This window comes from Rana temporaria, chromosome 13 (assembly GCF_905171775.1).
Source record: "Rana temporaria chromosome 13, aRanTem1.1, whole genome shotgun sequence".
Classification (NCBI taxonomy): Eukaryota; Metazoa; Chordata; class Amphibia; order Anura; family Ranidae; genus Rana; species Rana temporaria.
Genome location: NC_053501.1, coordinates 13,525,728 through 13,597,816, shown reverse-complemented (window position 1 = coordinate 13,597,816; position 72,089 = coordinate 13,525,728). Strand labels below are relative to the sequence as shown.

The 72,089-nt window shown below is 48.2% G+C and overlaps 2 protein-coding genes and 1 non-coding gene across 4 annotated transcripts in view; 1 reads left to right on the top strand and 2 right to left on the bottom strand.

The window, feature by feature from the left end:
• Positions 1 to 9,123, bottom strand: part of SYNE3 (spectrin repeat containing nuclear envelope family member 3) — a 118,621-nt gene extending 109,498 nt beyond the window's left edge. For both annotated transcript variants that reach the window (XM_040333230.1, XM_040333231.1), the window contains exon 1: positions 9,028 to 9,123. The gene's annotated coding sequence lies outside the window, so the exon portion shown is untranslated. The remainder of the gene's footprint in view (positions 1 to 9,027) is intronic.
• A 25,539-nt stretch (positions 9,124 to 34,662) lies between these two features.
• LOC120921468 lies at positions 34,663 to 34,930 on the bottom strand. Its single transcript, XR_005744887.1, has one exon.
• Positions 34,931 to 35,568: 638 nt separating this feature from the next.
• Positions 35,569 to 47,677, top strand: GLRX5 (glutaredoxin 5). Its single transcript, XM_040332333.1, has 2 exons — positions 35,569 to 35,902; positions 47,212 to 47,677. The coding sequence occupies exons 1-2, from the start codon at positions 35,656 to 35,658 to the stop codon at positions 47,388 to 47,390; spliced, it is 426 nt and encodes a 141-aa protein (XP_040188267.1). The 5' UTR covers positions 35,569 to 35,655; the 3' UTR covers positions 47,391 to 47,677.
• The last annotated feature ends 24,412 nt before the right edge of the window (positions 47,678 to 72,089 follow it).

Here is a 72,089-nt window from a genome sequence, read left to right as displayed (position 1 = left end):
GAAGGCCCCCAATGTGATGGTGTGTGTGTGGGGGGGGCGGCATTGAAATACCCGGCCTTGGGGCGGCAAAGGGAGTAAATCTGGGCCTACTGGGCCCCTCCTACAGCTCTGCTCTCTCTCTCTCTACATTCATTGTAGCTATATTGAGATGAGGAATATGCTTTTTCTTTGAGAAAGATCTGCCTTAAGAGGTTCTGTAGCAGCTTCAGACATATCCGAGATTCTGAATGAATTTTACTTTAAAAAAAATAATATGGCAAAACAGAAAGTGAAAGCGCCTGTGCAGTGAGTGGCAAAGTGCGACATTGTGGCGCTCACCGTCATTGCTGGATCACAATGTGGAGGTGACACGGCACTCCCAAGTCTCAGAGTGCCAACCCCACTGCAGAAAATGTCAAGTCTGCCACTACGAGGAGTCACAGGCTGTGCTGTACAAACCCCCCTCTCTGTTCAGACCCCTTCCACCCCCTCACTCCTCTGTACAGACCCCCCTCTCTCTGCACAGACCCCTTCCACCCCCTCACTCCTCTGTACAGACCCCCCTCTCTCTGCACAGACCCCTTCCACCCCCTCACTCCTCTGTACAGACCCCCCCTCTCTGTACAGACCCCTTCCACCCTCCTCACTCCTCTGTACAGACCCTCCTCTCTGTACAGACCCCTTTCACCCCCCTCACTCCTCTGTACAGACCCCCCTCTCTGTACAGACCCCTTCCACCCCCCTCACTCCTCTGTACAGACCCCCCTCTCTGTACAGACCCCTTCCACCCTCCTCACTCCTCTGTACAGACCCTCCTCTCTGTACAGACCCCTTTCACCCCCTCACACCTCTGTACAGACCCCCCTCTCTGTACAGACCCCTTCCACCCCCTCACTCCTCTGTACAGACCCCCCCTCTCTGTACAGACGCCTTCCACCCCCCTCACTCCTCTGTACAGACCCCCCTCTCTGTACAGACCCCTTTCACCCCCCTCACACCTCTGTACAGACCCCCCCCTCTCTGTACAGACCCCTTCCACCCCCTCACTCCTCTGTACAGACCCCCCCTCTCTGTACAGACGCCTTCCACCCTCCTCACTCCTCTGTACAGACCCCCCTCTCTGTACAGACCCCTTCCACCCCCTCACTCCTCTGTACAGACCCCCCCTCTCTGTACAGACCCCTTCCACCCCCTCACTCCTCTGTACAGAACCCCCTCTCTGTACAGACCCCTTCCATCCCCCTCACTCCTCTGTACAGACCCCCCCTCTCTGTACAGACCCCTTCCACCCCCTCACTCCTCTGTACAGACCCCCCCCCCCTCTCTGTACAGACCCCTTCCACCCCCTCACTCCTCTGTACAGAACCCCCTCTCTGTACAGACCCCTTCCATCCCCCTCACTCCTCTGTACAGACCCCCCCTCTCTGTACAGACCCCTTTCACCCCCCTCACTCCTCTGTACAGACCCCCCTCTCTGTACAGACCCCTTTCACCCCCCTCACACCTCTGTACAGACCCCCCTCTCTGTACAGACCCCTTCCACCCCCCTCACTCCTCTGTACAGACCCCCCCTCTCTGTACAGACCCCTTCCACCCCCTCACTCCTCTGTACAGACCCCCCTCTCTGTACAGACCCCTTTCACCCCCCTCACTCCTCTGTACAGACCCCCCTCTCTGTACAGACCCCTTCCACCCCCTCACTCCTCTGTACAGACCCCCTCTCTGTACAGACCCCTTCCACCCCCCCCCCCACTCCTCTGCACAGACCCATTCCACCCCCTCACTCCTCTATACAGACCCCCTCTCTGTACAGACCCCTTTCACCCCCCCCACTCCTCTGTACAGACCCCTTCCACCCCCTCACTCCTCTGTACAGACCCCCCCTCTGTACAGTCCCCTTCCACCCCCCTCACTCCTCTGTACAGACCCCCCCTCTCTGTACATACCCCTTTCACCCCCCACTCCTCTGTACAGACCCCTTCCACCCCCCCTCACTCCTCTGTACAGACCCCCCTCTGTACAGACCCCTTCCACCCTCTCTACAGACCTCTTCCACCACCCCCCCTCACTCCCCTGTACAGACCCCCCCTCTGTACTGGACCCCCCCCCCCGTACAGACCCCTTTTACCCTCTGTACAGACCCCCATCTGTACTGGACCCCCCCCCCCCCCTGTGCAGACCCCTTCCAACCCCCACACCCCCCCACCTCTCTGTACAGACCCCCCTCTCTGTACAGACCCCTTCCACCCCCCACATCTCTGTACAGACCCCTTCCACCCCCCCCCACCTCTCTGTATAGGCCATTCTACCCCATGCATGCGCTTGTGCTACTAATTTTTTCTGAATGTTGCAACATACAGAATGAGGAGAAGCATCCAGAATACCGATCCCCATGGGGGGTGGATGGGTTACTAACTTTATCATAAGTAGGTTTCTGTGCATTTCCTGTTCATTTCCTGAGCCGGCACATTTGCCTATTTATACAGAGACGCTACTCGCCTTTTGTTTTTAAAAAAAATGTCCCGAGCAGCTGCAGATATGGGAACCAGACACCTGTTCATGAATGGGAGCGGAGCGAGATTGAACCCAAACATGTCATATATTGTATCTTACCAATCAATAGATGTGGTGGCTGCATTTGTTTTCTTTTTTTTTAGGCTTTTTCCCCCTCTGATGATCTGGCCAGTAACACACCTCCTGTATTAGAGCACCCCCTCACTCTGGAAGAAGGAGCACAGGGGGCACAGCAGACAGCAGCATTGTCAGTCTGGGGGGGGGGGAGGGGAGATGGACTAGAAGATAAAAATACACTAATTGTATTAAACTCCACCTCACACTTTATAATCAGTTACAGCAAACAGTTTTTTTACTTTTGGGAAAAAATTTGTGTGGAAAAACGTGCGATTTTTGCATGCATTGCCTCAACGCACCTAGTGTGAGCAAGTCTTGAGGGCCCCAAAGGGGAGCATACATGTCCGGAGCCCCCATAAAAACTCTCCCACTCTTTTATAGCAAATGGAAGATGTGGCTGTGCGCGGTTCTGCATCAGAATTAAATAAAGCATGCAAGCAGTAATGCCCATCACGGCGTGTCTCCTCCCTCCTCCTACAAGCCAATTGAAACGCTTCTCCTTTTGGCCAATCAGGAAACGGGGCCTAAGACCCCTTTCACACTGGGGCGGGAGGCGCGGTGGTGGTATAGCGCCGCTAAAAATAGCGGCGCTATACCGTCGGATTTGCCGCGGGATTCGGCCGCTGGCGGTGCGGTATTAACCCCCGCTAGCGGCCGATAAAGGGTTAATACCGCCCGCAATGCTCCTCTGCAGAGGCGCATTGCGGGCGGTATTGCCGCGGTTTTCCATTGTTTTAAATGGGAAGGAGCGGTGAAGAAGCGGTATACATACGGACGGGAAGTGTGAGTGAGGAGGGCTTGCTGCCCTGAAATATTGAGCACCAGCCACCACTGAAGGGGTTTATTTACTGAAGGCAAATAGACAGCACACTCTGCAAGTCCAGTTGCTCCAGAGCTTAGTAAATGAGGGGAAGCTCTGCTGACTTCCATCATCCAATCATGTGCAAGCAATAATGCTGTTGTTTTATTTTCCTTGCATGTGATTGGATACTCTTTGCACAGTGAAGCTTCACCTCATTTACGAAGCTCTGGAGAAACTGCACTTGCAGAGTGCTCTTTGCAGAGTGTTTCCTTTCTACAGAAGCAGGACATACAACGGGCCCTATGGAGTCACATCCAATGATAGGGACCCGGTCCCACCATGACAGCAAGCTCTATTAGTCTCCTATATGACCAGTAACTGTCCCTGCTGACGCAGTGCTGTATGCCGGCTCAGTGCCCCACTATAAGAAATGACACATGGAACCTACAGAGTCACATCCAGTGATAGGGACCAGTGACCACCATGACGAGAGGTTCTAACAGTTTCCTATATGATCAAACAGTCCCTGCAGTGCTGTCTGTAGACACATTGCCCCCACCATGTAGAGATTCCAGCTTTCCCACTCTGTAGAGATAAGACTTCCACATTCCCAGGAGGTCACATTCATTGCGAATGTCCCAGCATGACCACAACCTCTAACACTCTCCTGTATAATCAATAACACTCTCTTAGTAATACATTGCTGTATACAGGTACAACAAATCCTCTCCCATACCCCCCCCCCTCCTCTGTACTGACCCCTCCTATCCCAGGGGGTGACTTTTGGAAGTCCCACCAGGACCTGATCCTCTAACTCTCTCTTGTAATACATTGCTGGGTATAGGCAGTCGCAGAGCTCTTCTGTGACATTCAGAGGTCCCTCCAGGACATGAAGTTCTAACACTCTCTAGTAATACATTGCTGTATATAGACAAGGCTCCTCTGTCCTGCCCGGTCCTATACACATCCCAGGGGGTGACATTCAGCAGTCCCACTTGGACCTGTCTTTCTAACACTCTCCTGTATAATAACACTCTCCAATATAATAAGCAACTTTCTCCTGTATAATAAATAACAATATCTGATATAATAAATAACACTCTCCTGTATAATAAATAACAATATCTGGTAATACATTGCTGTATACAGGTAGAGACCCTCTGTGACTTTCAGTACCCTCCATGACAAGACTCTCCTGTATAATAAATAACACTCTCTGGTAATACAGAGAGCACTCCTCTGTACTTAATAGCATCATGGGCCCCTGGGCAAAGTAATGCTCTGGGACCCCCTACCAGCTTACCCCAATTTACACACCAAAGTATACATAGTTAATAGAATTAAAGGAGTTGTAAAGTAAAAGAAAAATTCACCTTAATGCAAGGTGAATTATCATGGGGCCCCTGGGCAATGCCCAGGGGTGCCCATGCATTAAGATAGCCCTGCCTATACGCATCCTGGGGGGTGGGGGGGGGGTTGACATTCAACAGTCCCAGTAATACATTGCTGTATACAGGCAGGGCTCCTCTTTATTGACTGGTCTTATACATATCCTGGGGACGGGGGACATTCAACAGTCCCTCTGTGACATGAAGTTCTAACACTCTCCTGTATAATCAGTAACGCTCTCAATAATACATTGCTGTGTGCAGGCAGAGCCCTCCACAACAAATCCTCTCCCATACCCCCCCCCCCCCCCTCCTCTGCACTGACCCCTCCTATCCCAGGGAGTGACTTTTGGAAGTCCCACCAGGACCTGATCCTCTAACTATCTCTTGTAATACATTGCTGGGTATAGGCAGTCGCAGAGCTCTTCTGTGACATTCAGAGGTCCCTCCAGGACATGAAGTTCTAACACTCTCTAGTAATACATTGCTGTATATAGACAAGGCTCCTCTGTCCTGCCCAGTCCTATACACATCCCAGAGGGTGACATTCAGCAGTCCCACTTGGACCTGTCTTTCTAACACTCTCCTGTATAATAACACTCTCCAATATAATAAGCAACTTTCTCCTGTATAATAAATAACACTCTCCAATATAATAAATAACACTCTCCTGTATAATAAATAACACTGGAAACCAGATACGCTTAAATTAGGCTAAGATACGAGCGGCGTAAGTCTCCTACGCCATCGTATCTTAAGGTGCATATTTAGGCTGGCCGCTAGGTGGCATTTCCGTTGATTTCAGCGTAAAATATGCAAATGAGCTCGTTATGCCGATTCAGAAAGGTACGTGGGCACGGTGCATTTTTTTACGTCGTTTACGTAAAGCTTTTTCCGGTGTAAAGTTAGTCGAACAAAAAGCTGGCCTAGCCAATGTTAAGTATGGCCGTCGTTCCCGCGTCGAATTTTGAAATTTTTACGTCGTTTGCGTAAGTCGTCCGTGAATGGGGCTGGACGTAATTTACGTTCACGTCGAAACCAATACGTCCTTGCGGCGTACTTTGGAGCAATGCACACTGGGATATGTCCACGGACGGCGCATGCGCCGTTCGTTAAAAACGTCAATCACGTCAGGTCACGAATCATTTACATAAAAACACGCCCCCCTGTTCCTCATTTGAATTAGGCGCTCTTAGGCCGGCCCATTTACGCTACGCCGCCGTAACTTAGGAGGCAAGTGCTTTGTGAATACAGCACTTGCCTCTCTGACTTACGGCGGCGTAGCGTAAATGCGATACGCAACGCCGGGTCAAAATTAGGCCGCCCTACCTGAATTCAGCTATTGGTTTTTCCCTAGGCATTCCCCAGGTTTTGTTGTTACTTTCTGGTAATACATTGCAGGGTCCTCTGTACCCACCCCTCCTATACACATCCCAGGGGGTGACATTCAGTCCCACCTTGACCCGACCCTCTAACATTCTCTGGTATTATATTGCTGTATACAGGCAGAGCTCCTCTGTGACATTCAGTAGTCCCACCATGACCCGACCCTCTAACATTCTCTGGTATTATATTGCTGTATACAGGCAGAGCTCCTCTGTGACATTCAGTAGTCCCACCATGACCCGACCATCTTAACATTCTCTGGTATTATATTGCTGTATACAGGCAGAGCTCCTCTGTGACATTCAGTAGTCCCACCATGACCCGACCCTCTAACATTCTCTGGTATTATATTGCTGTATACAGGCAGAGCTCCTCTGTGACATTCAGCAGTCCCACCATGACCCGACCCTCTAACATTCTCTGCTATTATATTGCTGTATACAGGCAGAGCTCCTCTATGACATTCAGCAGTCCCACCATGACCCGACCCTCTAACATTCTCTGCTATTATATTGCTGTATACAGGCAGAGCTCCTCTGTGACATTCAGCAGTCCCACCATGACCCAACCCTCTAACATTCTCTGGTATTATATTGCTGTATACAGGCAGAGCTCCTCTGTGACATTCAGCAGGCCCACCATGACCCGACCCTCTAACATTCTCTGGTATTATATTGCTGTATACAGGCAGAGCTCCTCTGTGACATTCAGCAGTCCATCCATGACATGAAGTTTTAACACTCTCTAGTAATACATTGCTGTGTACAAACAGTACTCCTCTGTAGTGACCGGTCCTATACACATCCCTGGCAGTGACATTCAGCAGTCCCGCCAGGACCGTCTGTCTAACACTCTCCTGTACAATAAATAACACTCTCTGGTAATACATTGCTGTATACAGGTAGAGCTCTTATACACATCCCAGGGAGTGACATTCAGAGGTCCCTCCATTACCTGACCCTTTAACACTCTCTGGTAATACATTGCTGCATACAGCAGAGCTCCTCTGTACTGACCGGTCCTATACACATCCCGAGGGGTGACATTCAGCAGCCCCTCTGTGACATGAAGTTCTAACACTCTCTAGTAAGTAATACATTGCTGTATATAGACAAGGCTCCTCTGTCCTGCCCAGTCCTATACACATCCCAGGGGGTGACATTCACAGACCCACTTGGACCTGTCTTTCTAACACTCTCCTGTATAATAACAGTCTCCAATTTAATAAGCAACACTCTCCTGTATAATAAATAACACTCTCTGGTAATACATTGCAGGGTCCTCTGTACTCACCCCTCCTATACACATCCCAGGGGGTGACATTCAGCAGTCCCACCATGACCCGACCCTCTAACATTCTCTGGTAATACATTGCTGTATACAGGCAGAGCCCCTCTGTACTGACCGGTCCTACACATCCCAGGGGGTGACATTCAGCAGCCCCTCTGTGACATGAAGTTCTAACACTCGTCTATATAATAAATAACACTCTCTAATAACACAGTATTGCTGTATATAGACAAGGCTCCTCTGTAGTGACCGGCGGTCCTATACATATTCCTGGCAGTGACATTTAGCAGTCCCGCCAGGCAGGGCCGTCTTAATAGCACCATGGGCCCCTGGGTAATGCTCTGGGGCCCCTACAATGATGACAGTGCAGGTAAACAGACATCAAATAGGTAGGAGACAGACTGCCTCCCCTGTGTATCTTTTACTCTGGGTGCCATCATGGGGCCCCCAATTTCGGGGAACAGCATGGGCTCAAGGACCAGTAGCTTTGGGGAAAGTGCAGGGGCCCCCCAATTTCAGGGCAGCGTGGGCTCAAGGACCAGTAGCTTTGGGGAAAGTGCAGGGGCCCCCCAATTTCAGGGCAGCAAGGGCTCAAGGACCAGTAGCTTTGGGGAAAGTGCAGGGGCCCCCCATGCAGCTGGGGCCCCTGGGCAGTGCCCAGGTGTGCCCTCTCATTAAGACAGCCCTGCCGCCAGGACTGTCTCTAACACTCAGGTATAATAAAGAACATTCTCCTATATTATAAATAACACTCTCCTATATAATAAATAACACTCTCCAGTCTCCTATATAATAAATAACACTCTCCTATATAATAAATAACACTCTTCTATATAATAAGTAACACTCTCCTATATAATAAATAACACTCTCCAGTCTCCTATATAATAAATAACACTCTCCTATATAATAAATAACACTCTTCTATATAATAAGTAACACTCTCCTATATAATAAATAACACTCTCCAGTCTCCTATATAATAAATAACACTCTCCTATATAATAAATAACACTCTTCTATATAATAAGTAACACTCTCCTATATAATAAATAACACTCTCCTATATAAAAAAATAACACTCTCCAGTCTCCTATATAATAAAGAACACTCTCCTATATAATAAAGAACACTCTCCGGTAATAAATATCACTCTCCGGTAATAGATAACACTCTTCTCTCCTATAATGAACACTCTCCGGTAATAAATAACACTCTTCTCCGGTAACAGATAACACTCTCCTCTCCTATAATGAACACTCTCCGGTAATACATTGCCGTGTACAGGCAGAGCCCCCCATACACACCCCGGGGGGTGACACTCAGAGGTCCCTCAATGACATAAAGTTCTATCTCTCTTCTACAAATCATCGCCAACACAACTACTGTCCCGGATCTCCCCGGGATCGGACCTCTGACACTCTCCGGTGTGCTCAGTAATAAGTATTGTACTCCATAATAGTACAGCATGCACCCCTCCCCCTCCACAACACGAGCCCCCCCAGCCAGGACGACCGGGTCACCCCCCAGCCCCGGGCTCCGGTGACGTACCTGGTGCGGAGGGCAGCGGGCGGCCGGCGGGGTAACAGACCGGATTTGAAGCTGATCGGAGCTGCTGGCGGGGGGCGTGGCTTGAGCTATATATGGGCACAGTGCTGGATGCCATGGCACTGAGCATGTGCGGCGCGTGGGGCGCGCTCCCGAGACCTGGCAGCTGATACAATGTAACACCCCTGGACTGTCACTGATACAATTGTATTATCCTGGACTGTCACTGATACAATGTAACACCCTGGACTGTCACTGATACAATGTATTATCCTGGACTGTCACTGATACAATGTATTACCCTGGACTGTCACTGATACAATGTATTACACTGGACTGTCACTGATACAATGTATTATCCTGGACTGTCACTGATACAATGTATTACACTGGACTGTCACTGATACAATGTATTATCCTGGACTGTCACTGATACATTGTATTTCCCTGGACTGTCACTGATACAATGTATTACCCTGGACTGTCACTGATACAATGTATTTCTCCAGACTGGCATAGAGACAATGGGCCAGATTCACAAAAGGGATACGACGGCGTTTCTCCTGATACTCCGTCGTATCTCTGTTTCTATCTATGCGACTGATTCATAGAATCAGTTACGCATAGATATCCATAAGATCCGACAGGTGTAATTGTTTTACACTGTCGGATCCTAGGATGCAGTACCGCGGCCGCCGCTGGGGGGAGTTTGCGTCGTAAACCAGCGTCGGGTATGCAAATTAGGAGTTACGGCGATCCACAACGGATTTTCGCGTTCGCTATGTTGCCGCTAGTCTAGTTTCCCGTCGCAAAGTTAGTCGTCGTTTTGGGTGCCCTAACTTTAGTCAGCAATCGTATTGCTGTCTAAAGTATGGCCGTCGCTCCCGCGTCGAAATTTAAAATTTAACGTCGTTTGCGTAATACATCCGGGTATACGGAAGTACTCTACGCGCGCCGCCGTTCGAAAAAATGACGTCACGGCGCGCAAAGCACGACGGGAATTGCGAAACGGAGCATGCGCAGTAGGTCCGGCGCGGGAGCGCGCCTAATTTAAATGGCACACGCCCATTTGAATTGGCCCGCCTTGCGCCGGAGGCCGCCAGCGTAGTTTTCATCGCAAGTGCTTTGTGAATCAGGCACTTGCGATGAAAACTTGCGGCGGTGTAACGTATCTACGATACGTTAGGCCGCCGCTCTCCTACGTGAATCTGGCCCAATGTAACAAGAATTCCCCATCCCTGATCTGTATGGAGGATCCTTCCTCTCTCCTCACTGAGGGACTACAACTCCCAGCATCAGCCTCATGGAACTACAATCCCATCTTATTATTTGCATAGACTTAGTTAAAGTAATACAGGCTGATCGCTTCTTCAGGGCTGCCATGGAACTACAAGTCCCAGCATGTCCTGGTAGCCTCTGCTAAGCATCATATAGATTGTAAGCTCCTTGAGGGCAGGGACTGGTGTGAATGTACAATATAAAGCGCTGCATACATTTACACCGCTATATAAGTATCTGTAATAAATACAAATAGTATTAATAATAATAATAATAATAATAATAATAATAATAAAAATATAGGACTGATGAAACAAAGGAACAATATGACCATACAGTGTTACTGTATAACTACAAGTCCTAGCATGCCCTGTGGCCTCTGCTGAATATGACATAGGACTGATGCAGAAACAGCATGACCATACACTGTTGCTGTAGAACTACAACTCCCAGCATGCCCTGGCAGCCTCTGCTAACTATCACATAGAATAACAACATACACTCTTACTGTAGAACTACAAGTCCCAGCAAATGTCTGCTGTACTGGAATTGCAACCTTGTTTATGCTGTTAGTTTATATCATGCTGGTGCTTGTAGTTCAACAGCAGATGGAGATGACCGGGTCCCCACACTTGCACAACTGCCAATTGGACTACAAGAACCAGCATGCCATGCCTATTGTGTCCCTGATTGGCTGATGTGGAATGTATAAGATATTTCATTTCTATTTTGTGTTAATGTGATATAAAATAAATATTTAACTGTTTCGTTTGGTAAATAAAATAACACATGCACGTATAACTTTTTTTGGGCTAAAACAAGGCATTTCCAAGTCTCATATCAGATATTTAATTCATATTTTGTGTTAGCATTAAATGTTTTGTTTAGGAAAGGAAAATATATATGATATATATGTAGCACCCTCTAGTGTGTGCTAGAATGTAATGCAGTGTGTTTTAGAAGTAGAATAGGTACATATTAGTTTAGCTCAGGACTAAGCCTGAGCCATGGAATCTGGGTCAGAATTCAGGGATGTTCAGGGCTGGGTGGCTCATCCTGGCAGCTCTCTGCTGCCTACCCCTGGTCTAGAATGTTGGAGAATCCTCTAGAATTAGTGGGAGGAGGTGAGGAGGAGCTGACTTGAATATTATCAGTGGTAGGCTGACAGGGGGCTGAGACCACTCCATAAATAGGCATGAGCCATGTCAGCAGGGGCAGTCAGGTGGAAGATGAAGACACAGTGCTGAACAGGATGTCTGTGGCCCTCAGGGGTACCCACTAGTCTGGAGGGGTTGTCCTGCCTTGGGCCAGGGCTTCGGGTGCTAGAAGGATCCTTCTACAACACAAGGAAGGAGTCTCTTCCTAGAGGCAATGGAGCAAGAGAGGACAGAGTGAGTAGCAGAACCATGGGGACTAACAAAAAGGGGGGGGGATGCCACATGTAGCCAGTTTTCTTTAAAGACAACGGTGTGCTTAAAGTGGTAGTAAACTGCAGATTATGGGGAAAAAATCCCCTGCAAGGCAATGTCATAATGTACTAGCACATTAAGAGAGACTTACTCTAGAACAAAGCCCTAAAGCTTTGCACTGTCACCACTGAGAGGGCGGACATATTCCCCCCGTGCTTCCTTCGCAGGGGATCCAGGGGGGTAACGGGCAATTGCCCCCCCCCCAGAAACTATTTGTAGGTGAGTGTGAGGGCGGGTAAGAGAGCGCTTGGCGGGCAGCTCCGCGGATGGTTTCATGGGCAGGTGAGAGTGAATCAGCAGCTGGGCGGCTTGGCGAGCTGGTGAGGAAACATGCAACTCCGCCGTCGTGCAGCTAAAAGAGCGGTGGCTCCGCTGGTGGGTGAGAGAGCGTTCGGGCCAGACAGCGAGCAGGCGAGTGGGGGGAGAAGAGAGATGACATCATCTCTCACCGCCCGCCCAGCATCTCTGCAGTTCCGCCCTCACTGTGCAGGCAGCCGTGGGCAGCAGAGAGATTACATCATCTCTCTGCTGCCTGACTCTGGGACACAGCAAGGGACAATAGGAGCAGACAAGTGGCAAACGTGTGACAGGTGACGTGGCAAGTTTTTAATCCGCAATGTGTGGCAGGTGACGTGGCAAGTGACAATCCGCAACTTGTGGCAAGTGGTAAACGTGTGGCAGGTGACGTGGCAAGTGACAATCTGCAATGTGTGACAGGCGACGTGGCAAGTGACAATCCGCCACTTGTGGCAGGTGATGTGGCAAGTGACAATCCGCAATGTGTGACGGGCGACGTGGCAAGTGACAATCCGCAACTTGTGGCAGGTGACGTGGCAAGTGACAATCCACAAATTGTGGCAAGTGACAAATGTGTGGAAGGCGACGTGGCAAGTGACAATCCGCAATGTGTGACGGGCGACGTGGCAAGTGACAATCCGCAACTTGTGGCAGGTGACGTGGCAAGTGACAATCCGCAAATTGTGGCAAGTGACAAATGTGTGGAAGGCGACGTGGCAAGTGACAATCCGCAATGTGTGACGGGCGACGTGGCAAGTGACAATCCGCAACTTGTGGCAGGTGACGTGGCAAGTGACAATCCGCAAATTGTGGCAAGTGACAAATGTGTGGAAGGCGACGTGGCAAGTGACAATCCGCAATGTGTGACGGGCGACGTGGCAAGTGACAATCCTCAATGTGTGACGGGCGACGTGGCAAGTGACAATCCGCAACTTGTGGCAGGTGACGTGGCAAGTGACAATCCGCAAATTGTGGCAAGTGACAAATGTGTGGCAGGTGACGTGGCAAGTGACAATCCGTATATTGTGGCAAGTGACAAATGTGTGGGAGGCGACGTGGCAAGTGACAATCCGTCCTAGAATCCGGCTTCCGGCTTTTTTCTTTCTTCATGATGTCAGCACGAAGAAAAGAAGCAAGCATTTAACCGGCTCCCCTTAGTAAACACCTGTGCTACAAATCAGTGCCCATCAGTACTGCCAATCAGTGCCACATACATTTTATTTCTTTTTTTTTTTTTTACATATTTATTTCTTTTTTTACACTTTTTTTTATTTTCATTATCACTTTTATTCCTATTACAAGGAATGTAAACATCCCATGTAATAGGAATGTGTGTGACAGGTACTCTTTATGGAGATATGCGGGGTCAATAAGACCAGGCCTGAAAGCATGAAATCTGTGAAAAAAAATTCACCGATCTCATGATTACAGTTGCTTAGCAGCCGCAATCGCGGCTTTGTTTACTTACGGGAACCCGGGCGTGACGTCATCACATCGCGCCGGGTCCTCCGATGGTCATAGAGAATATATAATGTCAAATAATGTCAAATCTTTTCTCTCTATGTAGAATAATCTTGGACTAATAGAGTTAAGGTTAGGCACATTCGACCGCAGGTTTCGATAGACACAGATCACTTTTGTCACCGTCATGTCGAATCTCCTATCTACATCCAACTGTTGTCGCAACAAAAATAAAAATAAAGCATTTTTTTATGTCGGATCGTTCGGATTTTGGATTCTGCGCATTCGTTTTCGTTTGTTAAAACGATAACGAAAACACCCGAAATTCGGATGAAAACGAATGCGCATGTCTAGTAAGCAAGGGGCTAAATCATGTGCATTATGAAGTTTAGTGATTGCTCAATTAGAGTGGGGGAGGGCTGGGTCTTTTATTGCAGCCTGTATCTCCATTGGTGAGGTTCTGCTCACTTCCTATGCTGGTGACCACACAGGAGGTGTGAGGAAAATCTCTGCAATGGGGGGGGACAAAAACGGTAAAAAAATATTTTCTGCTCTAGAAAGAAAATAAAAAAATCTCCAAGCTCCACTCTAAGGCCCAGATTCACATACATCGGCGCATATTTATCTAATATACGCTATGCCGACATAGCGCAGAGAGGCAAGCACCGAATTCACAAAGCACTTGCCTCCCAAACTGCGCTGGGTTCCCTCGGCGTAAGCCGTCGTAAGTGGAAGTGGGCGTGAGCCATGCTAATGAGGCGTGACCCCATGCAAATGATGGGCCAAGCGTCATAGAAGTACTTAATACGAACGGCGCATGCGCCGTCCCGTGGCTGCATTCCCAGTGCGCATGCTCAGAATCACAACGAAACAACTGCCTAAGATACGTCGAATCACTGCCCACGACGTGAACGTAACCTACGCCTAGTCATATTCACGTACAACGTAAACGACAAAAGATACGCCGGCTTGTGTTCCCTGGTCCATACCTTTGCATGAGTTGTGCCTCCTATATGGGGAATAACTTTACGCCGGATGTACGACTTACGCAAACCGCGTATATGATGCGCCAGGTGCAACGGCGTTTGTGAATCGGCGTATCTCCCTCATTTGCATATGTGCATAGAAAATCTATGGGAGCGGCAAATGCGCCCGGTGTAAATATGCGCCCACGATACGACGGCGTAGGCAAGTTACGTCGGTCGTAGGAAGCCTATTTTCAGGCGTATCTAGTTTTGTGGGCACGGCGCACAGATACGACGGCGCATAGTTACACTTACGCTGCGTATCTCGAGATACGTCGCCGTAAGTGCTTTGTGAATCCGGGCAAATGTTGGCTTATAGACAGAGCCCCCCCCCTTCACTGGCCTACAGGTCTACATATAGTGACAACACTGGGGATAGCCGTCCCTGTATTTGGTGACACAGAAAGGAATTGGAATGCCAGCTGAGCGTTCAGCCTGCCGTCTCTTCAGGAGAGCGGACGGGATTTCGCCATGTGTTGTGACATATGTTGTGGCAGCTTTTCATATACACGCCACGCTGTGATACTCACCCCTATGCTGGCATTAAGGATCTCTGCTGCTGTGCCTAGTGATCCGAGTCAGCTGCATTGTGAGATGGAAAATCCGCTCAGACACAGAAAAAAAAACACAATCCGCTCAGACACAAAAAAAAAAACAATACATTTAGGGCATGATCCACAAAAGGGATACGCCGGCGTATCTACTGATATGCCGTCGTATCCCTGTTTCTATCTATGGAACTGATCCACAGAATCCGTTTCTCATAGATAGGCAGAAGATCCGACATGTGTAAGGGACTTAGGCCCCGTACACACGACAGAGGAACTCGACGTGCTTGGCACGTCGAGTTCCTCGTCGAGTTTTGGGATGAAGCCGCCGAGGAGCACGGCGGGCCGCCTTCTCCCATAGAACAACGCGGACAATGAGAAAATAGAGAACATGTTCTCTATTTTCTCGTCGAGTTCCTCGGCGGCTCCATCGAGCCAAAACTGTACAGACGACAGAGTTTCTCGGCAGAATCCGGGTTTTGACCGAGTTTCTCGGTGAATTCTGCCGAGAAACTCTGTCGTGTGTACGAGGCCTTACACTGTCGGATCTTGGGATGCAGTACCGCGGCCGCCGCTGGGGGCATTTCTCGTCGAAATCCAGCGCCGGGTATGCAAATTAGCATTTACGGAGATCCACAAAGCTTTTACGCTTCGTTTTTTCTCCGTAAGTATTCGTTTGCCGTCGCAAAATTAGGGCTGCTTTTACAAAGTGTAAACTGTTTACACCTTGTAAAAGTAAACCCTTCTACCCCGCGTCGCTGTCATTTATTATTTTTTAAAAAAAAAATTCCCGCCGCAACTCTTTTTTTTTTTTTTTTACGCCCGTCGCGATTCTCAAAACCCGGCGCAACGTAAATCCGCGCAAAGCACGTCGGGAAAATAACGTCGGGAGCATGTGCAGTACGTCCGGCGCGGGAGCGCGCTTAATTTAAATGGGACTCGCCCCATTAGATTAGGCACTCCTTGCGCCGGACGGATTTAAGTTACACCGCTGAAAATTTCTAGGTAAGTGCTTTGTGGATCAGGCACTTAGGTAGAGATTTTGCAGGCGGTGTAACTTAAATGGCAAAAGTTAAGTTACGGCCGGTTTTTGTGGATCAGGCCCTTTGTTTCTAGCATATCCATCATTCTAAGGGCCCATTGCACTTGTGCATTCATTGTGAGTACGTGCTTTTCCAATGCATACTAACACACCTTCACAATGTGTGCTGCATTACACTGACAGCCATTTATTTATTGTACAGTAGCACAGCTCCCAACTGTCCCTGTCCCCCACAAATAGAGCTTTCTTTTGGTGGTATTTGATCACCTCTGCTGGTTTTTTTTTTTTGCGATATAAACAAAAGAACAGTGACAATTTTGAAAAAAAAAAAATCACTATTTTTTACTTTTTGCTATAATAAATATCACAATTTAAAAAAAAAGACAATTTTACCCAATCATATTCAAGGAAAAAAAATGCATTTTGCTTGCACATGATTGGATGATGGAAGTCAGCAGATCTTCCCCTCATTTACTAAGCTCTGGAGCAACAGTCTTTGGGCCAGATTCAGAAAGAGTTATGCCGGCGTATCAGTGATACGCCGGCATAACTCACACTTTGCACCGGCTTATCTGTTTTTCTGTATGCAGAAAACAAGATAAGCCGGTTTGCAGCAAAGATCTGACAGGCGTAATTGTATTACACCGTCGGATCTTAACTGCAATTTTAAAATGGCCGCTGGGGGCGTTCTCGCTGATTTACGCAGAGAATATGTAAATCAGCGAGATACGCCAATTCACGAACGTACGCGGGCCCGACGCAGTCACTTTACGCCGTTTACGTAAGGGTTTTCCCAGCGTAAAGGTAAAGCTGCCCAAAGCAGGCGCATCCTATGTTAAGTATGGACGTCGTGACCGCGGGAAATTTGAAAATGTTTACTTCGTTTGCGTAACTCGTCCGTGAATGGGGATTTACGTAGATTACGTTCACGTCGAAAACACCGTCATAATTCGGAGCATGCGCACTGGGATTTTTCTAAGGCCGGCGCATGCGCAGTACGTTCGGCACGTGGACGCGCCTAATTAAAATAGGAGACGCCCCCTACCCGCCTATTTTGAATTAGGCCGCCCAATTTCCGCTATGCCGCCGCAACTTAACACGCAAGTGCTTTGTGAATACAGCACTTGCGTGTTAAGTTGCGGCGGCTTAACATAAATAAGAAAAGTTACGCCGCCGCAACTTTGCGTGCGGCTTTCTGAATCTGGCCCATTGTCTTTAGAAAATCAACCCCTATTAGTCAGACACAAGTGGGAACATTTCAAAAGTTTAGAAACTGTGTGTGGCGCAGGGCTCAAGTCCTGCGGGAACGCGTGGGAACGGAGTTCCTGCACTTTTTTCAAAGCAGGAACGCAGTTCCCTTTGCAGGACTAGAGCAGTCGAGCCGCCCGAGCCAATCCTTCACTATGCGGCGATGCCCAGCTCGAGTCACTGTCAGGGGCAGGCGAACCTTAGTAATCCTTTATGTTACTGGCCGCTTCCTGTATATGGATTCATCGGGTAGTGTGCGGGTATTCCGTCACTTCCTCGATGCCGCAATGTCTCCTGGGAACTTTTGTCATTGTTTCTAGGAGACATTGCGGAGGTCTGCCGCGAGTTATCGTGGGATTTAGAAAGAACTTGCTTGCTCCTGGGAACAATGACAAAAGCTCCCAGGAGACATTGCGGCATCGAGGAAGTGACGGAATATCCGCACACTACCCGATGAATCCATATACAGGAAGCGGCCAGTAACAAAAAGGATTACTAAGGTACAGTGGATCAAAAAAAACAAAAAAAACATGCGGTTTAGTAATTATGCATATGAGCGTATCTTTTTATCATTTCCTGCCCAGCCTTCTCAATGTGAAAGCCTGAGGGCTTTCATACTGAGGCGATGCGCTGGCAGCAGCATCTTTGGAGCAGTGAGAGGAGCGGTATGTATACCACTCCTTCACCGCTCCTTCCCATTTAAAACAATGGGAAACCACAGTAATACCGCCCGCAATGCGCCTCTGCAGAGGCGCATTGCAGGCGGTATTAACCCTTTATCGGCCGCTAGCGGGCGAATCCCACGGCAATTCCGAATCCCGCTGCAATAGCGCCGCTATTTTTAGCGGTGCTATACCGCCACCACGCCTCCCGCCCCAGTCTGAAAGGTGTCAGTGGTTCGGAGGACACTGTCAGTTACTAGTTTTTTATTTTGACCATTTTATTATTTTTTACAATTAAATTTATTTTTTATTTATTTTTGTATTATTATTATTTACAATTTTGTTTTACATTTTTTTTAGGAGCCCCATTGGGGTGCTTTGGTGAAATATCATGGGTCAAAACAGGCGGCATCTAATCTAAATTTTTCTTCCAATTTTATTTATTATTTACAATTTTATTATTTACAATCTTTATTTTTTTTATTTGTTTTTTCCCCCCCCCAAAAAATTAGGAGCCTTATTAGGGAGCTTTGGTGAAATATCACGGGTCTAAACAGGGGTGCGTCTGCAGCATACAAGGTGATTAGGGTGTGCCCAGGCACACCCTGGGCTAGATTCAGGTAGGTCGACGTAACTTTGTGCGGGCGTAGCGTATGTTATTTACGCTACGCCGCCGCAATTTAGAGAGGCAAGTGCAGTATTCACAAAGCACTTGCTCCGTAAGTTGTGGCGGCGTAGCGTAAATCTGCCGGCGTAAGCGCACCGAATTCAAATTGTCAAGAGGTGGGCGTGTTTTATGCAAATAAAACATGACCCCACGTAAATGACGTTTCTAACGAACGGCGCATCCGCCGGCCGTAAACGTATCCCAGTGCGCATGCTCCTAATCACGTCGCAAATAGTCAATGCTTTCGACGTGAACGTAATTTACGCAAAGCCCTATTCGCGAACGACTTACGCACATGACATTAATGACGCAAAATTTGACGCTGTCCCAACGTCCATACTTAACATTGGCTATGCCTCATATAGCAGGAGTAACGTTATGCCGGAAAAAGCCTTACGCAAACGACGTAATAAAATCCGCCGGGTGCACGTACGTTTTTGAATCGGTGTATCCAGCTCATTTGCATATTCTACGCTGAAATCGACGGAAGCGCCACCTAGCGGCCAGCGTAAATATGCAACCTAAGATATGACGGCGTAGGAGACTTACGCCGCTCGTATCTTAGCCTAATTTAAGCGTATCTGGTTTCCAGAATACGCTTAAATTTACGACGGCGTCGATTCAGAGTTACGATGGCGTATCTACTGATACGCCGGCATAACTGTCTCTGAATCTAGCCCCCTGTGCGCACGCCTATGTGTCTGAATCAGGGACAGTTGGAAGCTATGTACTACTACTAAACATTTCTGAATCCAGCGATTCTACAACGATCTGCCATCATAAGACTACAGCTACCAAAACAGCAAATTGTGACTCACAATGGAATCCATGGAATGTCTTATTGTGTTCTCATTTATCCCACAGAAAGAACATTGCGAGAGAACTGCGCATAGGAAATTGATTAGCGCTTGGCCTCCTTCTGTAATGTCAGATCTCAGAGTTGTTTTCCGTCCCAGCAGAGAAGCGCCCGTCACGAGTCATCTGTAAATACAGGAAAGCGGGTGACACCTCGTCTTGTGTTCTTTCTTTAGAGTCCTGGAGCCCGGCCTGCAGCACTTTCCTATTTATTGTGGTGTCCGCGGCCCCCGGCAGCCAGTCATAGTGAGAGCAATGATTATAAAACGGTTCAGCAATCTAAGCATTAAAAATGTGACCTCTATAACTGACCCCGATGTGGTGAGATAGCTTAACCCCTTCAATACCGGGCATTTTCACCCCCTTTCTGCCCAGGCCAATTTCCAGTTTTCAGCGCTGTCGCACTTTGAATGAAAATTGTGCGGTCATACAACGCTGTACACATATGAAATTTTTATAATTTTTTCCCCACAAATAGAGCTTTCTTTTGGTGGTATTTGATCACCTCTGCGGTCTTTATTTTTTGCACTATAAACAAAAGAAGAGCGACAATTTTGAAAATAACACAATATTTATTACTTTTTGCTGTAATAAATATCCCAATTAAAAAAAAAAAAAATCCTCAGTTTGGGACAATATGTATTCTTCTACATTTACTTTTGGTAAAAAAAATCGCAATAAGTGTATATTGATTGGTTGAGCAAAAGTTATAGGCCCGGATTCACAAAGCACTTGCGCCGACGTATCTCGAGATACACTGCGTAAGTGCAAATATGCGCCGGCGTATCTATGCGCCGGACTCAGAAACTAAGATACGCCTGAAAACAGGCTTCATCCGACCGACGTAACTTGCCGGCGTAGAGTGGGCGCATATTTACGCTGGACGCATTTGGCGCAATTTAATTGTTGCCACTGTGCCCATTGTCACCACTGTGCCCATTGTCACCACTGTGCCCTTTGTCGCCACTGTGCCCTTTGTCACCACTGTGCCCATTGATGCCACTGTGCCCTTTGTCGCCACTGTGCCCTTTGTCACCACTGTGCCCATTGATGCCACTGTGCCCTTTGTCGCCACTGTGCCCATTGATGCCACTGTGCCCTTTGTCGCCACTGTGCCCATTGATGCCTCTGTGCCCATTGTCGCCATTGTGCCCTGTAAAATGCACTTACCCTACTCCTTCCACGTCCCTCGATGTCTTCTCTCCTCAGGCCATGAATAAGCACTAACCAAGTGTGAAACGCGTCGGCTATTTTTGATTTCTGCTGTGTATTTGCGGTGTTTGCTTATGTTCCTTCAATAAAGACAACTCAAGAGTTCTTTGGTGTGCGGCCGTCCATCCGTCCTTTGCTACTTTCCATCTTCTCCCGCCTTGGTGACGCTTCAGCCAATCAGGTTACCAATAACCAGAATCGGGGAACCTGATTGGCTGAGACGGCCGTCAGTCTTATCCAAGGAACGTACCCCCCGTGCGTTCTGAGGATATGACATCTGGGAGCTGAGGGCTGTGATAGGCTGGCTCTGATAGGCACTTCCGCACAGCCAACCAGCTGCCGTTATTCAGGTGGCCGGCGCTCAATTTCCGGCCATCTGAATAGAACAGCGGCAGCGGCAACAATAACATAGATTCGTGCAATGCATGAATCTATGTTATTAGACTCAGTGGCGGGCGAGAGCCAGAGGGGGCGGCGCTCCAGCGCCCTCTATAGACGAACCGCCACTGGTCCAGTTGAATGTGAGGACCATCACTAGATACATCATGACCTGGATACATGAGAAACCTTCACAGACAAGGAATATGCAATGAAGAAGAAGAAGATTACATTTTGAAAAAATAAATAAATAAATGTTTTACATTTTTGCCTCAAGCTGAAACAGCTGCTACTATGCAAATTAGTGAATCTCCTGAAGCAAACCCCCAGAATATCGCCAGCCTGGGATCTATAGACGCATAATTATCTCAGACATAATTCACCGTTCAAACTTTGTTTAGAAACTTTGACGCTCTTTACAGTCATTGGATTAAAGGGGACCCCCTGTGTATTTTCTTTTCAGATCCCCTCTTATTTTTCTTGCTTTGGCATCCAGAAAAAAAATGACCCCCCCACCGAATCCAGCGGTATTCTGTGGTCATCTACAGCTCCGCTGCCAGGCAGCCATCTTCCCCTTTGATGTCTCTTGTTGTTTGGCAGTGCAAACGCATCTAACAGACGTGTGTGTTTGCAGCCACCGAAATTCATGGGTTTGGCACGGGGCGCGGTTGTTAAAATGACACCTGCCATACTTTTTTTCCAGCATGGGTGTGTCAGTCCATTGAAACGAATGGGCTGTGATAACCAGAACATGCAAAATTGCGCGCACTCCGGCGTTCATTCAGTCGGTGCAATGGTATTCAGAGGCTATTCTAGTGCAATCCCACTGCAACGCAGGGAAAAACGCCTTGTCACCAGTGTGGTCAGTTCACACCACTGCATTGTGGCCGATAGAACCATATAAAATGTGACATTTCAATAAAGTTTGTAAAAAAAAAAAAAGGTAACAGTGCGCTCCTATTAACCCTGGAAAGAGGTTGGTGTGATGGACCCTCAGACATTTTTTATTTGACCATTGCTTATGTAACATTGTAGCATCTTCCATGTGTGGCATTGTTTATTTATGTAACATTGTAGAGACTTCTATGTGTATGATGGCTTGTTTACATGTTATTGTAGGACCTTCCATGTCTTCAAGTTGTGCCATGGTTTGTTTATGTAACATTGAAGGATCTTTGATGTGGAGTGTTTATGTAACAATGTAGCATCTTCCATGTGTTTCATGCTTTGAATATGTATCATTGTAGAACCTTTTATGTCTTCCATGTGTATCATGGTTTGTTTATATAACATAAAATCTTCCATGCCTTCCACGTATATAATGGTTTGTTTATTTAACATTGTAGGATCTTCCACATCTTCCATGTGTATCATGGTTTGTTAACCAGTTAACCATTTAAGCTCCGGACCATTGGAAAAGATAGCTCATGTGTAGTGGCATGTGGTTGCCATCATCCCTCGTATCAATCAAAACAACTGAATACCTCCAGGTGGGTGGGATTTTTAAGGCAACAAAAATATGTGTGACGACTAAGGTCATAAAAAGTTATATTTATTACAATACATTACTATATCAAAAATACAGTATCAAAACACGGAATTAAAAACTTTGGAGAAGAATACTGTAATTCACCGCATGCCCCAGGACTAGACTAAGGGCGTGCATGACAATTTTCCAACGCGTTTCAAATGGTACACATCCTTCTTCAGGGAAAAGTTGTACAGTATCAAATTCCTCTCTTCAATAGATAAAACACCCCGGAACCCGAGACGCGGGCACCCCAAACCGAGCAGTGGGCGCCACGGAGGACACAACGGGTATATATGGGCCGATGATTCCCCAAACTCCCAACCATAGGGGGCGGAATAAGGAAAAATTCCTCTTTGGCCAGCATCCAAAAAGGTGAAACTTCTCTCCCGTAGTATAACTAAAAAGGGGGGAGAGCATAAGGATATCAGTCCAAAGGAGGACCCCGCTCAAAAGAGCTCCGTCCGCCCACAGTGGAAGCACCAGAAGGATCTTAGACAAAGAACCACAACAACAAATACTCCTAAAACAGGTCCGCCAATGGGGTACAGCAGGCGAGACCAGACAGAACCCCCACGGTGGCCGAGAGGGAACACATAAATGGAGGGACCTATTTGTCGGCCACCGTGGGGGTTCTGTCTGGTCTCGCCTGCTGTACCCCATTGGCGGACCTGTTTTAGGTGAGCAGTTAAACCCGTGTCTTTTCCCTTTGTTTATTTATACAGTCTTTTTAACTTAGTATTGATACATTGTTTAACTATTTCTAGATCTTCTCCTGACGAAGCGGGTTAATCCGTGAAACTAGTTGAGATACTGTTACAACCCTCAACTCATCGCAATGTTCTCCCCTACCGGGGACCTCTGTTATGGTGTCGTTGTCTGGTTGTCACGTTTTTAATTTTGTAATTGTTTGTCTGTATTTTTTAAATAAAAAATTATTTTTTCATATATATTTTTATTTTATTTTGTAACTTTATACTGGTACCGCGATAGTCCTAAACTGGCCCTCTTTTCTCCCTCTTGGCTCTTCGGTTCGGGGACCTTAGACCCAAGTACCCTATATCCTGAGTACCATGGGTTGTTTATAACAGTAGAATCTTCCATAAGTACCATGGGTTATTTATTACAGTAGAATCTTCCATGAGTACCATGGGTTGTTTATAACAGTAGAATCTTCCATGAGTACCATGGGTTGTTTATAACAGTAGAATCTTCCATGAGTACCATGGGTTGTTTATTACAGTATAATCTTCCATGAGTACCATGGGTTGTTTATTACAGTATAATCTTCCATGAGTACCATGGGTTGTTTATTACAGTATAATCTTCCATGAGTACCATGGGTTATTTATTACAGTAGAATCTTCCATGAGTACCATGGGTTGTTTATAACAGTAGAATCTTCCATGAGTACCATGGGTTGTTTATAACAGTAGAATCTTCCATGAGTACCATGGGTTGTTTATTACAGTATAATCTTCCATGAGTACCATGGGTTGTTTATTACAGTATAATCTTCCATGAGTACCATGGGATGTTTATTACAGTAGAATCTTCCATGAGTACCATGTGTTGTTTATTACAGTATAATCCTCCATGAGTACCAAGGGGTTGTTTATTACAGTAGAATCTTCCATGAGTACCATGGGTTATTTATTACAGTAGAATCTTCCATGAGTACCATGGGTTGTTTATAACAGTATAATCCTCCATGAGTACCAAGGGGTTGTTTATTACAGTAGAATCTTCCATGAGTACCATGTGTTGTTTATTACAGTATAATCCTCCATGAGTACCAAGGGGTTGTTTATTACAGTAGAATCTTCCATGAGTACCATGGGTTATTTATTACAGTAGAATCTTCCATGAGTACCATGGGTTGTTTATAACAGTAGCATCTTCCATGAGTACCATGGGTTGTTTATAACAGTAGAATCTTCCATGCGTACCATGGGTTGTTTATTACAGTAGAATCTTCCATGTGTATTCTGGTTGTTTATGTAACATTGTGGAATCTTTGTTGTGGAGTGTTTATGTAACATTGTAGCATCTTCTGTGTGTCACGCTTTGTTTGTTACATAAATAGTAGAAATCTTCCCTCCTATATATGAAGCCCTCCAGCATATGTTCCCGCTCGGAGCCGTCATCCAGGGAAAGTGGGATTGGTGACAGAGGAGGTGACGAGTGTTCGGAGCAGATGTCCCCCCTCGTCATCCTGACACACGCACACAAGTGGCAGCCTGGCGCTGTCCTACACAGACCATCTCCGCTATTAACGGGACTAGACAGCCATATGTCTACAATCAAATGCCACCGTACACACGAGCGATTTTCCTGTGGGAAAAACTGCGGCGAGAGCTTTTGGCCGGGAATTCCGACCATGTGTATGCTTCATCGCAGTTTTTCCGAAGGGAAAACTGCTGAAAAAAAAAAAGGGAAAACCGTTTGCCTGTATTCTAAAAAAAACGTGCATGCATCGTAAACAATTCCACGCATGCACGGAAGCATAGAACTTCATTTTGTTGGCTTGTCGTAGTCTTTTACGTCACCGCGTTCTCGGCAGTCAAAAGTTCACTGGACTTTTGTGTGACCGTGTGTATGCAAGGCAGGCTTTCCGTTCAGAAAACCATTGTTTTTTTTTCCGACGGAAAACCGCTCGTGTGTGAATGGGGCATATATATTTTTTTTTAAATTCCAGAAAATTTCAGGCCCGGCTTCACAAAGCACTTACGCCGAAGTATCTCGAGATACGCCGCGTAAGTGTAAATATGCGCCGTCGTATCTATGCGCCGTGCCCACATAACTAGATACGCCTGAAAATAGGCTTTATCCGACCGACGTAACTTGCCTACGCCGTCGTATAGTGGGCGCATATTTACGCCGGGTGCATTTGCCGCTCCCATAGATTTTCTATGCACATATTCAAATGAGGGAGATACGCCGATTCACAAACATAGTTGCGCCCGGCGCATAAGATACGCGGTTTGCGTAAGTTGTACGTCTGGCGTAAAGTTATTCCCCATATAGGAGGAGCAGCTCATGCAAAGGTATGGACCAGGGAACACAAGCCGGCGTATCTTTTGTCGTTTACGTTGTACGCGAATATGACTAGGTGTAGGTTACGTTCACGTCGTAGGCACTGATTCGACGTATCTTAGGCAGTTGTTTCGATGTGATTCTGAGCATGCGCATTGGGATGCGGCCACGGGACGGCGCATGCGCCGTTCATTTTAAGTACTTCTATGGCGCTTGGCCCATCATTTGCATGGGGTCACGCCTCATTAGCATGGCTCACGCCCACTTCCACCTACGCTGGCTTACGCCGAGGAAACCCAGCGTATCTTTAAGAGTGAGTGGGAGCAAGTGCTTTGTGAATCCAGTGCTTGCCTCTGTGCGCTGCGCCGGCGTAGCGTAAAAGAGATACGCTACGGCGGCATAAATATGCGCCGATGTATGGGAATCTGGGCCTTAGTCTTTTAGCGAAAGATAAAAAAAACAGTGGGGTAGATTCAGGTACGAATTGCGCCCTCTTACGGAGGCGCAGCGTACCGTTTTAACACTGCGCCTCCGTAAATTAACTGCGCTACGCTTCATTCATGAAGCAGTAGCTACGTAATTTGCGCGGGCGCTCCTTAAAAATGCCCAGCGTAAGGGCGCGTAATTTAAATGATTCCGTAGGGGGCGTGGATCATTTAAATTAGGCGCGTTCCCGCGTCGAACGTAGTGCGCATGCTCCGTCGGGAAACTTTCCCGACGTGCATTGCGGCAAATAATGTCGCAAGGACGTCATTTGCTTTAACGTGAACGTAAATGGCGTCCAGCGCCATTCACTTACGCAAACAACGTAATTTTTTTAAATCGCGACGCGGGAACGACGGGTATACTCAGCATTGGCTGCCCCTGCTAATAGCAGGAGCAGTCTTACGCGGAACCCGACGAACGCAAACAACGTAAAATGCGTACGCAGGGCGCGCGTAGGGTTGTGAATCTGCGTTAGTATGCAATTTGCATACTCTACGCTGACCACTACGGGAACGCCACCTAGCGGCCATCGTAAGAATGCAGCCTACGATACGACGGCATAAGAGCCTGATGCTAGTCATATCTTAGGCTGCAGTCGGCGTATCGAGCTTCCTGAATCAGGAGCAGTCGATACGCCGGCGCAACTAAGCAATTGCGCTGCGTAACTATGGTTACGCAGACGCAATTGCTTACTGAATCTACCCCAGAGGCAATAAAATAACACCAAATGACCGCTCTATTTGTGTGAAAAAAAATCTCATATGTGTACAGTGTTACATGACCGCGCAATTGTCATTCGAAGTGTGGCAGCGCTGAAAATTGGGCAGGAAAGGGGTGAAAGTGCCCGGTAGGCAAGTGGTTAAAAAATAAATAAATGTATTAATGATTACATATCTGGCGGAGTTCAGCCTCGGGGTCAGAGTGCGCAAATAAACTATTCTTCAGAAATGTTTGTTTATCTATCTTGACTAATCCGGCTCCTATTGAGGAGTCCTCACATTCCTTTGTACAGCCTCACCTCTACACACACACAAGTGGCTTTAAATATAAGATTCTCATACCCGAGCCAAACTCTTATCAGTATTGTGCCCGGGGATTGTATATCTGAGATCTTGGCCGTGAGCGGTGATCGGCTTTGTGTAAAAGTGTATAGAAGAGGATCATATGAAGGGTTTAATGTGTGTGAAACCACAAATACAGTGTAACTAATCCCAAGAGGAAAACAATTACCAAGTTGCAGTTTACCAATCATTAGATGTGATGGCTACATTTTTTATACGTTGTTTCTCTTTATTTTCACCTGACAACACACTTCCTGTCCCAGGACAACGCTCACTGGACTGTATCAATGGAGGAGAAGTGTTGTCCCCCTGGAAAAAAAAAATACAAAAAGCTCACCTTCCCTTTCTCCTCTTTACCATAAGGGCTCATGCACACTGGAGCTGAAATAATGTATGTAATGAAAAGAGAAGCTCTCACTGGACTTTTTCCGACGGGAAAACGGGTCGCATGTACGGGGCATTATAGTTTGTTATAACATTTTGCAAACAGGTAATTTTTCTCTTTCACCAATGTGCGCTGATGAGGCTGCACTGATGGGCACGGATGAGGCAGCACTAATGGGCACTCATAGGCAAAAAAAAATAAAAAATCATAGTTGTAACTAGAGGTGCACTGAAATGGAAATTTCAGAACCGAAATAAAAAAAAAAAAAATGTCAGACCGAAAATTACTTTTTTTTATTTTTTATAATTGTATGTTAAAACACCACCCCACAATCACCTCCTGCCATGGTGCCACCATTACCTTTTCCACCATCACCTCATGCCCCCACCACCTCCTGCCACCATCACCTCACCCACCTCCTGCCACAGTGCCAGCATAACCTTCCACCATCACCTCATGCCCCCACCAGCTTCTTTATTACCTTAAAGCTGGACATGGCTGTGCTGTACAGGGCTGTGCTGGACAGGACTGGGCTGTCACGGCTCCGTCCTCTGCCTATGGCGAGTGCACTGCACGAGCCAAGTGTCACTGCCAAAGTGTCCCTCCTGACTCGATCGGCTATTCAAAAATGGCGCCATTAAGTAACTGCGCATTCGCCACCCGGCCGATTGGATACGAGCTTTCCCGAGCCCGAAGCCGGGCTCGGGAAAGCTCATATCCGCTCGGCTGGGCGGTGAATGCGCAGTTACATAATGGCGCCATTTTTGAATAGCCGGTCGAGTCAGGAGGACTCAGGGACACTTTGGCAGTGACACTCTTTGGCTCGTGCAGTGCACTCGGACGGAGCCATGACAGCCCAGTGGACATCTTTTTTACGGGCACCCGATGCCCATTATTGGCAATTTTTAAGCTGTTTCGGCATGTCGCGAAACTGGTGCATCCCTAGTTGCAACATTTTGCAATCAGTGCCCATTAGTGCTGCCTCATCCGTGCAGCCTCATCAGCGCACATTGGTGAAAAAGAAAAAATTACCTGTTTGCAAAATGTTCCAACTATGATTTTTTTTCTGCCTAACAGGAAATTGTTCTGCTTCACTGATGTGTGCTGATGAAATGGCACTGATATAACAAACTATGTTTTTTTTTTTTTACCTATCAGTGCCATCTCATCAGTGCACATCAGAGAAGGAGAAAAATTACCCGTTTGCAAAAACGTTGGGCAAAAAATCCTAAAAACATAGTTTGTTATATCATTTTGCAAACAAGTATTTTTTCTCCTTCTCTGACGTGCACAGATGAGGCAGCACTGATAGGCTGCATTAATAGGCAGGACTGGTGGGTGGCACTCTTGGGACTGTGCCCTTTACTCAAGTTGGCCATCGGCTCTCCTCTCCTCACACGGTCACCATGTCAATGACCGGCTTGTTTACCTTCATGATCAGCTGATCACATGATAAAGAGGCACGATTGGCTCTTTACCTCAATCTAATCAGCGGCGGGCACGATCACGGCAGGCCATCATAGGACGGCCTCTACATTCTCCAGGGCAGACCGTATGAGACTATCAGTTCTGATCTCCATGTGGTTCTCCCGGTTTACGGAACGCGGCTCTCGCAGTTCAGAATAATCCCATTTAATTGAGCCGAGAACTAGAACACAAAGCCCTCTAATCTGGAGGAGAATCCTCGTGTCTACAGCCGTCATACCCAACCTACTTACAGATGATCCGGCATCCCTGTCCCCAACGCCATGTCTGATGTCTCCTCATCTACCCTCTGCCCACCACTCAAGAGAGCTTCACGAGACCACGAGGGCCCGTTCTCACTTATAGGTTGTGGTAACGCACGTAAAATGTGCGCACAATACACCGCAATGGACATGCCATGCCCTGTGGTGCGCTGCATTGCTAAAAGGGTCGTGTTTTTTCCACCCGTTGCGGTGTGCTGGTGTAATGAAGACACCACCTTTGTGCAACACACATTACCGTGTGCCATAATAACACACCACAACAAAGCCTGTGAAGAGACCATGAATGTCAGCTGGGTTGTTCTTACACCACGTCTGTAAATTAACCACTTAGGACCCGGACTAATATGCAGGTTTAAAGACCTTGCCCCTTTTTGCGATACGGCACTGCGTCGCTTTAACTGACAATTGCGCGGTCGTGCGACGTGGCTCCCAAACAAAATTTACGTCCTTTTTTCCCCACAAATAGAGCTTTCTTTTGGTGGTATTTGATCACCTCTGTGTTTTTTATTTTTTGCGCTATAAACAAAAATAGAGCGACAATTTTGGAAAAAAAAAAAACAATATTTTTTACTTTTTGCTATAATAAATATCCCCCCAAAAAATGTTCCTCAGTTTAGGCCGATACGTATTCTTCTACCAATTTTTGGTAAAAAAAAAAAAAAAAAAAATCGCAATAAACGTTTAACGATTGGTTTGCGCAAAATTAATAGCGTTTACAAAATAGGGGATAGTTTTATGGCATTTTTATTAATATATATTTTTTTTACTACCAATGGCGGCGATCACCGATTTTTTTCGTGACTGCGACATTATGGCGGACACATCAGACAATTTTTGGGACCATTGTCATTTTCACAGCAACAAGTGCTATAAAAATGCACTGAGTACTGTGAAAATTACAAATGCAGTTTAGGAGTTAACCACTAGGGAGCACTGTAGGGGTTAAGTGTGACCTCATGTGTGTTTCTAACGGTAGGGGGGCGGGGTTGGGCAGGAACAAAAATTGTTTCTGGACAGCCGCACTCTGAAAAAAATTGTAGCCTTTATTAAAAAAAAAACAGCACTACAAATCACAGCAACATAAAATAAAACCCGACTGCTGACGCGTTTCGCAAAGAAACTAGTGTTTAGTCATAGCATAGGGGGGCGGGGCTGGACGTGTGATGTCATTGATCATCTTTCCCTATATCAGGGAATGCACGATCAATGACACTGCCACTGTGAAGAACGGGGAAGGTGTGTTTTCACACAGCTCTCCCCGTTCTTCAGCTTCGGGGACCGATCGTGGGACACCGGCGGCGATCGGGTCCCGCGGCAACGGACGGGGTCACATGCACGCTGGCGACGCGCGTGAACCCCCAGCTGGGCTCTTGAAGGCGATGTACCTGTACGTGGATGTGCCCAGCCGTGCCATTCTGAAGACTTATATGTGCAGGAGGCGGTCCTTAAGTGGTTAAAGTATAAAATCTAAAACCTTTTTATTTTTTATGCTGTGGGTGGGTGGCAAGTAAGGAAAGCCATTTTATATTTTATTTCACAGGATTGAAAAGTAAGCTGCGGCTAATATTACAGTCGCCATTTTTTTGGGAAGTTGCTGCTACCGAATGGGCACCACGTGCGTCTACTCCGGGGCGTCCAATGAGCAGCGATGAAGAAAAACACAGACCCACATAGATTCGCAAGGTGTGCCCAATAAGGTGTCCGGTGAGTGTAGATCCTGTATTACTATAATAACCAATCAGATCTTCCATTAATCAAGTCACAACAACCAAGAGAGGACTTCCAGTTGGCTGCCAGGCCAGCTCTGCACATTATGAATACATTGCAGCGCTCAGTCTGTCCTGCCAGCTACAAATCCGGCACTTGTCTTTCCCTTTCTACCAATTCCACAGACCTCCCACCACAGACTGCAATAGAAGGGGAATTATAGGGAAAGGTCACTTACACAACAACACAAGTGTGCCGAGATTTCAATATTTGTCATCTAGCGCCACCTAGGAGTCACACCTGGATCTGCAGTTACTGGTCAGCGTGCCAAATGACTAGAAATGCAGTCTAAGGAAAGGAGCGTGGAAATGAACTTGGCTCTAATAGAGGGGCGGGGCAATACTGAACGGACTAATCTGATTGGATGTGTTTTCATAAGAGCCGGACCCTTCTATTCCTTCTGCAATGTAATGTCCTCCCTCTGCAATGTAAAGCACTGTGTAAACTGTTGGTGCTATACAAATCCAGTATAATAATAATACACTATATTACCAAAAGTATTGGGACGCCTGCCTTTACACGCACTTTAATGACATCCCAGTCTTAGTCCGTAGGGTTCAATATTGAGTTGGCCCCGCCCTTTACAGCTATAACAGCTTCAACTCTTCTGGGAAGGCCGTCCACAAGGTTTAGGAGTGTGTCTATGGGAATGTGCACAAAGCAAGGTCCATAAAGACACGGATGAGCAAGTTTGGGGTGGAGGAACTTGCCTGACCTGCTCAGAGTCCTGACCTCAACGCGATAGAACACCTTTGGGATAAATTACAGGGGAGACTGAGCCAGACCTTTGTGTCCAACAGTGCCTGACCTCACAAAATGCACTTCTGGAAGAATGGTCAAACATTCCCATAGACACACTCCTAAACCTTGTGGACGGCCTTCCACAAAAGCCAGCAGCTACAATATACTGCAGCTGCTGACTTAATATTAGGACACTTACCTGTCCAGGAGTCCAGCGGTGCCGGCAGCCCAGCTGATTTTTTAATTGGCTCACGGTTGCTGCTGCCATTTGTGGTAAGGGAAACCAGCAGTGAAGCCTTTCGGCATCACAGCCAGTTCCCTACTGAGTCTGTGCGAAGAGCGCGGCACTTTCTAACTGGCCAGCGGCCTAGGAGGGCTGAACTTTTAGGCGACTTCGCCACATCTTTGTCTCATGGAAGTGGTGACTGCTACCTGTCTTCTCCCGCCAGAAAGGTGCCAAATGTGGCACAGTGGGGGGGGGGGGCAAACCAGCAGTTACCCCTTTTGGGTGGAGCACCACTTTAAGTAATATGCAACTGCTGCATATGTGATTAGCTGTGACCAGGGCAGCCATCAGAAATGGTGGGGCCCTTACATAGGCCCCCTTCCCAGAGCACCAACATTACCCAGGGCCATCCCACTTCCCCCTCCAACGAATGGTCTCCATCCCAACCTCCAACAGAAGGGGAAAGTGGGACAGGAAGAAAAGTGGGAGGCAGAGGACGGTCACAGGAGAAGAGCAGTGCGACAGGAGAGGGGGAGAGTGATGGGATGGAAGCAGCAGGACCAGTTGGGGGGAGGGGGAAGCAGTGGAAACCAGGGGGGGGGGGAAGCAGCGGAACCAGTTGAGGGAGGGGGGAAGCAGCGGGACCAGTTGAGGGAGGGAGGGGGGAAGCAGCGGGACCAGTTGAGGGAGAGGGGGGGGGGGGGGGCAGCGGGACCAGTTGAGGGAGAGGGGGGGGGGGGAAGCAGCGGGACCAGTTGAGGGAGAGGGGGGGGAAGCAGCGGGACCAGTTGAGGGAGAGGGGGGGGGGGGGAAGCAGCAGGACCAGTTGAGGGAGGGGGGGAAGCAGCAGGACCAGTCGAGGGAGGGGGGGAAGCAGCAGGACCAGTCGAGGGAGAGGGGGGGGGGGAAGCAGCAGGACCAGTCGAGGGAGAGGGGGGGGGGAAGCAGCAGGACCAGTCGAGGGAGAGGGGGGGGGGAAGCAGCAGGACCAGTCGAGGGAGAGGGGGGGAAGCAGCGGGACCAGTTGAGGGAGAGGGGGGGGAAGCAGCGGGACCAGTTGAGGGAGAGGGGGGGGAAGCAGCGGGACCAGTTGAGGGAGAGGGGGGGGGAAGCAGCGGGACCAGTTGAGGGAGAGGGGGGGGAAGCAGCGGGACCAGTTGAGGGAGAGGGGGGGGAAGCAGCGGGACCAGTTGAGGGAGAGGGGGGGGAAGCAGCGGGACCAGTTGAGGGAGAGGGGGGGGAAGCAGCGGGACCAGTTGAGGGAGAGGGGGGGGGAAGCAGCGGGACCAGTTGAGGGAGAGGGGGGGGGAAGCAGCGGGACCAGTTGAGGGAGAGGGGGGGGAAGCAGCGGGACCAGTTGAGGGAGAGGGGGGGGAAGCAGCGGGACCAGTTGAGGGAGAGGGGGGGGAAGCAGCGGGACCAGTTGAGGGAGAGGGGGGGGAAGCAGCGGGACCAGTTGAGGGAGAGGGGGGGAAGCAGCGGGACCAGTTGAGGGAGGGGGGAAGCAGCGGGACCAGTTGAGGGAGAGGGGGGGGAAGCAGCGGGACAAGTTGAGGGAGGTAGTCACACCTAGCAAAGCACCAGTCCTCCCACCTCCCAGCCTTCACCCGTTTGTCCAGCAGTGCCAGGAGGGGTAGATGTCAACTGGCCTCACCTACCCCACACATCCCGGCATACACTGGTACCGTTTTTTTTTTTATAAAACTTAAAACACCGGGATTACGTCTCGTTTCACACTACAGCAACGTGAGCGTTCAAAGACACTCCCACCCCCCCCCCCATTAACGGCAAAGGAACCGTTCTAATCAGTGCGCCTAAAATCGCAGGAAAATGTTTCTGCGCGACTTGCATTGACTTCTGTTGATGACACAAGCACGCCGCAAATGAAGCCATGTGGCAAAGTAACTCTCTCGTGGCAGCAGCGTGGACCGACCCCCTTGGACCAAACCCAAGGGGGTCCGCAGAATATCTTTGTGGTTTGTCTGGATATTTCCTGTCTGCCCCCCCCCAATGCTGCGATCACAGAGCCAACGTGCAGCTGGCGCCCTGACGAATCTTCAAAACACAAGCGAGCGACAAATTCCCGCTCATTACAGAGATCAGATCCCGGGGTCCCTCTGGTGGGCCGATCCGTCTTGGGTGAAGTTTTTCAGCTCCGGGGAGGACTTTCCTGTGAAGAGAGAAGAAAGGAACGTTAGAAGAGTCACAGCACACAGACGGTGGGGGACATTGGTGTCGCGGCACACAGACGGTGGGGGAGGAGGAACATTGGTGTCGCGGCACACAGGCGGTGGGGGAAGGGAACATTGGTGTCGCGGCACACAGGCGGTGGGGGGAGGGGAACATTGGTGTCGCGGCACACAGGCGGTGGGGGAGGGGGGAACATTGGTGTCGCGGCACACAGGCGGTGGGGGAGGGGGGAACATTGGTGTCGCGGCACACAGGCGGTGGGGGAGGAGGAACATTGGTGTCGCGGCACACAGGCGGTGGGGAACATTGGTGTCGCGGTGGGGGAGAGGAATGTCGCAGGGTCACAGTATTTATCAGAAGTCTTCATTCTGGTAATAATATCGCTCTGCGATTATCTGTCTGTTAGTCGGTGGATGACGACACGGGGCAGCCATCATCTCCGTGACAACAGAGGCGGTGTGTGTGAGAGGAATATGGCACATCGGCTTGTCTGGTCTTTTCACAGCGATATCTCGGCTTCCTCTGCGATTCAATCTGCCTGCGACTCCGATCGCCCCGCGTACAGACAACACGGGGCTCAGGAGAGGACGCAGACCACCCCACCATGGGGGAACATGGAGCACAAGGCAAGTAAATACAACATTCATCACAATAAATAAATGATATCTACATAGGGAGAAAGAAAACAAACACGACTTACCCGGCACAAAGATGGCGGCCACACGCCTCGCTCTCCTTCACCAACATGGCGATTCTTCCACTTCCGGTTCTCGGCTACAAATACTGCGCGTAAGGACGAACGCAGATATATAAGATGTACAAACCACGCCCTCTACGTGCCATCACGCTTGTTCATTGGTTTACGAAATAAGAGGGAAACCTCTAACCCAATGAGTACGCACGATGCGTCCGTTTCCCTCCCCGCCCATACAACTCACGCAATAAAGCGCACTGTGTACGTCTATTCGCCGCCCTCATGCTCCGGCCAATGAGGCATTCAGGTTACTTCTAGTCTTCCCGCCCACACGTCTCCAGCCAATGACACGCGCGGTGTGCATCTTATTTCCTCGCCCTCATTGGCTGGGGGCCAATGAAGCGTGCATTGTACGTCCATTCCCCCCCCTCACACTTCTTAGCCAATCAGACGCGCGGTGTGTATCTATTCCCCCCGCCCACACGTCCCCAGCCAAAGAAACGTGTAGTGTACGTCCATTTCCCCCCGCCCACACGTCTCAGCCAATGAGTGCACGCTGTGGGCGGGGTGACGGTGGCCGGGACGGGACATGAGTGTGTCCGGGCAGAGATCGGGGACAGATCGGACATGAGTTGGTTGGTTTCCCGTGTATCGGCGGTCCGGGTCCCGGCCGTCCTCCGCCTGCTGAGCGGTAGTAATTCCCGGGAACACCTGGAGGAATTGGTGAAGAAGGACAAGGTGGTGGTGTTTATGAAGGGGACGAAGGAGCAGCCGATGTGCGGGTTCAGTAATGCGGTGGTGCAGATCCTCCGGATGCACGGGGTGGACGGCTACGCCGCATACAATGTGCTGGAGGACCAAGACCTCCGACAGGGTGAGTGTGACCCGCCCCCCGGGGGAGGGGCTACAGAGGACAATCAGGGGTCACACCATGGGGGTTCAGAGGGGTACACGGGGTGTCTGTAGGGGACTGGAGTCACCCACAGGGGCCAATTCGGGGGGGGGGACTTTGTATAGGGGCCCATGGGCGAGGGGCAGAGGTCATTGTATAGGGGCCCATGGGCGAGGGGCAGAGGTCATTGTATAGGGGCCCATGGGGGGGCAGAGGACATTGTATAGGGGCCCATGGGGGAGGGGGCAGAGGACATTGTGTAGGGGCCCATGGGGGAGGGGGCAGAGGACATTGTCTAGGGGCCCATTGGGGGGGCAGAGGACATTGTCTAGGGGCCCATTGGGGGGGCAGAGGACATTGTCTAGGGGCCCATTGGGGGGGGGGGGCAGAGGACATTGTCTAGGGGCCCATTGGGGGGGGGGGCAGAGGACATTGTCTAGGGGCCCATTGGGGGAGGGCAGAGGACTTTGTTTAGGGGCCCATGGGGGAGGGCAGAGGACTTTGTTTAGGGGCCCATGGGGGGAGGGCAGAGGACATTGTATAGGGGCCCATGGGGGGAGGACATTGTATAGGGGCCCATGGGGGGAGGACATTGTATAGGGGCCCATGGGGGGAGGACATTGTATAGGGGCCCATGGGCGAGGGGCAGAGGACATTGTGTAGGGGCCCATGGGGGAGGGGGCAGAGGACATTGTGTAGGGGCCCATGGGGGAGGGGGCAGAGGACATTGTATAGGGGCCCATGGGGGAGGGGGCAGAGGACATTGTATAGGGGCCCATGGGGGAGGGGGCAGAGGACATTGTCTAGGGGCCCATTGGGGGGGGGGCAGAGGACATTGTCTAGGGGCCCATTGGGGGGGGGCAGAGGACTTTGTTTAGGGGCCCTTGGGGGAGGGCAGAGGACATTGTATAGGGGCCCATGGGGGGAGGGCAGAGGACATTGTATAGGGGCCCATGGGGGGAGGACATTGTATAGGGGCCCATGGGGGGAGGACATTGTATAGGGGCCCATGGGGGGAGGACATTGTATAGGGGCCCATGGGGGGAGGACATTGTATAGGGGCCCATGGGGGGAGGACATTGTATAGGGGCCCATGGGGGGAGGACATTGTATAGGGGCCCATGGGGGGAGGACATTGTATAGGGGCCCATGGGGGGAGGATATTGTATAGGGGCCCATGGGGGGGCAGAGAACATTGTATAGGGGCCCATGGGGGGGGGGGAGAGGACATTGTATAGGGGCCCATGGGGGGGGGCAGAGGACATTGTATAGGGGCCCATTGGGGGGAGGGCAGAGGACATTGTATAGGGGCCCATTGGGGGGAGGGCAGAGGACATTGTATAGGGGCCCATTGGGGGGAGGGCAGAGGACATTGTATAGGGGCCCATTGGGGGGGGGGGCAGAGGACATTGTATAGGGGCCTATTGGGGGGGGGGCAGAGGACATTGTATAGGGGCCCATTGGGGGGGGCAGAGGACATTGTATAAGGGCCCATTGGGGGGGGGCAGGGGACATTGTATAGGGGCCCATGGGGGGAGGACATTGTATAGGGGCCCATGGGGGGAGGACATTGTATAGGGGCCCATGGGGGGAGGACATTGTATAGGGGCCCATGGGGGGAGGATATTGTATAGGGGCCCATGGGGGGGCAGAGAACATTGTATAGGGGCCCATGGGGGGGGGGCAGAGGACATTGTATAGGGGCCCATGGGGGGGGGCAGAGGACATTGTATAGGGGCCCATTGGGGGGAGGGCAGAGGACATTGTATAGGGGCCCATTGGGGGGAGGGCAGAGGACATTGTATAGGGGCCCATTGGGGGGGGGGCAGAGGACATTGTATAGGGGCCTATTGGGGGGGGGGGCAGAGGACATTGTATAGGGGCCCATTGGGGGGGGCAGAGGACATTGTATAAGGGCCCATTGGGGGGGGGCAGAGGACATTGTATAGGGGCCCATTGGGGGGGAGGGCAGAGGACATTGTATAAGGGCCCATTGGGGGGGAGGGCAGAGGACATTGTATAGGGGCCCATTGGGGGGGGCAGAGGACATTGTATAGGGGCCCATTGGGGGGGGCAGAGGACATTGTATAGGGGCCCATTGGGGGGGGGCAGAGGACACTGTATAGGGGCCCATTGGGGGGGAGGGCAGAGGACATTGTATAGGGGCCAATTGGGGGGGAGGGCAGAGGACATTGTATAGGGGCCCATTGGGGGGGGGGGGCAGAGGACATTGTCCTGTACACTCACTACACAACATTGTAGCAAAGTGTCATTTCTTCAGTGTTGTCACATGAAAAGATAGAAGGAAATATTTACAAAACTGTGATGGGGTGTACTTACTTCTGTGAGATACTGTATGTGGCATATGAAGGTAAGAGGGGTTTATAGGGGCACGCAGGATGGAGAGGTTATAGGGGGGTCTGTGAGGGCACACGGGTCAGAGGACATCAATTGGTTCAAAAGGGCAAAGGGTTTTTGAGGGCAAAGAGGGTTACGGGATACCTATATGGGAAACACGGGTCAGAGGGGGCCTATGACGTCACAGGAAATCTGTTGGGTATGAGGAAGCCAATAGGGACCCATGGGGGGCGTCTATGTGGTCCCTCTGATGGTATGGTGTGGATCTGCGGGGGGGGGGGGGGGGTTGGGACACTTGTGTGGCGGTCTTTGGTGTCACATGTGGGGCATAGCACTTTAGGGTCTTGCAGGTGTCTAGGGAAGTTTTGGGATCTCTGGGTTATGGGGGGGGGGGGGGTCAGAGTGAGTCCATGGGATCGCATGGGTATACCTGGGGTCACATGCAGGGGTCAGGTGGCATTTGTGTGGTCAGAGGTGAAGCCAGGTCTATCGGACACCCTACGTGTTCCGTCAGGGACAATGTCTGGTTTAGGTGCCCTTGGTTGGCCAGGTGTCCCATTGGTTCCATGACATTGGGTAATACAAATGTGGTGAAGGTTGGAGAGGAACGTAGTCTCCAGGTCTGTCATCCTCAGTTTTCAGGTTGTGATTTCAGGGGACGGCACACAAGTCTTCGGATGTGAAGTACACACGGTTAACCTTTCTGCTTATTTTTGGAAGCCAACAATGGGCCGGATCCCAAGTTTCCTATAGAGAAGAGAGTGACGTCCCGAGGACAATGGCTCCACTCTTCCTTCCTGTGTTCAGAAATCGCCCCCCCCCCCCTCCATACATTCAGATTTCTTGTCCTTCGCTTTTCTTCTCCTGAGGCTGTTGTGTTGGTTGAAAGTCCTCGTCTCAGACAGAAAGATCTTCCAATTCTCGGTGACAAACATTTCCATACATTGTGACGTCGGCTTGTGATGAGCTGCGGGAGGTCGATGTCTGCGGGAGGTCGATGTCTGCGGGAGGTCGGTGTTGAGACTCGGCAGGCTTCTTGCATTGGTGTTAATGGTCCTCGTATCTCTGACCTCTACTGAAGAGACCGGCCAGTTGGCTTCCATGATGGTGTCCAGATTGGGTGAAGGTCTTGTAGCAGAAGGCCAGGAGATAAACGTCTCCCAATCCAGTTGTCTTTAGACGCAACGAGTGACGTCTTGTCTCTTCTGATTTCTCGTCTCGCCGCTTTTGCTCTTGTGCTCAAATGTTGGCGCTGTCCACCTTCCCCCTCCCATCTTCATTGATATCAACATGTATTCCTGGCCAAGTGTACAGTTTATGAAGTAGAATTGGTCATGTCTGAGGGCATCAATCGGATCAAGGAGAAATTTCAATGTTTGAAATGGATGGAGGAAATCCCTTTTCATGGGCACAACAGGTGTACAGACCCAGGAACTGGGCACAGGGTTGGTAGGAAGCCCTCATAATGGGCACAGGGCTGGTGGGAAGCCCTCATAATGGGCACAGCAGGTGTAAAGACTTTGGAACTTGGCACAAGGCTGGTGGGAACCCCCCATAATGGGCACAGCAGGTGTACAGACCTCGAACTTGGCACAAGGCTGGTGGGAACCCCCCATAATGGACACAGCAGGTGTACAGACTTTGGAACTTGGCACAAGGCTGGTGGGAACCCCCCATAATGGGCACAGCAGGTGTACTGTACAGACCTCAGAATTTGGCACAAGGCTGGTGGGAACCCCCCATAATGGGCACAGCAGGTGTACAGACCACGGAAATTGGCACAAGGCTGGTGGGAACCCCCCATAATGGGCACAGCAGGTGTACAGACTTTGGAACTTGGCACAAGGCTGGTGGGAACCCCCCATAATGGGCACAGCAGGTGTACTGTACAGACCTCAGAATTTGGCACAAGGCTGGTGGGAACCCCCCATAATGGGCACAGCAGGTGTACAGACCACGGAAATTGGCACAAGGCTGGTGGGAACCCCCCATAATGGGCACAGCAGGTGTACAGACCCAGAAACTCGGCACAGGATGGTGGGAACCCCTCATAGTGGACACGGCAGGTTTAGAGACCTCGGAACTTGGCACAAGGCTGGTGGGAACCCCCCATAATGGGCACAGCAGGTGTACAGACCACGCAAATTGGCACAAGGCTGGTGGGAACCCCCCATAATGGGCACAGCAGGTGTACAGACCCAGGAACTCGGCACAGGATGGTGGGAACCCCCCATAATGGGCACAGCAGGTGTACAGACCCAGGAACTTGGCACAGGATGGTGGGAACCCCATAATGGGCACAGGGCTGGTGGGAACCTTTCGTAATGGGCACAGCAGATGTACAGACCCAGGAACTTGGCACAGGGCTGGTGGGAACTCCTCATAATGGGCACAGCGGGTGTTCAAGTCCAAAGATCTCAACATGTGCACTCCTGAGAGATCTGGAAATTCCCTATGTGATTAAACCCTTCGGCATTCCGAAAAATAAATCTATATGATTTAAAGGAACAGACAGTTTTGTGAGGCGGACAGTGGGGATTTCACACGTACTTTCCTCCTGAGCAGATAAGCCCCCCATGTATACGGCCTTGTACGGCGTTGTCATGTGTCAGGACTTTGGGCTTATTCTGCCATGTGATCTGGTCTGCTATCAATGCTCTCCTATGGGCCTGGTGACACGGGGTGTGTGTCCCCGGGCGATTGTGCAACGCGGCTCGCATGCTAATCTATCTCCATCTGAACTGTGACTCGGCACTTTTTAGTCCTGACACAAGAAAAACACAAGAATAACAAAACATGCAAGGCAAACTTTCTGTGCTGCCAAATTTAGATGGGAGGTGGTGATAATTTTTTCACATGTTTATCCATTATTGATTTTCTCGAACTTCTCGTGCATGTTGAGAGGCGTCAAATATTTGCTCAATTTTGGTCAATGTAAGTGCGGTCATTTCACGTGTAGAACTTTTTTTTATTTACATTTTTATTTTATTTTTTATATATAAATTTGCAAAGGTTTCAAACAAACGTCTTTCATCATAATCACAACAGAAACTACCCAAATGACCCTGATCAAAAGTTTACATACCCCAGTTTTTAACCACTTGGGATCCGCGCTATGGACGAAAGACGTCCACAGCGCGGCTCTCAAGTGCCGGGTGGACGTCCTGTTGTTGTTGTTCCCCGTGTGCGCCGCTGGGGGCGCGCAGCGGGGAAACGTGCCCGGCGCATTGCTCGGGAGCCGATGCGTGTGCCTAGCGGGCGCGATGTCCGCCAGACACCCGCGATCGTCGGTGACACAACAGGGACGTGGAGCTCTGTGTGTAAACACAGAGCTCCACGTGCTGTCAGGGAGAGAGGAGACCGATCTGTGTCCCTTTACATAGGGACACAGCATCGGTCACCTCCCCCCACACAGTAAGAACACACCCAGGGAATACATTTAACCCCTTCCTCACCCCCTAGTGTTAACCCCTTCACTGCCAGTCACATTTATACAGTAATTAGTGCATTTTTATAGCACTGATCGCTGTATAAATGTGAATGGTCCCAAAATAGTGTCAAAAGTGTCCGATACGTCCGCCGCAATATCGCAGGCCTGACAAAAAAAATCGCAAATCGCCGCCATTACTAGTAAAAAAAAAAAAAAAACATAAATCTATCCCCTATTTTGTAGGCGCTATAACTTTTGCAATATACGCTTATTGCGATTTTTTTTTTTTTTTTTTTTTTTTTTTTTTTTTTTTCTTGTAGAAGAATACGTATCGGCCTAAACCGAGGGAAATTTTTATTTTTTTTAAAAAAAAATTGGGATATTATTATAACAAAAAGTAAAAAATATTGTGTTTTTTCCCCCCAAATTTTCATTTTTTTATGTTTATAGCGCAAAAAAAAAAAAAATCGCGGAGGTGATCAAATACAACCAAAAAAAAAGCTCTATTTGGGGGAAGAAAATGATAAAAATATAATTTGGGTACAGTGTTGTATGACCGCGCAATGGTCATTCAAAATGCGTCAGCGCTGAAAGCTGAAAATTGGTCTGGGCACGAAGGGGGTTTAAGTGCCCAGTAATGAAGTGGTTAATACCGTGTATTGCCCCCTTTACCATCAATGACAGCTTGAAGTGTTTTGTGGTATTTGTGGATGAGGCTCTTTATCTTCTCAGATGGTAAAGCTGCCCATTCCACTCCAGTTCCTGTAAATTCTTGGGCTGTCTCGCATGAACGGCACGTTTGAGATCTCCCCAGAGTGGCTCAATGATATTGAGGTCAGGAGACTGAGATGGCCACTCCAGAACCTTCACTTTATTCTGCTGTAGCCAATGACAGGTCGACTTGGCCTTGTGTTTTGGATCATTGTCATGTTGGAGTGTCCAATTTCGTCCCATGCACAGCTTCCTGGCTGATAAATACAAATGTTCCTCCAGTATTTTCTGATAACATTCTGCATTCATCTTACCATCAATTCTGACCAAATTTCCTGAGCCTTTTTGTAGCTCACACATCCCCAAATCATCAGCGATCCACCTCCGTGTTTCACAGTAGGGATGGTATATCTTTCATCATAGGCCTTGTTGACTCCTCCCCAAATGTAGTGTTTATGGTTGTGGCCAAAAAGCAACATTTTGGTCTCATCACTCCAAATGACTTTGTGGCAGAAGGTTTGAGGTTTGTCTCTGTGCTGTTTGGCGTATTGTAAGTGTGATACTTTGTGGCATTTGTGTAGTAATGACTTTCTTCTGGCTTCTCGACCATGCAGCCCATCTTTCTTCAAGTGCCTCCTGAAACAGCCCCATCACATGTTTTCAGAGAGTCCTGTTTTCCGCCTGAAGTTATTTGTGGGTTTTTCTTTTGCATCCCGAACAATTTTCCTGGCAGTTGTGGCTGAAATTTTAGTCGGTCTACCTGACCATGGTTTGGTTTCACCAGAACCCCTCATTTTCCCCTTCTTGATTAGAGTTTAAACACTGCTGATTGGCATTCTCAGTTCCTTGGATATCTTTTTCTATCCCTTTCCTGTTTTTTATTTAGTTTAACTATCTTTTCCCGCAGATCCTTGACAATTCTTTTGCTTTCCCCATGCTTTAGAATCCAGAAACATCAGTGCAGCACTGGATGAAAGATGCAAGGGTCTGTCAGTAGGGCTGCGCATCTTCACCGGTCTCACAATTCGATGCGATTACGATTTATCAAGTCCACGATTCGATTCTGCGATGCATCAAGATTAATACCCAAGTGCCCATGGTTCAACTTTTCATCAAAAAATTAATTTAAGCAGTCAGAAATTTAAGAAATATATATTTTGTATCTGGTATTTAACCACTTCCATACCGGGCACTTGCGCACCTTCCCGCCCAAGCCAATTTTCAGCTTTCAGCGCTGTCGCACTTTGAATGGCAATTGCGCGGTCATGCTACATTGGACCCAAACAAAATTGCCGTCCTTTTTCCCCCCACAAATAGAGCTTTCTTTTGGTGGTATTTGATCACCTCTGCGTGTTTTTTATTTTTTATTTATTTTTTATTTATTTATTTGTTTTTTTTTGCGCAACAAAAAGACTGAAAATTTTGAGAAAAATTACGTTTTTTCTTTTTTCTGTTATTTTTTTTTTTTGTAAATAAGTAAGTTTTTTTTTTTTTTTTTTTTTTTCTCTTTCAATTATGGGCACCGATGAGATGGCACTGATGGACATCGATAAGGTAGTACTGATGGGCACTGATTGGCGGCGCTGGTATGCGGCACTGATGGTCACTCATGGGCGGCACTGATAGGTGGGGTGGCACTGATGGGACACTGTGGGGTGGCACTGATGTATCTATGTTGCCAGTCAGTGCCCATTTGTGGGCACTGATTGGCATCTTTTTTTATTTTTTTTACTGCCTTTTTTTTTGCCCTTCCCTGGTGGTCCAGTGTGGCGATCCGAGGGGTGGCTGCGCTGATAAACAATCAGCACGAACCCCCCCCTGTCGGGAGACCCGCCGATCAGCTCTCCTCTACTCGCGTCTGTCAGACGCGAGTGAGGAAGAGCCGATCAACGGCTCTTCCTGTTTACATCGTGATCAGCCGTGATTGGACACGGCTGATCACGTGGTAAAGAGTCTCCGCCGGAGGCTCTTTACCAAGATCGGAGATGCAGGGTGTCAGACTGACACCCCGCATCGCTGCGCGCCCGGCATGAAATCCTGCAGGACGTCCATAGACGTCCAGTCAGGATTTCATAACCACTTCCCGGACGTAAATCTACTATTGGGCGGGAAGGGGTTAAACAAATTATACCAAGTTCCCGGCATAATCATATAGCAAAGTCTGAATGAACAAAACAGTGCAGCAGACAACAGTATTTATTTAAAACAGTTCTGTCTGTAACATTAAACTGTTGTGCTGGCCTGGTGCGGTAGTTTTATAAGTTATAGTTTACAATCATTTTTACTTTTTTTTATTTTTTTTATTAAAGTAAACACTACAAAACTCTACAAAAAAGAGCACTTCCAGTTCCTGACTGGCAAACATCACAGTGAGTGAGAGTGAGTAACAGTCAGTGACTGTGTTGTAGGTTCACTCACTGTGATGTTTGCCAGTCAGGAACTGTCTGTGTTGTGTTGCAGAACTTCTGGTACACCGCGATTGTTTTGGCACCAGCACCGACAAACTACGGTACCTATTAAAAGCGACCGCATCGATGCAGCATCGCGGACTGTCGAATCGCGATGCACCGATTCGACGATTATATTCAACACCCCTATCTGTCAGGAGTCCAGAAACTCATTGACCTTTTTTATACACACACACTAATTACAAGCAAACGGATCACAGATGAGGATGGTTACCTTTAATAGCCATTCAACCCCCTTTGTGTCACCTTGTGTGCATGTTATCAGGCCAAAATCACCAGGGTATGTAAACTTTTGATCAGGGTCGTTTCTAGGGTTGTCCCGATGCCACTTTTTTAGGACCAAGTACCGATACTTTTTTTCAAGTACTCGCCGATACCGAATACCGATACTTTTTTTTTTTTAAATGTCCCCCACAGATGCAGCCATTTCTCCCCACACCTAGATGCTGCCGCCGTCGCCGCAGCGTTAATCAGTGCTTTGATAGACGGATCACCCGTTCAAGGGCGAGTGTCTATACGCGGCGCGGCTGGGAACACAGCTATTCTAATCAAAGCTGTAATGTTCCCCGCACGCTGATTACTGTATTTATTGGCGTATAACACTCACTTTTTTACCCTGAAAATAAAGGGTAAACTGTGCCTGCGTGTTATACGCAGGGGGCTGTGGAATTTTTTTTCCCTGAAACTTCCCTCCTAAAGTTAGGGTGCGTGTTATACGCCTGTGCGTGTTATACGCCGATAAATACGGTAACTACTAGCCGACCGCGCACCGTCATTATACGGCGGCAGGTCGGCTCTTTGAGCCGCCACTAGGGGGTGCGTGCGCGCCGCCAGGGGCGCGCGCCCCCGACTCCCGTGCGTGTGCCCGGCGGGCTCGATCGCCGCCGGGCACACGCGATCGCTCGTTACAGAGCGGGGACCGGGAGCTGTGTGTGTAAACACACAGCTCCCGGTCCTGTCAGGGAAGAAATGACCTATCGTCTGTTCATACAATGTATGAACTGAGGATCAGTGTTTCCCCTAGTGAGGCCACCCCCCCCCACAGTTAGAACACACCCAGGGACATACTTAACCCCTTCCCCGCCCCCTAGTGTTAACCCCTTCACTGCCAGTGGCATTTTTATAGTAATCCAATGCATTTTTATAGCACTGATCGCTATAAAAATGCCAATGGTCCCAAAAATGTGTCAAAAGTGTCCGCCATAATGTCGCAGTACCGAAAAAAAAAATCGCTGATCGCCGCCATTACTAGTAAAAAAAATATATTAATAAAAATGCCATAAAAATACCCCCTATTTTGTAAACGCTATAACTTTTGCGAAAACCAATCAAACGCTTATTGCGATATTTTTTTTTTTTTTTACGAAAAATGGGTAGAAGAATACGTATCGGCCTAAACTGAGGGAAAAAATTTTTTTTTATATATTTTTGGGGGATATTTATTATAGCAAAAAGTAAAAAATATTCATTTTTTTTCAAAATTGTCGCTTTATTTTTGTTTATAGCGCAAAAATTAAAAACCGCAGAGGTGATCAAATACCACCAAAAGAAAGCTCTATTTGTGGGAAAAAAAGAACGCCAATTTTGTTTGGGAGCCACGTCGCACGACCGCGCAATTGTCTGTTAAAGCGACGCAGTCCCGAATCGCAAAAAGTGCTCTGGTCTTTGGGCAGCAATATGGTCCGGGGGTTAAGTGGTTAACTAGGCGGCGGGCGGGGCCGGGGGGGGATGGGGTAGTATCGGATCTGGCATCGGGGGCATTTGCGGGAGTACAAGTACTCCCACAAATGCTCAGTATCAGTCCCGATACTGGTATCGGGACAACCCTAGTAGTTTCTGTTGTCATTATGATTTTAAAAAGGGCAAACACAGTTGATAAATGGCTTCAGCCAAACACTAACCACGAGTGAAAGAAAAGTCTTTTTTTTTTTTTTTTTTTTTTTTTTAAATCATTCATATTCTCTGAAAAATGGCGAAGAAATCACAAATTCTGCCAGGGTATGTAAACTTATGAGCGCAACTCTGTTTATAGATATTATTTTAGCTCTCTGTTTTTATAAAATCTCTATCGCAACAACGTAATAAATTTTCTTGCATAACGAACATTTCCTCCGAATTGCTGAATAAACCTTTGTAGCAATCCATTACAACCAATTGCTGTTCATTTTTGTGAAGTCACACCCGGTAGAAGGGGTGGGGTTTCTGATTGGTTGCTCTATTCCGTGGTGTCGCCTGATGTTGGTCCAGAATGTTATCTCTTGCTTATTTTAATAATGTTTGTTTTTTATTATTTGTATTTATTTTTTTCTCCTTCATCCTTGCAGGGGTTAAGAGCTACTCCAACTGGCCCACCATCCCGCAAGTGTATCTGAATGGGGAGTTTGTCGGGGGCTGCGACATTCTTCTCCAAATGCACCAGAACGGAGACCTGGTGGAAGAGCTGAAAAAGCTGGGCATTCGATCCGCACTGCTGGACGCGCAGCCGAGTCAGGAGAGGAAGTAACGGAGAAGGCCGCGTTGTGTGGACTGTTTATCCAGAGCGAAGGCCTGTGCACACCGGAGAAGCCTTATTTATCACAGTGAACTGTTGTACCTATTCTGTATTGTCCGCTTGTGTAAAAGAAGATCTGTGAATGCCACTTATCGCCGCCCTAGTGGATGTGTGGTTTATAACGGGCGGCTCTTTATCCTTGTAATATAGTCAGATGATGACCACTGTTCTAGAGAGAGATACATTTATTATGATAGAATGTAACGTCATAATAAAATATTTACTTCCATAGAAGGAAACTCCTCTGGCTTCATCTTTTTACTTTTGATTTGAGAGCTGTATGTGGACAATCTACTTCGTATGTATCACCACGCCACTGATTTTTATCTTGGTTGTTCCAGATGGGGGGGGGAGGGGGGTCAACAGATCGACTTCTCTCGAAGGTATGGCCACAGATGGAGCAAAATTAGGCTGGTCCTTGCCTAATCAATCTGTGGTTGGCTTTAGAAGAGCAAACAATGCCACAGCAGTTTTAATTCATCTATGGCAGGGCTCGGCAAATCCCGGTCGCCATGGCGACAAGAAATAGGGTCCTGGCGACTTTGCTTGGAAGGGGGGCTGGCGCCATCTGGTGGTGAGCCGTTGGTATTAAAAGTTATTACCACCAGATGTGTAAGCTGGCTCCATCTGGCGGTGGCCGTTGGTATTACAAGTTAAACAGCAATTCTAATGTCATTTTTCACTATTTTCACTGCCATCTTCTTCCCTCTAATTAGAACCCCCAAACATTATATATTTATATTTATTTATATATATATATATATATATATATATATATATATATATATATTTTTTAACACCCTAGAGAGTAAAATGGCGATCGTTGCAATACTTTCTGTCATGCCGTATTTGCGCAGCAGTCTTACAAGCGCACTTTTTTGGGAAAAAATTACACTTTTTTTAATTTAAAAATAAGAATACAATAAAGTTATCCCAATTTTTTTTTTTTTTTAATATTATGAAAGATGATGTTGCGCCGAGTAAATTGATACCCAACATGTCACGCTCGTGCAATGCCGACAAACTTTTACCCTTTAAAATCTTCATAGGCGACGTTTAAAAAAATCTACAGGTTGCATGTTTTGAGTTAGAGGAGGTCTAGGGCTAGAATTATTGCTCTCACTCTACCAATCGCGGCGATACCTCACATGTGTGGTTTGAACACCGTTTACATATGCGGGCGCTGCTCACGTATGTGTTTGCTTCTGTGCGCAAGCTCGTCGGGACGGGGCACGTTTTCTGGCTCCTAACTTTTTTAGCTGGCTCCTAGATTACAAGCAAATTTGTCAAACCCTGATCTATGGTCTACATTTATTTCATCCAGTGGTGTAACAATAGTCTCTGCAGCCCATGCAGCTGCTATGGGGCCTGGGCTGGAAGGGGACCCCATTGGGGCCACATCTGGTCTAGATGCTTTCTAGTCAGTGATGCTGCAATAGCCATAGCAGTCCATGCAGCTGCTATGGGGCTTGGCGTGGGAAGGGGCCCCATTAAGAAGGCTTCAACCACCTATGGTTTACATGTACTCCAGGCAGTGTTGGCTTTGTATTCGCCATAGGAGCCTGTGGTGAAGGGGAGCCTGATTGGAAAGTTTAATTCATCTATGGTCTACTTGAGCCACCTATGGTCTATATGCATTCCAGCCAGTGGTGTAACAAAGGGCTTTGCAGCCCATGCGGCTGGGTGGGAGCCCCATTGGGGATACATCCTGTCTACATGCACCCTAGCCAGTGGTGCAGCAATAGCCATAGCAGTCCATGGGGCTGCTATAGGGGCGGGAAGGGACTCATTAAGAAGTCTTTAGCCACCTATGGTCTACATCAGTGGTCTCCAAACTGCGGCCCTTTGCTTGCTTTTATCCGGCCCTTGGGGACATAATTGCTCCCCACTGACACCAATGAGGGGACACAATTCCTCCCACTAATACCAATGCTGGGGCACAATTGTTCCCAATGGCGCCAACATTGGGGCCCAATGATGGGGCACTATTCCCCTCAATGGGACCAACAATGAGGCAACAATTTCTCCCAATGACACCAACAATAGGGGTCAAATGACACCAATGAAGGGGTGCAATTCCTCCCACTAATACCAATGCTGGGACATGATTTTTCCCAATGACACCAACAATGGGGCCCTGTTTCTCTCAATGGCACCAACAATGGGGCCCAAATGACCTCAACAATGGGGCACAATTCCCCCCCCCCCCATTGACGCCAATGATGAGGCACAGTTGCTTCCACTGAAACAAATGATGGGGTGGTGTTTTTTTTTTTTTTTTTCTTCTCTGACCTCGGGACCTTCTCTACAGCCCATTGTGTTTTCTGCTAAGCAGAAACATGGATCTCTCTCTTCCTCCAGTCGCAGCACCTCCCCCACAGTTAAGCCTGGTACGCACGGTATGATTGTTGGCCAACCAAGTGTCTGATTTTTCTCAAAAGGGCGTGTGCCAGGATCTTGTCTAATGTTACACAATTGTCGTGCAACAAACACGAACGTAGTGACGTACTTGAGCGCCACCCTTTGGGCCCCTTCTGCTAACTTTGTGTTTGTTTGGTGAGCATCGATTCAGAGCATGCGTGTTGGTACTTTTGTGTGACCATCTGACGTCAAACCGCTGTCTGCCTAGCCTGTAATCGAACATTTGTTGGCCGAAAGTTGGACTTCAATTGTCCAAAAAGGAGCGTACTAACGGTAAGATTTTAGGTCAACAGGCAATCCCCTGCCAACAATTGAACCGTGTGCACAAGGCTTAAGAAAGCACTCCCTAGGAGCACGTTTAACACCTTGATCGCCCCTGATTTTTAACCCCTTCCCTGCCAGTGCTTAGTACAGTGACAGTGCATTTATTTTTTTAACACTGATCACTGTGTTGGTGTCACTAGTCCTCAAAAAGTGTCACTTGGTGTCATATTTGTCCGCCCCAATCTTGTGGTCCCACTAATAATCAATGATCGCGGCCATAACTAGTAAAAAAACAAAAAAAACAATTAAGTCTCTAAATCTATCCAATAGTTTGTAGACGCAAACCAATCTGTATACGCCGATTGGAATTTTTTTTTTTTTTTTTTTTTTAAACAAAAATATGGAGCAGAATACATATTGGCCTAAACTGATGGTGTGTGTGTGTGTGTATAGCCAGATTAAGAGAGAGTTACGCCGGCATATAAGTAGATACGCCGTCGTAACTCTGAATCTGCGCCGTCGTATATTTAAGTGTATTCTCAAATTGAGATACACTTAAATCTAGCTAAGATACGACCGCCGGCGCCGTCGTATTTTAGCTGTCTATTTAGGCTGGCCGCTAGGGGCATGTACGCTGATTTACGCCTAGAATGCATAAATCAGCGAGATACGCCTATTCACGAACGTACGCTTGCCCGTCGCAGTAAAGATACAGCGTTTACGTAAGGCCTAAAGATATTCCACCAAAAAGATGGCGCAGCCAATGTTAAGTATGGACGTCGGAACCGCGTCGAATTTAAATTTTTTTAACTTGTTTGCGTAAGTCGCCCGTGAATGGGGCTGGGTGTAATTTACGTTCACGTCGAAACCAATAAGTCTTTGCGGCGTAATTTGGAGCATGCGCACTGGGATATGTCCACGGACGGCGCATGCGCCGTTCGTTAAAAACGTCAATCGCGTCTGGTCACGATTCATTAGCATAAAACACGCCCACCTCTTCACAATTTGAATTAGGCGCGCTTAGGCCGGCACATTTACGCTACGCCGCCGTAACTTAGGACGCAAGTGCTTTGTGAATACAGCACTTGCCTCTCTAACTTACGGCGGCGTAGCGTATATGCGATACGCTACGCCTGCCTAACGTTAGGCACATCTACGTGAATCCAGCTAATAATTTTATATATATATATATATATATATATATATATATATATATAAAAAAATTATCTTTTTTTTTTTTCTTACTTTCTCCTATAAAAAAAAAAATGTTTCCAAAATTGTCCAGTCTTACTTGTTTTATATTTATAGCGTAAAAAATAAACGCAGAGGTGATCAAATACCACCAAAAGAAAGCTCTAGTTGTGGGGAAAAAAAATACATCAATTGCATTTGGGTACAGCATTGCACAACCGCGCAATTGTCAGTTAAAGCAATGCAGTGGCGTTTTGTAAAAAATGGCCTGGCCATGAAGGGGGGGCGGGGGGTAAACCCTTCCGCGGCTGAAGTGGTTAAAAAAAAAAGCTATTGGTGCAACCCTATTAACTGACACATTTTGCCTAAGCCCAAACCACTCCCCTTTAGCGAATAAGGCCTGCTTCACACCTATGCAGGTTGCATATTGCAGGTGTATTCTGCGTTTTTTGTTTTTTTTTTTTGTTTTTCAATACTTTCTTTTTTCTTTGGGTTTTTCAATACTTTTTCTTTTTCTTTGGGTTTTTCAATACTTTTTTTTTTTCATTGAAGTTTATGGAACCAAAACCCAGAAAAAAAGTCCCTGGTTCTTTCAATAAAATACACAAATGAGAACTACATCCATAGGAAACCATGTTAAAAGGTGTTTCTGCAAAACTGAAAATGCACTAAAAAAAATAAATCAAAATTGCATAGGTGTGAATCGGGCTAAACAAGTCTAGGATGAACCTCGGGAACTTGCAGAGAGATCAGGCTGGGATCTGTCGTTCCACACCAGCTGCTGAATTGAAAGGCTGACATGCCACAAAGGATGGCGACTCCTACAGGTGCCTCTCCTGGTCGCTATCCTTCTCCTTCACATGGCATGTGGTAGAACAGGATCGCACCGCTTGTCCGGGAGACAGGACACGGAGACCTGTATGTGTTCCGGCAGATCCACACGGAGCCAAATAGAGGAAGTTGGAAAACAATGACCTCCATAGAGGACAGGGAAGAATAATTCTCAGCGCTGCGTGTTCCCACATCCACCCATTGTCTATTATCCAAAGACAATCCGATTGCTCCTGTGCTGGCACTGCCTTAAAGGAGAAGTCCACTTTCTGAGCATGTTACACCTGCATTTGGGGTGTAATATGTAATGCTATATATAGCATTAGTTTAAATATTACATTGAGGTCCCTAGAGAGCCCCCCCTTTACATCAGGGTCCCTAGAGAGCCCCCCCCCCCTTTACATCAGGGTCCCCAGAGAGCCCCCTTTACATCAGGGTCCCCAGAGAGCCTCCCCTTTACATCAGGGTCCCTAGAGAGCCTCCCTTTACATCAGGGTCCCCAGAGATTCTCTCCCTTACATCAGGGTCCCCAGAGATTCTCCCCTTTACATCAGGGCCCCCAGAGAGCCTCCCCCTTACATCAGGGCCCCCAGAGAGCCTCCCCCTTACATCAGGGCCCCCAGAGAGCCTCCCCCTTACATCAGGGTCCCCAGAGAGCCTCCCCCTTACATCAGGGTCCCCAGAGAGCCTCCCCCTTACATCAGGGTCCCCAGAGAGCCTCCCCCTTACACCAGGATCCCCAGAGAGCCCTCCTTACATCAGGGTCCCCAGAGAGCCTCCCCCTTACATCAGGGTCTCCAGAGAGCCCTCCTTACATCAGGGTCCCCAGAGATTCTCCCCCTTACATCAGGCTCCCCAGAAAACTCCCCTTTACATCAGGGCCCCCAGAGAGCCTCCCCCTTACATCAGGGCCCCCAGAGAACCTCCCCCTTACATCAGGCTCCCCAGAAAACTCCCCTTTACATCAGGGCCCCCAGAGAGCCTCCCCCTTACATCAGGGTCCCCAGAGATTCTCCCCCTTACATCAGGGTCCCCAGAGAGCCCCCCTTACATCAGGGTCCCCAGAGCGCCTCCCCATTTTAGCTGCGACATTCAGATGGTGGGGTGAGAATTTGGCGCATGGATCCTGCTTTTTATCACCGGTTCAGGCTAGTGGTGGGGGTGTAATGGTGGGGGGGGGGGGATTTTCTTGGCACACTTTGGGCCCCTTAGTACCAATAGATCATGGTTTAAACCCCACATCCTACCTGAGTATTATTGCTGACCATGTCCACCCCTTTATGACTGCAGTGTCCCCATCTTCTGATGGCTCCTTCCAGCAGGATAATGTCACCATTGGGTGGATATTCTTGTTGTACTTTCTTAGCCCACTGCTCAATAGATTTGTAGTATACTCATTTTGGTGTGTAGTGTCTATCTGTGTTTTTTTGTATGTTTATCAGTGTACTGCACAGGTGACAGTATGTAAAAAAATAAAATAAAAAACAAAACATTTATTTAATTTCTTCATTTTCCAAAAAATTGTGACAAAAAAAAAAATTGCAACTTAAAAAAAAAAAAACTTGCCATGCCTCTTACCAAATACATTGGACTATCTATTTTCCAAAAAGGGGTCATTTGGGGGGGGGGGGGGGGGGCAATTGTACTGTCCTGACATTTTAGGGTCAGTACATCAGGATTGATCGATTTTCAGAAATATATCCCATAGTTTGGGGACTTTCCTACAGACTAAATAATAAACACTGATTTGGTGTTATTTTCACCAAGGAAATTTTGCAGAATACATTTTGGCCTAAATTTATTAAGAAAGATGATTATTTTTTTGCAAAATTTTATAACAAGCTAAGAATTTTTTTTTTTTTTTTTTTTCAAAAATGTCTATTTTTTTCATTTATACAGCAAAAAATACAAACAAAAACAAACCAAATACCACCAAAAGAAAGTTCTATTTGTGTGGAAAAGAGTGATACACAGTGGAACCTCCATATGAGAGTAACTTGGTTTGAGAGCGTTTTGATTTGCGAGCAACTTTTTTTTTTTAATTTGGACTCGTTTGCGAGTGTTGACTCACAAGATGAGCAAAATTCAGGTACGATGGGCGCACGAAATGACCAGAAGTGTCCTCTGGCCTTTTTGGCCGTTTTTGGCATTCTCTGGCGCCCCCCCCCCACCTGAATGAATGACTTGTATAGCGCAACTCATGAAAACTGAATCGCCTCTGGGCGCTTTTTCCAGCCAGAGCCAGCTTGGCTGGTTCGGTCATTTTACCCCGTAGGATCGTGACACACTTGGGACACACAGTCATACACACAGATATACATATATATACTGGGCCAATTTGGACAAGATCCAATTTACCTACCAGCATGTCTTTGGAGTGTGGGAGGAAACCAGAGTACGCAGGCACAGGGAGAACATGCAAACTCCAGGCAGATGGTGTTGTGGTCGGGATTCGAACCAGCGACCCTTTTGGTGCTAGGCGAAAGTGCTACTCACTGTACCACCTCTGGCCACATTCGGGATTGCATCCCATTGAAGCCAATGCGGAACTAATTATTTTCATTTCCATTGACTTCAGTGGGAAAACTCGCTTTGATATGCGAGTACTTTGGATTACAAGCATTCTCCTGGAACGGATTATGCTCGTAATCCGAGGTTCAACTGTAAATGTAATTTAGGTACAGTGTTGTATGACCAATCTATTACCATTTAAAAAAGATAGCGCAGTGCTGAATAGCAAAACATGCCCTGGCCATGAAGGGGGTTAAACCCTCCGGAGGTGAAGTGGTTAAATACAATGCATGTTGAACATAGGATGGTGTAGTGGCGGAGGGGACCGTGTCTCCATATTGTGTTTTTCTTATATATAGCATCTCTATTTGTATTTATATATAAACATACAGGCCCGGATTCACGTAGAATGGCGTATCTTTGTGCGAGCGTAACGTTTCCTATTTACGTTACGCCTCCGCAACTTTTACAGACAAGTGCCGTATTCTCAAACGAAAGTTGCGGCGGCGTAGCGTAAATAGGCCGGCGTAAGCCCGCCTAATTCAAATGTGGTAGATGTGGGCGTGTGTTATGTAAATTTTATGTGACCCCGCGTAAATGACGCTTTTTTTTACAAACAGCGCATGCGCAGTCCGTGAAAGTATCCCAGTGCGCATGCTCCAAATTAACCCGCAAGAAGCCAATGCTTTTGACGTGAACCTAAATGACGCCCAGCCCTATTCGCAAACGACTTACGCAAATGACGTAAAATTTTCGAAATTCGACGTGGGAAAGACGTCCATACTTAACATTGGTACGCCTCATATAGCAGGGGTAACTTTACGCCGGGAAAAGCCTAACGTAAACGGCGTATCTGTACTGCGTCGGCCGGGCGTACGTTCGTGAATTGGCGTATCTAGCTGATTTACATATTTCTAGGCGTAAATCAGCTTACACGCCCCTAGCGGCCAGCGTAAATATGCAGTTAAGATCCGATGGCGTAAGAGACTTACGCTGGTCGGATCTAATACAAATCTATGCGTAACTGATTCTAAGGCCGGGTACACACGGACAAACATGTATGGTGAAAGCGGTCCGTCGGACCGTTTTCACCATACATGTCTGCCAGAGGGCTTCTGTACGATGGTTGTACACACCATCGTACAGAAGTCCGCGCGTAAACAATACGCGGGGCGTGTCCGCGGTGTCGCCGCGTCGATGACGCGGTGTCGCCGCGACAATGACGCGGCGACGTGGGCGGCCCGCCTTTAAAATGCTTCCACGCATGCGTCGAAGTCATTCGACGCATGCGAGGGACGGCGGGCGCCTGGACATGTACGGTAGGTCTGTACTGACGACCGTACATGTCCGAGCGGGCTGAATTCCAGCGGGCTGTTTTAAAACAAGTCCAGGAATATTTGCCCGCTGGGAAAAGGCCCGGCGGGCAAATGTTTGCTGGAATTCGGCCCGCTCGCGCCCACACACGACCAAACATGTCTGCTGAAACTGGCCTGCGGGCCAGTTTCAGCAGACATGTTTGCTCGTGAGTATGGGGCCTAAGAATCAGGCGCATAGATACGACGTCTCGGACTCAGAGTTACGACGGCGTATCTGGAGATACGCCGGCGTAATTCGTTTGAGAATCTGGGCCACAATATATATACACATGATTAAATAATGCAAGAGGGCCAAACCTTATTGTAGACTTCATCTCTTGACAAAAAAAAAAGTATAATTTTATTTTTTTATTATATTTTTTTAAATAAAAAACAACTCGATAAATGAATCCGGTAACAAACCGGACAACTTGTTATATATAGTAAATCCATAAGCAGGGCCTATTCCTTCTGTGTTGAACTGTATCGTAATTGTACTGCACAAACTAGGGTTGTCCCGATACCGATACCGATACCCGTATCGGGACCGATACCGAGTATTTGCGGGAGTACTTGTACTCCCGCAAATGCCCCCGATGCCTGGCCGAATACTTGTCCCCCCCCGCCGCCGCCGCTGCATACCGTAAAGCCGCCGCGTTAATCTGTGTGAGGGGAACATTACAGATTTCGTTTGAATAGCTGTGTTCCTCGCCGCGTATAGACACTCCCCCTTGCTCGGGATTGGACGGGTGATCTGTCCAATCCCGAGCAAGGGGGAGTGTCTATACACGACGCGGCGCTGATTAACGTGGCAGTGGCATCATCTAGGTATGGGGGACATGGCTGGATATATGGGGGGGACATGGCTGGATATATGGGGGGGACATGGCTGGATATATGGGGGGGGACATGGCTGGATATATGGGGGAGACATGGCTGGATATATGGGGGGGACATGGCTGGATATATGGGGGGGACATGGCTGGATATATGTGGGGGACATGGCTGGATATATGTGGGGGACATGGCTGGATATATGGGGGGACATGGCTGCATATGTGGGGGACATGGCTGGATATATGGGGGGACATGGCTGCATATGTGGGGGACATGGCTGGATATATGGGGGGACATGGCTGGATATATGGGGGGACATGGCTGGATATGTGGGGGGACATGGCTGCAATATGTGGGGGGACATGGCTGCAATATGTGGGGGGACATGGCTGCAAAATGTGGGGGGACATGGCTGCAATATGTGGGGGACATGGCTGCATATGTGGGGGGACATGGCTGCAATATGTGGGGGGACATGGCTGCAATATGTGGGGGGACATGGCTGCATATGTGGGGGGACATGGCTGCATTTGGGGACACATTTAAAAAAAAGTATCGGTATTCGGTATCGGCGAGTACATGAAAAAAAGTATCGGTACTTGTACTCGGTCCTAAAAAAATGGTATCGGGACAACCCTAGCACAAACTGATGAAGATATATAAATCCTGTATTATAAAAAATAATAATAACATGAATTTTGTGTTATGAAAGTGAGTGTACAGTAATAAGCATAAATGGCCAGCAGAGGGCAGTGTGGCACCTCAGAAATGACAATAACTAAAGGAAATAGCAATGAGCAACAATGTTGCCATTAAAAGTTATTTTTAGATATACAGTACATGTGTAAACAAGCCTATCAGTGACGGGTAATGTATTCTAATCGTTCGTTCAATGTAGACGATATTATCTTTACCTACATGGGGGCGGCCACCGTACATTTCTCTGTACACATCGCTTACAGAAAACATTAGGTGCTTTGCAGCCTCGGTGACGAGAAACGACCACAATACTCCGGCCACAGAATATGAGCTTGATGTATGAACAAAATTTTTATATATATATATATATATATATATATATATATATATATATATATATATATATATATATATATATATATATATATATATATATATATATATATATATATATACACTCTATCTATACTATATTACCAAAAGTATTGGGACACCTGCCTTTACATGCTCTTTAATGAGTCTTAGGGCCAGATTCACGTAGCGCAGCGGATCTATAGATCCGCTCGATCTACGTGATTTAAGATCCGCTCCCGCAAGTTTGAGAGGCAAGTGGCTAATTCACAAACCACTTACCTCCAAACTTGCGGCGGCGGATTCTAAATCCCCCGGCGGAATTCAAATTCCGCGGCTAGGGGGAGTGTACTATTTAAATCAGGTGCGTTCCCGCGCCGATTTAAATGCGCATGCGCCGTCCGGGGAATTTCCCGGCGTGCATTGCTCCCACTGACGTCACTAGGACGTCAGTGGTTGCGACGTGAGCGGGACTTGCGTCGCGCGTGTACGTGAATCGGCGTACGCAAACGACGTAGGAAAATTCAAATTTGACGCGGGAACGCCGGCTATACTTAACATTGGCTGCGCCTGATAAAAGAAGGGGTAAGTATATGACGGAAAACCGCTACGGAAACGACGTAAGAACACTGCGACGGGTCCGCGTACGTTCGTGAATTTGCATATCTCGCTGATTTACATATTATTCAAGGTAAATCAGCGGGAACGCCCCCGGCGCCATTTTTAAATCGAAAATAAGATCCGACAGTGTAACACATTGTAACACTGTCGGATCTAGCCCTATCTATGCGTAACTGATTCTATGAATCAGGCGCATAGATAGGACCAGTTTACGTCAGAGATACGATGGTGTATCTGTAGATACACCGTCGTATCTCTTTGTGAATCTGGCCCTTAGTCCGTAGGGTTCAATATTGAGTTGGCCCCGCCCTTTACAGCTATAACAGCTTCAACTCTTCTGGGAAGGCCGTCCACAAGGTTTAGGAGTGTGTCTATGGGAATGTTTGACCATTCTTCCAGAAGCGCATTTGTGAGGTCAGGCACTGATGTTGGATGAGAAGGCCTGGCTCGCAGTCTCCGCTCTAATTCATCACAAAGGTGTTCCATCGGGTTGAGGTCAGGACTCTGTGCAGGTCAATCAAGTTCCTCCCAGACTCGCTCATCCATGTCTTTATGGACCTTGCTTTGTGCACTGGTGCGCAGTCATGTTGGAACAGGAAGGGGCCGTCCCCAAACTGTTCCCACAAAGTTGGGAGCACGAAATTGTCCAAACTGCCTTGATATTCTAACACCTTAAGCAGGGCCGTCTTAATAGCATCATGGGCCCCTGGGCAAAGTAATGCTCTGGGGCCCCTACAATGGAGACAGTGCAGGTAAACAGACAAGTGGAGCTCCACATTAACTACATGAACAATCATTCTGTACAGCAAAGAAACAGTGGGGGCCGGCGTAAGCCCGCGTAATTCAAATGTGGAAGGGGGGGGGGTGTTTTATGTTAATGTATGATGACCCGACGTGATTGCCGTTTTTTACGAACGCCGCATGCGCCATCCGTGTACATATCCCAGTGTGCATTGCTCCCGAGTACGCCGCAACGACGTATTGGTTTCGACGTGAACGTAAATTACGTCCAGCCCTATTCGCGAACGACTTACGCAAACCACGTAAAAAATTCAAAAATCGAAGCGGGAACGACGTCCATACTTAACATTGCGTGCGCCTCATAGAAGCAGGAGCAACGTTACGCCGAACAAGCCTTACGCAAACGACGTAAAAAACTACCGCCGGGCGCACGTACGTTTGTGAATCGGCGTAACTAGGTAATTTGCATACTCTATGCCGAAAACACGGGAGCGCCACCTAGCGGCCAACGTGAGAATGCACCCTAAGATACGACGGCGTAAGAGAATTACGCCAGTCGGATCTTAGGTTAATGTCGGCGTATCTTGCTTTCTGAATACAGGAAGAAGATACGCCGGCGCAGCTTTGAATTTACGCGGCGTATCTATGGATACGCCGGCGTAAATCATTGCTGAATCTAGCCCAGTGATGACACTTGCTCCAGCCCCATAACTGAAGGACTATACATCAGGATGGAGGAACAGTCTGCAGGACCCCCCTAGGTAACGCCTACATGAGTCCGAGTCTCCATGATTGACAGAACTGTCATCCAATGAATGAAAGGGGCGGGGGAGGGACAGACAGGCCGAGGAGGAAAGAGCTAGATGATGCTGGTTGTCCTACAGCCAGGTAATGAGGCGGAGCTGTCTCTGACTTGCTGCAGCTTCTAATGCATGTTGTGAGAAGCTCTCAGTGTGCGGTGAAATCAGAGTGAGCTCCAGGAGAGGAGCCGCTACAACTGTGGAAGACTGAATGGAGGGCGGGAGGTCAGATTTAATCTCTGCTGAGCGATGTAGTTTAGGTCCAGCCAATAAGAAGCGAGTGACATTTCTCTGGATGTGAGCCGCGGCCGTATCGCTTAGTATGGCGCAGGCGGCGTGCGCTGATCCGGCCGGTGTGGACAGAAGATAATTGAGTGTCTTATTCAAACATCTCTTCTGCCTCATTTACAGAGAGAAGCGGATCTGCAATGTCTGCTAATGGACTCTCTGCCCTTTTTCTGCTCTTCAAATTTGCACTTTGCATTCCCCCCGATCCGCCCGTCTTCCTGGCAGCTTCATGTCTGCGCAAATATCAGACGCTCCCCCCCTCCCCCGTCACCGCGAGTTCTCACCAGAAATGTTTGTGGCTGAGGAACTACAAGTCCCAGCCTGATCTCCTGAGAATTACCAGATGTAACCCAATCACTATAATATAAAGTATATTTATATCCCCCAGCATTTTATATATCTTGGGAGAAGGTTGTACCTTCGTTCCAGCATGGCATAATCAATCCACTCCGCTGTGCTCATTATGAGGGGTTCCCACCATCCCTGTGCTGAGTTTCCAAGTCTGTACACCCGCTGTGCCCATTATGAGGGGTTCCCACCATCCCTGTGCTGAGTTTCCAAGTCTGTACACCCGCTGTGCCCATTATGAGGGGTTCCCACCATCCCTGTGCTGAGTTTCCAAGTCTGTACACCCGCTGTGCCCATTACAAGGGGTTCCCGCCATCCCTGTGCTGAGTTCCTGGGTCTGTAAACCTGCTGTGCCCATTATGAGGGGGTTCCCACCAGCCCTGTGCTGAGTTCCCAGGTCTGTACACCTGCTGTGCCCATTATGAGGGGTTACCACCATCCCTGTGCTGAGTTCCTGGGTCTGTACACCTGCTGTGCCCATTATGAGGGGTTCCCACCATCCCTGTGCTGAGTTCCTGGGTCTGTACACCCGCTGTGCTCATTATGAGGGGTTCCCACCATCCCTGTGCTGAGTTCCTGGGTCTGTACACCTGCTGTGCCCGTTATGAGGGGTTCCCACCATCCCTGTGCTGAGTTCCTGGGTCTGTACACCTGCTGTGCTCATTATGAGGGGTTAATTTTGTTTATTGAAAAAATCTTACAAACAACAACTTATATCCAATAAAACCATAATAAATAAAACATATTTACAAAACAATTGAATATGACTATACAAAACAGAAACAAACACAAGAACATAATAAACGGTGCAAACCAAATTGCGCACAACATAATCCCTACGGGAGAGCCAGACTAAAGAGCATCACCATGCATGTCACCTTTTATATAAAGTGAGTGGGAACTGCCATTAAGGTGGCTGAGGCCGTTTCTCAGCCTGGCTACTCCCTCTCCCTGGAGAACCAGCGCGCTTCGTTGCACCCTGGCACTCTTCATCCATAGAGGATGCAGAACTGAACGAGTCCCATTCATAGTCATCCTCAGACAGTACCGTAAATTTATTCGCCAAAGGCAAAACCTCAGGACTTAAGGTAACTGTACCTCCTTTTTTCCCCTTCTTTTTGCCCCTCCTCCTCCTATCCTCCAACCACTCCATATCATCCTTGGACAAACCGGAGTCAGCAGCCTCCCCACACCCTTCACCCCCCTCCCCCCCATACTCCCATCCCTTATCTACCCCCAGGCCAGCCTCTTCACCATCCTCCCCACTCCTCTGCACCCCACGATCCTTAACAGGAACCCTGCAGCATCGAGGGAGGGGGACTGGCACCGCACCTGATGCACCAGCACCTCTTGCTGCCTCTGCAATTTTAGAAGACACAGAAGGATTGGACACATTCTCTGCAACTGACACCTTACCTACAGACTGGGAAGACACTGACACATTGGGAATTGGCACAGTCTGGGGCACCACGGACACATTGGGAATTGGCACAGACTGGGGCACCACGGACACATTGGGAATTGGCACAGACTCAGATGGACTCACAGGCCCTCCAGCTGTTGAGCTCCGAGCATCCTCCATGTCCAGGCGGAAGAACTCTCTCATGAGCTCAGGCTTATTGTGCATTGCCTCAGGACACTGACTATAAGGATGTCCCACCGCATTGCACAGATTGCACCTTATGAGGTTACAATCCTTAGCCAGATGTCCTATACCCTGGCACAGAGAGCACTTCATCACTGGACAGGAGGACGCAAGGTGACTCTTGTCTCCACACTTATTGCAGAGCTTTGGTTGGCCTGGATAGAAGATGGTCAGCCTGTCCCTCCCCAGGAAAGCTGAGGACGGCAGATGCTGGACGACATGGTCAATGACTTTTAGTTTCAACTGAGCAGACCATCCCCCCGTCCATATTCCCCGATCATCCAGAATCTTCTTTAGGGGGCCCAGGACGTCTCCATACCTCCTCAGCCATATACATAGATCCCCCGGTGGTATGGACTCATTACGGACCAGAATTGTGACCACTTTAATGAGTGGCTGGCGGGAGACAAGTTTGGGCATGAGCCCCTTCCAGTCCGGCAGGCCCCTACACACGTGTTCATATTTCTCCCAAAAAATGTCCAAAGACTCCGGGCGGAGAAAGGACAAATCATACTCATAGGAACCTGCCGGACTGATCAGGGCGAAGATATCTGCGGGCGTGAACCCCATCTGTAGGATCTTATCCACCACCGCCCTCCTGTGTGGGGGGATTCCACCGCCTTCCCACCTCAGCTGCACAACATTCCTCCTTTTAAACAGGGAGGAAGACAACCCATTCCCATGCTCCTTCCCTGCTTGTTCCCCCTTCCCAGATCCTGCAGCAGCAACACCAGCATAGGATTTCCTTCCACCCCCAGTACTTGCAGTCCTGTCCTTAGACACAGTCACACCTGCCGGCAAAGCGTCTGATTCAGCTGGGATTGTATCAGCAGAGGCAGGACCCACCCCCTCCCCCCGCTCTGTACACACAGCTCCAGTCCCGTCCAATGCAGACTTCTGCAGAGTTGTGGCACTACTGCACCCAGCATCTCCTCCATCATTCACAGGTACAGCCGCTGTGCCTGGTCCAGGCAAAGTCACTGTATTGTCCATGGACCTTTCTGCAGACTGGCAGTTTTTATCAGGTGTAGGTATGGGCTGACTGCCTGCAGCACTACAACCCTCAGCAAGCTTATTGTCATTAATAAAGTTCCCACCACCATCCTGCACACACACTGTACCTGCTTGCTGGGTTGTCACCTGTGCGATTTTATGGCTGGGATCAGAGCTTCCCTCAGCTGCTGCAGACTTCATGGTGGATCTTGCTCTCTCCACATGATTGGAAACGGCGTCCATCTTGACATCACCATCCGGGGAAGCCGCATCTGGAGGGGATTCCAACTTGGTTATGAAATCCAGCATGGCAGGACCTTCACCCTCCTGAGATGTGCCACATTGCTGGGGTGTGAAGGGGGCAGAGGGCTCAGCGGATGTCAGAGGTACCTGCATCTCCTCGCTGGCTTCCCCATCCTCCATGCATGAAGCGGCTCCTGTTCTCATGCGATTAAATCGCTCCTCATTCTTATATATTTTTTTAAATATTCCGCTCTTCTCCTTCAGAGAATACAGCAAATCCTTCTGTTTCCTCACAGCTTGTTCCAGGTCCTTCAGCTCAGGCCTTAGAGCCGGTCTTTTCTTACTGTATACTTTAGCACAGATCTGTTTTTTCTTTCTGAACTCGGCCATCAAAACCATCAATTTCTCCTCCTCCTTCTCAATCCGCTTCAACTTACTGACAGTCCTCTGTCTGAAGGCTGACAGGGACTCATCTTTCCTTTGGGTAGGCCCAGAATCTTCCACAGGCCTATCCAGGGGGGCCCCGCCCGGCTCTTCCCCAGGATCCAGCATCCCTCCTGGGGCAGAGAAGCCACTCTAGCCCCTGGTCTCTGGAGCACAGGAGCAAAGGAATTAGCAACCACACCCTTCACTGACAAGGAGTGGAATGGCAGTTTCCCACCATCCCTGTGCTGAGTGCCTGGGTCTGTACGCCTGCTGTGCTCATTATTAGGGGTTCCCACCATCCCTGTGCTGAGTTTTCAGGTCTGTACGCCCTCTGTGCCCATTATGAGGGATTCCCACCATCCCTGTGCTGAGTTCCCGGGTCTGTACACCTGGGAACATCAGAGGTGTTGGCAGAACTAAGAAAGACCTGGGGCACCCCTAGGAGAGGACACACTTTTAGACAGCGATCATCAGAACAAGTATCCCCATTGGAAGTTTTCCCCTTCCATCACCATGTTGTACTGACTGCAGACCCTCCCACTTACCAATCACCGGGACTGATCGGGTGGGTGTGGCGGTGGCAGACCCTCCCACTTACCAATCACCGGGACTGATCAGGTGGATGTGGCGGTGGCAGACCCTCCCACTCAGCTGTTACTGAAACTGATAAGGGCCTTAAAGTAATGGCGGGATCTTCCACTTAGCAGTCAGTTTGAAGTCAGTCTGTAGTTTTGTAGATGTCCATCGGTGACCCGAAGAGGATTGTCTTCTCCTCATCACATTTGAATCTTCACTTACTTCACTTCACTTACTATACTTTTAGGTAGATTCAGGTAGAGTTAGGCCGACTTAACAGTAGATAAGCCGACCTAACTCAGAATCTGCGCCGACCTATGTTTAAGCGTATAAACAGAGATACGCTTAAACATATCTAAGATACGATGGCTTGCGCCGTCCTATCTTAGGTTGCAATATTGAGACTGGCCGCTAGGTGGCGCTTCCATTGCGGTCGGTGTAGATTATGTAAATGAGGAGATACGCCGATTCACGAACGTACGCCCGGCCGCCGCAGTACTTTTACGCCGTTTCCGTAAGCCATTATCAGGCCTAAAGTTATTCCATTTATTAGATGGAATAGCAATGTTAAAGTATGGCCGCCGTTCCCGCCGCGAGATTCGAAATTTTTACGTCGTTTGCGTAAGTCGTCCGTGAATAGCGATTTACGTAGTTTACGTCCACGTCAAAATCAATAGGCCCGTGCGGCGTACGTAGCCACAATGCACACTGGGAAATGTAGGCGCCCGGTGCATGCGCAGTACAAATAAACGTCAAAAACGTAAGGTCAAGCCTTATTAACATAAAACACGCCCCCCTTTCACACATTTGAATTCCGCGCCCTTACGCCCGCATGCTTTAGGCTACGCCGCCGTAACATAGCAGGCAAGTACATTGTGAATCATGTACTTGCCTAGCTAACTTACGGCGGCGTAGCCTAAACACGCTAAGCTAAGCCGCCGCAAGTTTAGGCATACGTACGTGAATCTACCTATTTGTGTGGAAAACATTCCATTCCCCAATCTGGAAGAGTACAGGACGGATGTGGAATAGGAAATGACTTTTCATTGGCGATTCGTTTGTCATCCTGATGTTCCCCGGAGTCCCTTCTGATGGCAGACGGTTGGTTTAGCGGTAAGATAATGAAGAATGTCACATTACCGATCAGAGGACGGCTCGGGGGGAGAAGAAATTGTTTATGATAATTCCTCATCTGTTTGCTAACAATATCTCTGTGAGCCTTGAATGAAAATAAGATGGCAAGGAGCAGAATGATGCACCAGAAGAATGGGGTACCTACCTGTACCCACCTACAATATCATACACCTACTGTACCAATAGTCGCATACAGGGCTGTCTCAATGAGAGGGCACACCTGGGCACTGCCCAGTGGGCCCCAGCTGCATAGGGGCCCCTGCACTTCCCCCAAGCAGCTGGTCCTTGAGCCCCCATGATGGCACTGAGAGTGATGGATATACAGGGGAGGCAAGCTGGCAGCGGTGCGCCAGCGAGGAGGGGCAACGCCAGTGATGCTCTGACCCCGCCCCATGCAGCTTGAATGCTCAGGACTCGAAGGAAGGGATGTAGAGAGGCCACAGTGTAGGGGGTATCAGGGACGTAGTGGGGTCACAACACTGCATTAATGTTAATGGTGAGGCTGCACTTGTATCAATGGTGAGGCTGCATTCATGGCAATGGTGAGGCTGCCTTAAGAGGCTGCATTTATGTCAATGGTGAGGCTGCATTCATGGCAATGGTGAGGCTGCATTCATGCCAATGGTGAGGCTGCATTGAGAGGCTGCATTCATGTTAATGCGGAGGGTTCATTCATGGCAATGGTGAGGCTGCATTTATGTCAATGGTGAGGCTGCATTCATGTCAATGGTGAGGCTGCATTCATGCCACTTGTGAGGCTGCATTCATGGCAATGGTGAGGCTGCATTCAGAGGCTGCATTCATGGCAATGGTGAGCTTGCATTCATGTCAATGGTGAGGCTGCATTTAGAGGCTGCATTCATGCCAATGGTGAGGCTGCATTAAGAGGCTGCATTCATGTCAATGGGGAGGGTACATTCATGTCAATGGCGAGGCTGCATTCATGTCAATGGTGAGGCTGCATTCATGTCAATGGTGAGGCTGCATTCATGCCACTTGTGAGGCTACATTCATGGCAATGGTGAGGCTGCATTCAGAGGCTGCATTCATGGCAATAGTGAGCTTGCATTCATGGCAATGGTAAGGCTGCATTTAGAGGCTCCATTCATGTCAATGGTGAGGCTACATTCATGGCAATGGTGGGGCTGCAGTCATGGAATTGATAAGGCTGCATTGACAGGCATTGACCCCAGTTTTGCTTCACAGTTCTTTATTTAACATTTTATTTTTTTTCCTGAAACTTTTCTCCTAAAGTGAAGGTGCGTCCTTAGACTCTTCACCACACACAGCCACAGGCAGGAGAATTCTTGTTGGGCAGTGTATTAGTTAATTTGCAATTAATTTTAATGGTTCAAAAAATGTCGGGCAAAATGGTCGGTACTCACGCATGTTCACTTCATCAAATCTGGCCCTCTTTGAAAAAAAGTTTGGACACCCCAGCTGTAGAGGAATCCATAACCCGAGTTTTATTGACGATTATTTTCCCATGCTTCGTATGAACATGAAGCCACACTCTCCAAACAGCTTTAAAACAACTTTATCGATTCAACAGAATTTAGGACACTCCACCCACACCTCCAGTGGCGCGTTTCACCCCCTTACTAGGAAAGAGCTCTATGGGCAATAGCTGGGGGTGGAGGGTGGTGAACCACGTCAGAGAAGGATGAAGCCTAATAACTTTAAACCAACTTTATTAATGCAGCAGAAATTAGGATACCCCCCCCCCCCCACCCATCTACTGATACATTTGGCCTCCTAGTGGGGGCCTTATTGTGGAGTTCATTGATTGAGCTCAAGTAGGGGGCAAACCATGTCAGAAGAGGCATGAAGCCAAACCCCCTAAAGGCATCAAACAACTTAATTTGTCCAGCATAATGGACACTCCACCCACACCTCTACTGATGTGTTTCACCCCATACTGGGATTTAGAGCGTTCCGAACAAGCTACTGTAGGGGTAAAACGTGTCAGTGGAGGCATGAAACCGACCCCCCCCCCCTCCAACAACTTTAAAAGGACTTTATTGATCCTGCAGAAATTAGGATACTCCAATCTCAGCACTAGTAATGCGTTTCACCCTCTACTGGGGCTTATTTGTAGAGCTCTATAAACAAGCCCCAGAAGGTGGCCAAATGTGTCAGTGGAGGTATGTAACCAAACCCCCAATGGCTTCAAAACAACTTTATTGATCCAACAAAAATTAGGACACTCCACTCACACCTCTCTCAATGCGTTTCACCTTCTACTGGTGCTTAATTGTAAATTTCGCTAAACAAGCCCTAGTAAGGGGCAAAATGCGTCAGTGGAGGTAGAGGTATGTTACTAGTACCCCTAACAGCTTTATTAATCCAGCAGAAATTAGGACACTCCATCTACACCAGTATTGACACATTTTACCCCATACTGGTGCCTAATTATAGAGGTTTACTTGCAAGCCCCAGTAGGGGTAAAATATGTCAGCGGAGGCATGAAACTGACCCCCCCCCCCCCACAACAACTTTAAAAGGACTTTATTGATCCAGCAGAATAGGATACTCCAATTCCACCACTGCTTAAGCGCTTCACCCTCTACTGGGACCTATTTGAAGAGCTTTATAAACAAGCCTCAGTAGGAGGCAAAATGCGTCAGTGGAGGTATGTAACCATTCCTCCTAATGGCTTCAAATCAACTTTATTGGTCCAAAAGAAATTAGGACACCCCCCCCCCCCCACACCTCTAATGATGTGTTTTGCCCCCTACTGGGGTTTACTACTTAAAGCTCTATGATGAACCCTGAAGATGGGTGAGTGGGGTGTCCTCATTTCTGCTGGATCAGTAAAGTTGTTTTTAAAGCGGGAGTTCACCCTAAAAAAAAAATTTAACCTTAGATTGAGGCTCGTTTTGTCTAGGGGAATCGGCTGTTTTTTTTTTACAATCGAAGCCGTACTTACCGTTTTAGAGAGCGATCTTCTCCGCCGCTTCCGGGTATGGTCTTCGGGACTGGGCGTTTCTATTTGATTGACAGTCTTCCGACGGTCGCATCTATCGCGTCACGATTTTCCGAAAGTAGCCGAACGTCTGTGCGCAGGCGCCGTATAGAGCCGCACCGACGTTCGGCTTCTTTCGGCTACTCGTGACGCGATGTATGCGACCGTCGGAAGCCTGTCAATCAAATAGGAACGCCCAGTCCCGAAGACCATACCCGGAAGCGGCGGAGAATATCGCTCTCTAAAACGGGAAGTACGGCTTCGATTTAAAAAAAAAACTACCCGATTCCCCTAGACAAAATGAGCATCAATCTAAGGTTAAATCTTTTTTTTCGGGTGAACTCCCGCTTTAAGTTATTTTGAATAGCAGTGTTCAACTTCACACTATGAAAATGTGTTAGTGGCGTGAGGAATCTCGGGGGGTTGCATGCACCGGTGGCTTAGTTGGATACAGCGTTGGACCTAGGAGCACCATAGCCGGTGTGAGTATTCTTCCACGCTGTTATTTTCGCTTCATGCTTGCAGTAAAAAAAACTCCTCGGGGGGGAAGGAACCACGGGAGGGGAGGAACGGGGGCGGGGGAGGGGGGGGTTCAATTAAAAACCCAAATTTTCTGGCAAGTTATTTAGTAATCAATTAGCGCGGTAAACAAAGACTCGTTCTCTACGAGGACTTCCGACTCGCGGAGAGGTCTCCCAACGCCGAGCAAATATTAAGCCAATTAATCATTGTCAACATATCACTTGCATTAAACTGTCTCCTAATTAATTATGCAAACAGTTCCCTTCCGCGGGAAGGTGCCCGAGTCTCGTGGCAAGGATGAAACGTGAAGGTCGGGCTTTGAATTTCCCCCAGACTTTGGAGGCCACCATGGTTCGTGACGTGCTTTTTTTGAAGCCTCCTTGAGGCTTTATCGTCAGCGGCCTACCTGTCATCGCCCATGAAAGGGTTGCGATCGTCCTCTCTCTGTAGAGAACATTAAATATGACCTTTGGATAACCTCCAATTAGACGACTTTAATAAATATCACTGCAGAAGTGGTTTTGACAAGCGTCTTCTGCTGAGGCACCGAGGAAGTCCCAGCTGAGAACCGGCGAGGCAAAGCAAGCGGCGCGCGCCTTTGTTCACCCGACTTTCAAGTCCTGCGCAACTGAAACCACATTCTGAATTGTTACGCTCAACTCCAGAATAGATAAAAACTTTAAAGAATTTTCAGGAAGTAATTGAGAATAAAAAAATAAAAAAAAGACTTCGGGATAAGGTTAAAGCGGTGGTTCACCCTCCTTAACATCATTATAGCATTACATTCGGCATCGTAGCGCGAGCTACAGTATGCCGGTCTTACATTTTTAATCCCTGTACTCACTGTGCTATTGATCATTGAAGATTCCGACTCCCGCGGGGAATGGGCGTGCCTATGGAGAGGGAGGATGATTGACGGCCGGCTCTGGCACGTCACGCTCCCCGAAGACAGCCAGAGTAGGTCTCGGCTCTTCACGGCGCCTGCGCACAGGCTATGCGCAGGCGCCGTGAAGAGCCAAGCCTATTTCGGCTATTTCCGGAGAAGCGTGACGTGCCAGGGCCGGCCGTCAATCACCTTCTCTCACCATAGGAACGCCCATTCCCCGGAATCTTCAATGTGGAATAGCACAGTGAGTACGGGGATAAAAAATGTAAGACCGGCATACCGTAGCTCGCGCTACGATGCCGAATGTAATGCTAGAATAAATTTTTTTTTTTTTTAATAGGGTGAACCCCCGCTTTAAGGACCTTACCCCTTTTTGCGATTCGGCACTGCGTCGCTTTAATTGACAATTGCGCGGTCGTGCGACGTGGCTCCCGAACAAAATCGGCGTCCTTTTTTCCCCACAAATAGAGCTTTCTTTTGGTGGTATTTGATCATCTCTGCGGTTTTTTATTTTTTGCGCTATAAACAAAAATAGAGCGTCAATTTTTAGAAAAACTCAATATTTTTTACTTTTTGCTATAATAAATATCCCCCAAAAATATATAAAAAAAAAACATTTTTTTTCCCTCAGTTTAGGCCGATATGTATTTTTCTACCTATTCTTGGTAAAAAAAAAAAAAAATCGCAATAAGCGTTTATCGATTGGTTTGCGCAATATTTATAGCGTTTACAATATAGGGGATAGTTTTATTGCATTTTTATTAATATTTTTTTTTACTACTGATGGCGGCGATCAGCGATTTTTTCTTTTCGTGACTGCGACATTATGGCGGACACATCGGACAATTTTGACACATTTTTGGAACCATTGTAATTTTCACAGCAAAAGTGCTATAAAAATGCATTGTTTACTGTGAAAATTACAATTTCAGTTTAGGAGTTAACCCCTACAGCGCCCCCTAGTGGTTAAGTGTGACCTCATATGTGTTTCTAACTGTAGGGGGGCGGGGCTGGACATGTGACATCATTGATCGTCTTTCCCTATATCGGGGAACAGACGATCAATGACATTGCCACAGTGAAGAAAAAGGAAGGTGTGTTTACACTCACCTCTCCCGGTTCTTCAGCTCCAGTGATCGACACCGGCGGCGATCGGGTCCCACAGCTGGGCTTAAAGAGACAGGTTCAGGTACGCTATTGTGCCCAGTCGTGCCTTTCTGCTGACGTATATCGGCGTGAAGGGGTCCTTAAGTGGTTAAAGCCCAACTCCAGGCTCATTTTTTTTTTGGGGGGCAATGCACACTGGGATATGTACACGGACGGCGCATGTCGGGTCACCACCCATTTACATAAAACACGCCCCCTCATTTGAATTAGGCGCGCTTACGCCGGCCCCATTTACGCTACGCCGCCTAACTTAGGAGGCAAGTGCTTTGTGAATACAGCACTTGCCTCACTTACTTACGGCGGCGTAACGTAAATACGATACGCTACGCCGCCGTAACAATGCGCGAATCTACCTAAATCTAGCCCTTTATTTTTATATAGAGGCTTCTCTATACAGATTTTTTATTATAACGTAGCTGTTGTTTTTTTTCTCTATATCTGGTCTTGGTGTAATATAACACTGTTTAGTTGCCGCTGGTTACGTTTTGAATGAGCGCAATATTTTTTCCACTACCTAGTGTAACGTCATTGATAAAATAGACTTGTAGATAATGTTCACCAACAGATTTGGTAATTGGCCATTAAAGACACTGGGCCATATTCTGATACATTTCAGGCGGCGGAACGTATGTACTTTACGTTACGCCGCCGCAAGTTTAAGTGGCAAGTGCCGGATTCCCAAACCACTTACCTGTGAACTTGCGGCGGCATCGCGTAAAGTCCACCCGTGTAAGCCATCCTAATTCAAATGATCCAGGCAGGGGGCGTGGATCATTTAAATTAGGCGCGCTCCCGCGCCGATCGTAATGCGCATGCTCCGTCGGGTAAATTACCCG

Excerpts from the sequence above, each read along its gene's own strand:
- GLRX5 (XM_040332333.1), top strand. The coding sequence starts at position 35,656 with ATGAGTTGGTTGGTTTCCCGTGTATCGGCGGTCCGGGTCCCGGCCGTC. Across the intron at positions 35,903-47,211 it reads GGACCAAGACCTCCGACAGG|GGGTTAAGAGCTACTCCAAC; the intron begins GTGAGTGTGACC and ends TCATCCTTGCAG.